Source organism: Mytilus californianus, unplaced genomic scaffold, assembly GCF_021869535.1.
Source record: "Mytilus californianus isolate M0D057914Y unplaced genomic scaffold, xbMytCali1.0.p SCAF_9, whole genome shotgun sequence".
Taxonomy (NCBI): domain Eukaryota; kingdom Metazoa; phylum Mollusca; class Bivalvia; order Mytilida; family Mytilidae; genus Mytilus; species Mytilus californianus.
The window spans coordinates 8,497,505-8,556,776 of NW_026262745.1; the positions used below are offsets into that span (position 1 = coordinate 8,497,505).

The 59,272-nt window shown below is 32.4% G+C and overlaps 4 protein-coding genes across 5 annotated transcripts; 1 reads left to right on the forward strand and 3 right to left on the reverse strand.

The window, feature by feature from the left end:
• Positions 1-322: 322 nt before the first annotated feature.
• Positions 323-2,878, reverse strand: LOC127716614 (uncharacterized). Its single transcript, XM_052222858.1, has one exon. It carries the CDS (start codon positions 2,876-2,878, stop codon positions 893-895), a length of 1,986 nt encoding a protein of 661 aa, XP_052078818.1. The 3' UTR covers positions 323-892.
• Positions 2,879-13,068: 10,190 nt separating this feature from the next.
• Positions 13,069-14,185, reverse strand: LOC127716618 (E3 ubiquitin-protein ligase TRIM33-like). The gene has a single exon (XM_052222866.1). The coding sequence runs from the start codon at positions 14,147-14,149 to the stop codon at positions 13,112-13,114; it is 1,038 nt and encodes a 345-aa protein (XP_052078826.1). The 5' UTR covers positions 14,150-14,185; the 3' UTR covers positions 13,069-13,111.
• Positions 14,186-14,412: 227 nt separating this feature from the next.
• On the forward strand, positions 14,413-20,944 carry LOC127716624 (peroxiredoxin-like 2C). Its single transcript, XM_052222872.1, has 4 exons — positions 14,413-14,614; positions 16,897-17,159; positions 17,944-18,041; positions 20,493-20,944. The coding sequence occupies exons 2-4, from the start codon at positions 16,901-16,903 to the stop codon at positions 20,631-20,633; spliced, it is 498 nt and encodes a 165-aa protein (XP_052078832.1). The 5' UTR covers positions 14,413-14,614; positions 16,897-16,900; the 3' UTR covers positions 20,634-20,944.
• Positions 20,945-25,101: 4,157 nt separating this feature from the next.
• LOC127716604 (ubinuclein-1-like) lies at positions 25,102-58,820 on the reverse strand. 2 transcript variants are annotated; one of them, XM_052222842.1, is made up of 17 exons: positions 58,543-58,820; positions 52,952-53,050; positions 52,294-52,401; positions 51,703-51,846; positions 50,853-50,906; positions 50,379-50,491; positions 49,374-49,707; positions 48,217-48,284; positions 47,278-47,447; positions 44,860-44,917; positions 41,096-41,272; positions 37,205-37,348; positions 36,283-36,330; positions 34,085-35,703; positions 32,119-32,205; positions 30,814-30,873; positions 25,102-25,410 (listed from the first exon to the last, which is right to left on the reverse strand). In XM_052222842.1, exons 1-17 carry the CDS (start codon positions 58,705-58,707, stop codon positions 25,379-25,381), a joined length of 3,480 nt encoding a protein of 1,159 aa, XP_052078802.1. In that variant the 5' UTR covers positions 58,708-58,820; the 3' UTR covers positions 25,102-25,378. The 2 variants fall into 2 exon arrangements, with proteins under 2 accessions (XP_052078802.1, XP_052078803.1); XM_052222843.1 differs by lacking the exon at positions 30,814-30,873.
• Positions 58,821-59,272: the final 452 nt, after the last annotated feature.

Sequence of the window (59,272 nt, forward strand, 5' to 3'; positions counted from 1 at the left end):
GGTGGGATTTTTTTAATTTTCATTTTTTGTCTAAAAGAAATGCTCTACAAAGTAACTGTGTTCTCGGGTCAGCTTCTAAATCGTAATGGATACGTTTTGTCCCTTCTTTGCATATCATGTTCCGTATGTACCTCATTTCTTTAATTCAATAGCAGTTTTGTTGATAGCTGTTTTGTGCATATCTGTTATACGTATGTGTATGTTTATGTTTTGTTTTCTTCTGTAAGTATTTTACACTAGCGACTGATAAGAACGATATGAAATACATGTCGTATTACTTCTATTTGTGAGTTTTATTTCATAAAATAGATTGGTTCTTGGTTACAATGCAATTTACAAAGGTGGTAATATTTTCGGAAATTCCTAAAAGTTTTAATTAGTAAAGGTAATTGGCTTGCTTGTGTATATATAATGTCAATAAATTAACATGAAGTTTTATTGGCTATAAATTATTAATTTTTTATAAATGTTTGAAAAATGTCTTGTATGTTAATCACAACTGAGCACACATATTTGCATTTTACACACTACGTAAAAGGATATGTTCCTGTCTACAAGGAAAGTATCGTCCTATCGTGATATAACTTCAAAACATTTGCGGCCGACTTCAAGAGGTTTTAGTACGGTTTGTGTTGTCACAACGACTCTTTTCGCTTGTTGAACTCATACCCTGGGAATTACTTCCATTTTTTCTGATGTACTGCAGAACTTCGTGCTTCCTTTGGTATGCATCTGACTTAAACCTGAGTGAGAATTATTTATTTTGTCTTTCGGTTTTTACAGGTGGATAGCTACAACTTTCATTTACTTTCCGATAAAATGTGTTTTCCTGTTATCTATAGTCGTAATATTTCTACTATATTGATATAAAATAAGTCCACATAAAACTGCTTTAGTCACATGTTATTCTGTACATCTCTAAATACTCTCCACCAGCTATATAAAATGTTTCGTGATCATCATTGTCTAACCAGATATCCCGTGGATCCGTGATAGTGTCAAATTTGTTAAGAAGTGTTTTGTGTTTATTACCGTCTTCTGAGAGGACATGTAACGATCCTTTCTTATCTCGATCTACAACTAAAATTAGACCTGACGGCAAAGCTATTATACATTCTGGGGTTTTAATCATCTCGTCTTTAAAGCAGTAAACGTCTTCCCCTTGAATTGTTATGCATTTGACTTCTTTGTCTTTTGTTGTAAAAATAATATTCTTTTTAGCTATATTCATGCCATTTATACCACAGTCTGTATTTGTAGAAAACACAGTTGTCATTTCCGTCGAACTATTTGGACTTGCAGTCGAGACGAACTTTTTAATAGCTTCGTCTACAACTATGTAAATGTGTTTACCGTGTTTACATGATGCCCCGACGTAATCTTTATTAAAGGTCAACAAAACGGGATTATTGATAAGGTCTCCAACTATCCCTGCTTTGTATAAAAACTTTTGTTCGAAAGGAGAAATAAAAATTTGATTTTGTTCTTTATCATAACACAAACGACAAGCATCTTGTTCGAACTTTGTAGTGTTAATAACATGCCCAGTTTTTTTGTCAAATACCTGTAATATATTCTTTAATGATCTGTTACCAAGTATAATGTGATCATCTCCTACACATACTCCGCAGGATAAGTCCGATCCTTCGATGTGAAAACTATTAACCAATTCAACTCTGATATCTATAAACTGCGGTAGATATTTTATACCTAAATTTTTACAGCAATTTCGAATATCTTTCATTTGATTTTCCAAATCATGTTCTGTTTTGTTTAATATTCCCATACAATCAGCTGTTTCCAGCTGCTCTAAAATTTCGTTTTTCGCGAACTTGATGTCGAGTGTAGTCTCATGCTTGATAACCTTGTCTATTTCGATAAGGCTGGTCTTTATTTGATTCTTCAGAGTCTCAACATGAATGAAATGCTGTGTTTTGGTTCCAAACTCTTTAACAATTCTGTTAACAGTAATCCAGTGGTCTAAAATATCTACGAATTGTTCAAGTAAACGTATTCGAATATTATAATTTGTATTTTGTTCGTCACGATATACATTTAACTGCTTCTTAAATGCCTCAAATAAAGCGTCTAGCTTACATTTAACTTGTTCAAGAAACCTTCCTGCGTCGTTCCCTGCGTTTTCCAACTTCTCTTTAAGGTCGCGTTTTTCATCTTCTTTTTCGTTTAGAACTTTTAATGTTGCTTGTTTGATACACTCTAGTTTATCCTGAAGTGTGTCGTACACACTATTAGAATTTGTAATTTCTTCAATTGACTTGACGCTTTCACAGTTCCAATGATTTGTAGTTACGCACTGGATACAACATAACTGTTCATGGTTGAAACAAAAAGCTTCAATACTGTTAGATGGGTGTTCATTGCAATTCTCAGACACTGCATGCAAATCAAGTCCAGATACATTTGGTCCTAATTCCTCCAATGCAATTACTGGGTGTGAAGATAGAAGCCATGTGTGCATTGTGTTACATTTTTCACACAAAGTTTTTTCGCATCCCTCGCACCAGAACTTGGCAAGTGATATTTGTTGGTGCTGTTCACACACATTACAATCTTGTTGTTTATCTCCCTTTGTTGTAGAAATCATAATGGCAAGGATAAGATTATCTTGAAGTGCAGAAGACCATTCATCAACCGGTGCTTTCGGATTTCTCGGTTTCACGACTGATCTGCAAACTGGACATGTAAATTGGGTTAATTCACTGTTCTTGTTGCGTCCTATATTTAAAATATATTCGTGTATGCATTGTTTACAAAAGCTATGCATACAAGGTAAGATTTTTGGTTGTTTAATTGCTTCAAAACATATCGGACAATTTAATAAATCTTCTTTATCTGCTTTCGCTTTACTCAACGCCATTTTGTTGCAATCCTTCAAATTTATAAATAGCTTACCTCGTTTTGAATCGGTGTTAAAATATTACTATTTGTAGGTAAACACACGTGGGTAAACAGTCCTGTGAATATATACATTATTAACCTTTTCAATAGTGTTTAAATCATGACTGTAATTATAAATGAATAAGAATAAAACCGTTGAAGAAGAGCTTATACAGATATCTTTATTTTTAAAAGATGGTTCAGAGACACTATCGATGGACATTCTACTGAAAGACTCGATAAATGTTCCTTAATTTGTTGTTTTGAGTAACTTAGCATGAATTACATGGTGGGACTGTTTAATTTTGTTACAAGCTACTTATATAAAAACAAGATGAGATCAACAGAGCTCAACCTACGGGATACGTATTTAAAGGGGCATTAGAAATTAGAAATTTAAAATATGATTTTGTTTTGTTCAATCATTAATGAAAGTGAAATAGTGAAATAATAATTCGCTTTGAGCAGCCAATTTGGTTCAATTTTGCCAAAATAAGCTAAGAAACATCGCTGATGAATTATTCACTTGCAAGTGAATGATTCGACCTCATTGACTCCGTATTTATGTGACCTTCAATTTAACCACTTAGCTAGAAATGGTTTACGCATGAATTAGGCGTGTTCAGTTATTAAAGGAAAATAATGTCAACATTAAAAGTGAAACAAGGGTAAACCATTTGATTTACTGATTCGATCCACAAAAAAACTCATTCTAATACAGGTAAAAACGATGATTAACATATATTTTTTACCCATAATATGAAATCAAACAGACCAGATAAATCCAGTTGCACGAGTTCGCTATCTATAATTTTTCTATATTTATGTTTATATCGGGTTATATGACCGTCGGCAGACTTCGGAGATCACCTCGATGGTTAATTAGATGGCGTCTACACTAAAATACATACGAAATGCTGATACATATTATCTAGCCCATGCATTGTAAATTGTTTATTTTAAACTTTTTATAATTTGGATATACTTTTTAGTATATTATAAATCAAATATGAGAATTTGAGTCAAATCGGTGAACATGAATTGGACGGCTAATGCCCCTTTAATAGACCGTATACGTACAAAAACCATCTGGATGATGCATTGAGACGTTAACAAAATTGCCCAGAAAAAAAATGTATATATAAATATTCATGTATACAATATAGTAGACAACAGACAATGTTGGACGAACACCTTTACAATGAATGTTTTATGACAATATATTTGATTACACAATATAGAAACTCAAACGAACGAACTAGAGCGGGAACTAGCAATAGCATATTATATAAGTGAAAATGATTTAGAATATTAGAATATTCACTAAAAAAATCAAAACACGCAAAAAAAGCTTTAAATTCCCTTGGATAATAAACGTTAAACAAAAGCAAAAACATTTATAACAGAAGTCGACCATCGGCAGCCACTGCATTAATGCTGCTGGCTGGGAACATGCACATAACAAATATGCCGGGATTAAACTTGTTTGGGTGTCGGTCCTCCCAAAGCTAAGACAATAGACTACTTTCGAGTTATGTCTTTCACCGGAAAAGTTCGTCAATTATGCGCGCCTTTATGACGTCATTTACCAGATAGAGGGGATCGCCTGTATCCCTGCACTATCAAAGTTCATCAAGCGTCTTCGTGATCGTCAATATGCAGGATAAACTAGAAATAATGTTTTTCCGTAGGTACTTAATCACAATTCCCTTATTGACAGCAGTGCTGATGATCAATAATAATAGCACCATATTTTATCAAACGCTCGCTCAACATGGAAAGGATTTTAAACATATTTTATTCATTAAGATATGAAAAGGATTGAGCAACAGGCACAGCCTATAAAAGCTCTCTCCCTATTACATGTACAAGGTATAAATCAAATATTAACAACTGTATTTAAAATAATATAATATAGTGGAAAATACATGCTACTTATGAGCACACACAAGAAAATATATATTTAGAGTGTTTAAATTACTAAATGTATAGTATATTTAAGTATGTAGGCAATTAATCATCATTTATTCAAGTACCTTGAGACATGTAAATATCCCTTAGTGGAATAAGAGAAATAATGTTGAAAGGAAAGAAATGAAAACAAAAATAAACACTAAATAAAACAAAAATTAAGAAAATTTCAAACAAAACGGTGAGTGTCACTGATGTATTTCTGAACAGATTTAAAAATAGCAATATTCATATCATAAGAAAATAATCTGTTTCCAAAAAGTAATAAGTCAATATTTATGTCAACATTATCAACAATTGAGTGAATGGAATCAAGTAAGATCTGTCTAACATCATTGCGTGTACTTAGGGTAAATAAAAAAGAAATGCTGGTTATCCTCAATAGGGGGATTACAGTTTGCACAAATAGTGTTCTCTAATAAGAACTGATTAAACAAATGAGATTTTAGGTTGCTAGCATTATTTCTGAGTTGACAATGACTAATATTATGTTTCCTTATCCAATAATTAAAAGGTTTAAATATGTCATCAGTCCTATAAAACTTGTCCAGTCTACCTCTAAATATACACAAACTTAGGAATTTTAGTCTTATAGTGGAAGGAATGAAACTATTAAAGTAAGAGCTAGTTCTAGGAAATGGGGGTAAAAAAGTATAATGTTTATTCCTCAACGTATAAGGAGTTTGTCTGGTAAAATATGGCTGGACTAACTCATATAAGTATGCAGGTGTCATCCCATTTAATATTTTATAAAACAGTATAAGCGTATGTTTATTTCGTCTATTCTCCAGAGTTTCTAATCCTAATTCAATTTAAAGTTTTTGTCTTGAGGAACTACGCCGTAGTCCAGTATTAATTCTAGCAGCTTCTATTTGAATATTTTCAAGAAGCTCGGACTCGTGCAGGGAGCAATTGCCCCAAACAACATCACCATACTCTAATATAGGTCTAATGAAAGCATAATAAATACGTATAAGTGAATTCCTGTCTAATAAAAGTGTCTTTTTGTTGTTTGGATGTACAAGTACCCGGCCACGTCCACTTGTAGTTGTTGTATTTGTATTTTTATCCATCTGATGAGTTAAGCCTTTTTCAAATGATTTTATAGCTCGTTCTTATGTTGTACTGTTACACCACTGGCCCAGGTTAGGGGGAGGGTTGGGATCCCGTTGACATGTTTAACCCCGCCACATTCTGTATGTATGTACCTGTACCAAGTCAGGGGCCTGTAATTCAGTGGTTGTCGTTTGTTTATGTGTTACATATTTGTTTTTCGTTCATTTTTTGTACATAAATTAGGCCGTTAGTTTTCTCGTTTGAATTGTTTTACATTGTCATTTCGGGGCCGTTTATAGGGGTTCGGGGCTGACTGTGCGGTATGGGCTTTGTTCATTGTTGAAGGCCGTACGGTGACCTATAGTTGTTAATTTCTGTGTCATTTGGTCTCTTGTGGAGAGTTGTCTCATTGGCAATCATACCACATCTTCTTTTTTATATTAACTTGTCGAAGCACAGATAAACGAGAGCATGCTTTTTATAAATATTATCAGTATGTGTGTTCCATGAAGCTGATGACTGAAATGTTATCCCTAGATGACAGTGAATATTTATTTTCTCAACTTCTTCACCATTTATCCCAAAAAATACAGGTGGATTCCCTTTCCCTTCTAGTAAACACAATATGTTAAAATTAAATTGAACAGCCCATGATTTTGCCCAGTTTGAGATAACATCTAAGTCATCAGTCAAAGAAGCAGCTGCTACAGCATGATCATTCTCTATTATAACAAATAAAGAAGTGTCATCTGCAAAAACATTAACAATGTCATTTACTATATCATTTATGTAAATGAGAAACAGAAAGGGTCCCAAAACTGATCCCTGAGGGACATCTGCATGTATACTTCTAAGAGTTGATGAAAAGCCTTCTGAAACTACCTTTTGTTGACGAACTGAAAGATATCTTTCTATCTAAGATAAGAGCTGATCATTTAAGCCAGATTGTTGAAGTTTAAATAAAAGTCCTTTATGCCAAAAAACATGGAAAGGATGCCCCTAAACGCACGAACGATGTTCACTAAAACCAAAGTTTTTGGCGGAAATGCAGAGAACTCGAAAGTTGTCTATTGTGTCACAGCACACCAATAAAACTGTAAAATACAAAAGACACAAAGTACCGATCTAAGAGTACTCGCAGTTACAAAAAGCAAGTTCAACTACCGTGATTTTTTTTTTTTATTTTAGTTGATACCAATTTTCGTTGACTGACCACAAACTATATTTTCGTTGATATTTAATAACGTGATTTTGACAACGTCGGCACACAAGAATATAGATAATTTGTACTTCGTTGAACGTTTAAAGTAAGAAAATTTGGTTCGACAATTCTTTTAATCTAGTTAATTCAATATATTATATAATGCTTTATTTCGATTTACTAGTATTAGAAGTACAACTTTGCTCCTCTAATTGGAGATTTGTATGAATTTTCCTTATGCCATAACAGATTTGCTTTGATTACTAAATATATGTCGGACTTAACGTACGGAGTAGAAAACTGACAATATTTGTCTTTTTTGCTACTTTATCTGAAATATCGCTCCTGCCAAGCTTCGGGTTGATAATTTTTCTATAGATCTTATAATCATACTTCTTAAAAACAAGCCACTCTTTATTAGATCAAACAATTTATTGAATCTGATTTTATTTATGAAAATGTTGGATTGTTTTCAAATAGACAACATATTTGATGCGTTTGGAGGACTTTTTTCAATAGACAAATTGCATTCCTAGAGGATCAAAATGTGCGCCTCTGCCTACCAACTTTTTCATTTATTTTTATGAGGCAGACTTTATACAGGACCTTCTTAAGAAAAACGTCTGAAATTATATCCCAACTTTACTTTCAGCTATAGAGATGATGTTCCTTTCCTCAAAACTGCAAGGTCAGGTGATTATGATGACTCTAATCATAAAACAAAAACGTAAAAAATAAATACCACAGATACAGTTAAATGTGCCTCATATCTTGGCTTAAATCTAGAAATTGGTAATGAGTGTCGGTTAAGACTACAATTTACCACGCAAGAGATGATTTCAGTTTTCCCATTTTGAACTATCCATTCCAGTGTAGCAACATTCCAACAGCGCCTGCTTAAGAAGATCATATTTCCCAGCTGATACAGTATTCCAGGACTTGTGTTTTCTTTCAAGCTTACAAAGCAGCTATTCTATCAAAGGTTCCAATTGATAAAGTTTAAGCAATCCCTTTAAAAGTTTTACAGACGCCACCATGATTTGGTTGGCCCTTATGGAAAATCTGTGTTACAGATGACTTATCACTGGATTTATTAAATGCATGCACAAAACGACGAGTGCTAGACGTAAAGTAGAAGCATCTTATCCTTGATGAGCAGCACCTGCATTCACTCCCTGTTTATGGTGGGGTTCGTTTTGCCATTTATAAGTTTTCAGTTAATTGTTTGGTTAATGCTGATTGTCTTTTCGTAGTTTTTATAGTAGAGCTATGGTGTTGTCTGTTTTTATACAACACAAGAACAAACTGTAAAAATTGGTTGGAAATGGATTGGCTAATCAGAAGGTGTTGTTGGTTATGCAGACCAACAATGTATCTTCCAACATTATGAATTTTGATTGCCCCTTGGTATCTTCTCTCATGTTATGATGTTTAACTCGTCTTTGAACACATATGTTAATCTATTGTCAAAGAGGGTGGTAAAGGGGGGGGGGGGGGGTGCTTGCACGGAAAAAACGTGAAATAAGACATAATTTCACGTTGAACGTGAAATAATTTCTGTCATGAACGTTGCCCGAAAAATAAAGACTTTGATGTGAACCTTTTGTGACTGAGTCACTGTCCTCTTGTATATATAAACTCTCTGTTTTACTTAATATTCCGGATTAAGTATACACATTTATGATATAAATGGTTTACGGCTTTTAAAAAAGTATATAACGATCTTCTTAACTTTTAAAATGCAAATAAAGGAACAACATCATAGGCCTTTCTGCTTTATCAAAAAACAAAATTCAATCATTTTTTTTTACTTGACGATCCCTGCCTAGTGTTTGAAATTTATTTGAAAAATACCGAGCACGCAAAATAAGCATTTGAAATTCACGATGCACGTAAAATTAAATAAGCAGAACACGTTGAACTAGGCACCTGTCTTGCACGACTGAACGTCAAATAAAAAAGTTAAAACACGTTGAACGTGAAATAAAAAACGGCGATCACGTTGCACGAAAATAACCCTTTACCACCCTCGTCAAATACCAAAATGTTACAAGATACAAAACTTTTCTGCAATTATTATTTGCTTTAAAAATTAATTGTGTTTTGACACTACAAATTGAACACCTTAAATCTTAAATTAAACACCTAACATCTTACTTAACAAGAAATCCTGGACAAGCATAGGTTAGACGTTCCTTGTTATTTCAACCAAAGATGAAAAATTGAACTCGTCACTCTGCTTTAAACCCAAATTAATAAGTGTACCTCCACACACCCTTATACTGCAATGTCTTTTAGATATTCCATGAATCTTCGTTTAAAAACAAAGACATATGTTTCAGTTTTTGGTGGAATCCGAGCTTCTCATCAGTCTTAGTTTTCTATGCAGTGTTTTTGTTGATTTATTTTTGGTTTCGTCGTCTTTTGTTTGTTTTTGTTTTTGTTTTTGTTTTGCCATGGCGTTGCCAGTCTTCAATGTCCACTTAGTTTCTTTTGCCTTTTTTGTTTGTATTAGCAATTAAACAGTGCGTCAGAGAAGATACTTAAACATTTTAAAGATCTATGATTATATCTAAAAAGAATGAAACATTTCACTCTGAACATTTGTATTCCTTAAACTAAAATAAAAGACATATTGAAACAATATTTTCAAATTTGTTTTTTGATAACAAAAAGACAAAAAATGATAAATCATACTTAAATTCAGACGACAGTCCGGTTGTATCGACAAGGTAAGCATCTCCTGCTTTGCATGCATCACGTGACATGCAAATTCACATGTAAAACCAATCGAAATGAGGCGAACAAGGTTAACATCATGACAAAAAGAAAATAACAAAAGACAACTCAAAGACCACATCAACCCACTGAGAAGACTAGGCGATTGATTATTTTTATTCACAACATATTTGTTACGTTTTTTAAAAGTTCATGTTCCTATACATTCAATTATGCTCCACTTCTCGTCGACCTGTTTCTTTATTCGCACGAGTCGGACTTTACAAAAAAAAAGTGAAGCAACATTATCGTTTAAATTCCATTCAGCAATATAAATAATAATCTCTTACTGCCTAATTCAAAATTTGGGACTATGTGAATTATATCTATCCCATTAAACGTGAGATATGAATATCACAGTCAGATATGCATCATATGTTGACTCACTTAAATATAACACTTGAAAAATTAAATGCATCCGAAACGCTTTTTATTTATCTTCAACAGGAACGGTCAAACCCATTTTTAAGCAAAGAATGTAAACGTTCGTGAATACACAAGAAGCTATATGAGGCTGTTGATAACTGAACTATACGATAAACGGATGGATTAAATTTTCATTGAACGTTCCAGGATTATGTAGCAACCTGTCAGCAACACCTTCATATTGAGTGCATATATCCAAGTTTCATTCAATGACTATTTTCTGGTAACAATTTCCTTGTTAGATGGATCCTGTTGACATACAAGGGTTCTACGTATAGTGTTTTTGTTTTGACTGCCTTTTCGTATCTTATTACTTTTTTTACTCATTAACATGTGTACGGTCGCTTTCACCCTTGTTTTGTTTAAAAGGGTTCGTGATGCTTTGGTTTAGTTGTCAGTGTTGTATTTTGTGCTATTCTATTTTTCTATCTCTACTGGTAAAATTCTCGTTTAGCTTTAGTCCTGGAAATCCTTGTTTTAATTTCTAATTTTTAAAGTCTTTATGTTAGAGAATTTACATGTTCCGATGATTTTTGTATTTGCTAATGTCTTATGTTAGAAAAGAGACATTTATCAATCCGCTATTGTTAAGTACTTAGTCAATGGATATGACTCATAACAGTGGTTTAACTAAAGTAACACAATGGGTACCACTACTGAAGCAGGAACTGTTGACCCTTCAAGAGAACATGAGTTCACCTCTGGATTTTTGGTGTTGGTCAATCATACGTTTTCTGTGTAATGTTTTATTGTTGTTATTTGTCTTTTCTCCATTTTTTTATTATGGTCATGGTGCTTTCTGTTTTTATTGTCCCTTGAAATTTTATCTCTCTTTCTCTGTTACATCGTCTCGAATAAGCAAAAAAAAATATCACTGGACGTTATCCAAGCAATATCATATTTTCATATTTGCGGTTTTCACTACTAGTATATTGCAAAAGTTATCTCGAATAACCTGAAAGAAATTCTGATTCTTTTCTTAAGAAAGTTTCCCAAAAATGGACACAGCTGCCTTAACTAACTTATCAATCGTATTAAGGACATTGTCTGTGCTTTAAAATTCAGACGACATCGTGTAAAATACTAGTCATTTTGTTGGCAGATATCTTCATAATTCACAATTTTTGAACGTGTGCTTAGAACGAATGATTGTTTGTGGAAACTCCTATTGTCGTTTTATAGATTATTATCAATAAGCAAAATGCGTACAAAATGTAGCATTTTTGATTTCATCACTAGCATTGAGTAGACGTTGGAAATAACTAGTGATGGAGGATATGCTTACCCTTCCGGTGGACATGCTACGATCATCCTCAGTTTTTTTTTATGTGGGGTTCGTTTTGCTCAGTTTTTAGTTTTCTATGTAGTGTTTAGTGACCTTCTTTGCCTTTTGTATTCTTTCGCTTTTTGCCACGTCATTTTCGTCAATTTATGAGTTTTGAATGTTCTATTGATATCTCCCACCATCTTTTTGGAGAAAAGAAAAAGAGTTTAGCTTGGAGAAATAATGTCAATTGCGTCTTTTAAAATGAAATATTAGACAACAGAATTTTCGAAAATTATCTTGTTTATCTATTTCAATGTCATAAAATGTTCGCATTTTCCAAAAAAAATTTATAGTGTTGCTTGTTACAATGATACTGTTTTTATTTAAAATGACTGAAAACACATGGTCACTTCTGTTACCTAAAACTAATCGTGTCAATGCTAAAACTTGCTATTTTTAATATATGAAATTGTTGAGAACTACAAGTGTTGTTTATAAGATGAATTAAAGACAATTGATGACAAACGCGAGTTAATTGTTAGTTAGGTGTAATTCTGTACATCTCCATGTACTCTCCACCAACAACAAACAATGTTTCGTAATCGTCATTGTCTAAAAAGATATCGCGAGGTTCTGTAATACTGTCGAACTTGTCAAGAATTCTTCTTTGTCTGGTACCGTCTTCAGAGAGGACATGCAATGACCCTTCGTTAGCTCGATTAACAAATAAAGTTAAACCGGATGGCAACACGATTATACTTTCAATCGGTTTACTTTCTTCGTCATCAAAGCAGTACACTTCATCTCCTTGAAGTGTTATGCATTTGATTTCGTTATCTTTTGTAGTAACAACAATCTTTCTTCGATAAACATTCATACCATTTACACCGCAATCTGTATTTATAGCAACGACGGATGTCATTTCCTCTGAACTGTCGGGGCTTGCTGTCGAGGAAAATTTTTTAATGGCATTATCTACCACTATATAAATGTCTTCACGATATTTGCACAATGCTCCCACATAATCATTATTAAAAATCAGCAACTCCGGCTCTTTAATGGCGTCCCTTGCTATCTCTGCTTTGTACAGTTGACTGGATGCACACGAGATACATATTAGATTTTGGTCTTTGTCGTAACAGAAACGGCGAGGTTCCCCACTGAACTCAGTTGTATTTATAACAGTTCCAGTTTTTTTGTCAACTATCTGAAGTTCCTCCGACTCGGTACCAAGAACAATGTTGTCATTTCCTATACAAACTCCGCAGTATAATTCGGAACCATTGATATGATAAGTCTCAACTAATTCCACTCTGACATTCTCATATTCTGGATAAGGTGCACATCCAATATTTTACAGCACTTGTATATATCATCGGCTTGGCCAGCTAAATCGTTTTCCCCAATTTTATTAAATGTACCAATATTTTCTGCTGTTTCCAAGTGCAATTCATGCCAGATTTCTCAAGTGCTCTAAAATTTCATTCTTTATAAATATGAGGTCAAGTAAATGATCATTCCTTATGGCCTAAATTGTTTATTTGACGTACACTTGCTTTGAGTTGCTTCTTCAATGTGTCAACGTGGATAAAATATTGTGTTCTTGTCGCAAACTCTCTAACAACTCTGTCAACACTCATCCAGTGGTCTAAACTTGCAATTAATTGTTCCAGTAAACGTATTCGAATGTTGAAACTAGTATTTTCATCGTCACGAAATAAATGCAACTGTTTAGTAAATGTTTCAAACAAACAGTCTAGATTGGATTTAATCATAGCAAGAAACTCTTTAGCTTCTTCCTCCGTGTTATCGGTCATAGCTTTAAATTTGCTTTTTTGTTGTTCCTTTTCTTTTAAAAGTTTAATTGTTGCGTATTTAATGCTTTCGAGTTTATCATGAAGAGTGATGCAAACGTCGTCAGAACCGGTTGTTTCTTCAATCGATTTAACGTTTTCACAGCACCGGTGGTTTGAAGAGACGCACTGAATACAGCATAGCTGTTCGTGTTTGAAACAAAAAGCTTCGATATTATTCGTTGGGTGTGTATTGCATTGTTCTGAGATTGCATGTAAATCAATTCCAGATGTATTAGATCCCAGGTCTTCAAGAGCAACAACAAGATGTGTAGAGGAAAGCTTCATCCAGCTGTGCATTGTATTACATTTTTCACAGAAAGTTTCATCACATTCTTTGCACCAGAACTTGGCCACGGACTGTTGTTGGTGTCGTTTACAGGCACCACAGTCTTGTTGTTGGTCTTCCTTGTTTCTTGCAATCATAATTGATAGAATAAGATTATTTTGAAGTGCCGCTGACCATTCATCTGTAGTTGCTTTAACATCTTTAGGTTTCACAACTGACTTGCAAACTGGACATGAAAACTGGGTTAGTTTACTATTCTTGTTCCGCCCCATATTTAAAATGTGTTCGTGGATGCATTGCTTACAAAATAAATGAAGAATAGGTAAAATTTTCGGCTGTTTAACTGTTTCTGAACAGATCGGACAACTAAATAAATGTAACTGAACCTCTTTCGGTTTAGATAACGCCATTTTTCTGTCTTTGTTTCTGTTGATTTACTTCCGCTATACTGCGCTTTATTTATAACAGTAATTTGTAAATGAGGCTACCTTAATTGTTTGTATATGTTGGATAAAATTTTGCCAGGTTTTATAAACTCTAACCTTACTTTTTACTGATTAAAACAAATATGAAATTGTTAAACGATCGTTTAAGTATATCTTAAAATTTAGCGAAGCCAATATCACTAATATTATTTATAATCAAGTGTTTAATTTTCACAGGTAAGCGAGCAAACAATGTGTGTTTACATTTTCCACATTATTGACCACGTGTGAAAACAAAATGGCTAGTGACAAATCTATTGCAGATGAACTTGGAAAGATTACTTTGTTTTCCAAAGAGGGCTCTGAGATACTTGCGAATGTCGTTCTACCTAAGGATATCAAAAAATATTCTTTATTGGTTTTCTTAAGAAATCTGGCATGAATTGCATGGTAAGTGTAATTTCTTCACTTTGACTGCATGATAACTTGTTTAAAATTTACCAGACTGAGACCTAACGTATTGAAAATATTTAAATCGGTTTCCCAACCGTTTTCATTTTTTCATATCTCAAAATGCCTACCCTCAAGTTCTTATTGACACTTTCCGTAATGAATTGTGAAAAAACTACCTGTCTTCCTATAAAACATACTAGGTAAACAAATTCAGCAAATAAAAAGGAATTCATGGCTTCCTATATCTATCATATGGCTGTCAAGAAAGAAACTTTTACTACATAAAACCTCTTTTGTACCACCTTACACAACTTCAGCTGTTGATCCAAAGATGGATTATCGCTAGGTTATACGTACTATATATCAAACAAAATCAATTTTATTAGTTTAAAATCCAAACAATAGGATTCACTGTGTCTAATCTACCCAAGCAAAAAATGTTTGGACTCGATGGTATCTAATATCCGGCACGGTGACGGAAAATCAATAGACAGAGAAAAGGTAGTTTTCTGTTTATTTATTTGTTATTGTTATGATATCGGAGAATATATATACATATATAACTGTTTTATATTGTGAGATGTAATTTTTTCTACAACCGTTCTAGATTAACAGAGAAATAAGAAAAAATGCACGTCAAAATGACGAATTGAGTGAATCTTGCCTCGAATTTGTTTAATTTCTCCTTAAATTGTTCACATAGTACGGAAAGAAAGGTACTGAAAGAAAGATATTGACATGGAGATTGCAAAACTAGTCACTTTGAGCACTTCAATCCTTGTATTTCTGCGTATGGAACCAAAGAAATAGGTCATGTCAAAATGGAAGCACCCGGTTTTTATCAATGTTGTTTACTACACAATGACCCGGTTTTGTCTATGTATAGAACCCGGTTTTGTTCATTTTATGAAAAACAACGTTAACACTGGTACCCTGAAACAAAAAAATAAATTAACAAATGGCTGATCATGTGGGTTTTCAAACCAGATACTTCAATGAAGCTTGTGGCCAAGTTTAATTAAATTGTTAAAGAGGAGAAGATTGTTGTTAGTTAATTGGCAAAAACGCAAAGAAATGGTAAAAATCGTAATTAAAGGTCAATAATTCTTACAAGGATATCGACCAAGTTGACTTATTCGTATATATTGTCTTGCTGATCATTTTTTCTATATAACTTTTATATATTTCAAGATAATAGACAGAAATGGAAAAAAAGGAGAAATTTGTCATTCAAGGACATTGACTTCTATAAGAATTCGTGTGAGAGTTTTGATGTGTATGGACAAAAGGTAGAGCTCAACATTATGAACATATCAGCCCCTGTTAAATTTTCTCTATCTATAGCTGTTTTCAAATAATAGACAAAACTTGCATCCCCCTATGTTCTATTTTAAGCCATGTCGGCCATCTTTGTTGACAAGCGGGGGTCATCAAAAACTTTTTAAACTAGATACATGTACCCCAATGATGATGAAAAACAGTTAAACATAAGTTCGTTAGACCTTTTAAAACCGACATAAGATTGTGGATAAGGTTTGTTAAATGTATTGTAGCCCAGTAATTTCAGAGGAGAAGATTATGTAAAAAATGGACGACACACTAAATTCCAAAACATATAAACGAACCAAAATTAAAAAACATACAAGACTAACAAAGGCGAGAGGCTCCTGACTTGGGACAGGCGCAAAAATGTGGCCGGGTTAAACATGTTTTTTGAGATCTCAACCCTCCCCCTATAACTCTAACCAATGTAAAATAAACAAACACACAGCAATACGCACAGTAAAACTCAGTTAATTAAAAGTCCGAGTTGTGAATATTTGAATATATTTACCTATGTTGAAAGACATGCATAATGTCAAATCATAAAAATACAAATGGTTTAGTCTCTAAGAAACTTGTAAGATTTCTGCTACTATTTTTGCCAAATAAGTGCAATTTTGGTACTCGTCGCAATTTGGGAACTGTGACGTTCAATAACAAAACGATAGACAGAAAACAATACAAACATGTAGCATTGAAAAAAAAAATGTAAATATTTATTACAATACTATTTTTCACAACATGCCTCCTCTATAAAGTTATCATTTCAAATATCTTGATTATTTATATTATAATGTTAGTCACGAATCATACACAGTTCATGCATTGACATTATAGTTGTTTCCCTCATTTTACATTTCACTTATACTGTAACGTGTGAAATTTTGAAATGTCTAGATCCAAGTGGTATCATAGGAAAATGATGTTCTGTTTCAAAATATTTTATGTTTTTGTAGTCAGATGAAGATTCAGGCCTTTCGCCAAATCGAGTCAACACTTACTCAGAATGACATCAGGCTTGTCTTCATCAGCAACTCTACATCAGAGCAGACGACAGAATTCTTGCAGATTACAACAGTGTCCGTATGTGGAGATCTATTCTCGGATCCACAACTTCATCTGTATAAATTGTTCAGTTTAAAGAGGGGTCGGTTCAGATCACTTTTTATGCCTATTGTTTCTGGTTTGCGAAAATATGGAATGAAAGGAGTAACTGAAGGTATGAGCAAAACAGAACTTATTAACTCAAGTTTTTGTGAAAAAATCTGAAGTTCCATAATTAAAGGACACATACGAAAAATTACATTTGATGGCGTATATGGAAAATTGCTATCAAATATTTAACTATGTTTGCCTATATCATGTATATTGTTATACTGGGGTGAATGAGCAAGTTTATTCCGATTGCGTCATTAAGCACAGGCACTTGTCTCAGAATTTTTCCCCTATATACCTTAATATAACGTGTTATATTAAGGTATATAGGAAAAAAAATTCTGAGACAAGTACCTGTGTCATTAAGTCTGAACTTGACTACAATAGTTGCTCGAAGTTAAACTTGCGCTACCATGATTTGTTTTTGTTCTTCTTGTATTAATTGTTAATTCATGTTTTATTGTTTCGTTATTCAATGAAATCTGTAACCATGTATGCAAACACAGTTATAGCCTCTACAAATAATGATTATTAATTTATAAGGCGATTGGAATTACAGTGTATGGATATAAGTTTGGACTTTGGACAATAATTTCTGTGGAAAAATGGTTAAAAGTGGAATTCATAGCAAAAATTTGCAAATAACGAATACTTATCCATGCACGTAAAATTAAACATCTGCTAAAATCAAAAAGAAAATATGCTTATCGAGACAATAAGCGTATCTAAAATAATTCCCGTTTGGTAAAGATAATTTTTTAAGAAGCTATCTTTGTTAACCTTGCATCACTTTGTAACAAGTATTTGTAAGTCGTGAAAATTTATTAATGACTTTAAAATACCTACAGGTATTAAACTTGGTTACGAAACCGGACATCTAGCAGGAGATTCCTGGCAACAAGGTGGAACTGTTATCTTAGACACAGAAGCCAACATTAAATATGTGGTAAGTTGTATTTCAAATGTCAGTTTCCATTCATGACTCAATATATAAATAGCAGAGACGTCTCTGCAAATAGGTACCTATGCCAGGTATTCGGATGAAGTACTCAAATATGAAAAGTAGTGGATTTGAATGAGACTATTATCCTTGTTTGTTTTAGTGATGGGCCTGCAGGACTTAAACTCGCGCCGAACCATACTCTATACAATTATAAGCTGACCTGTGCTTGTAGTACGAATAATTCCCTACATGTCTCTTCCGTATTTCAGAAGTAATTTCAGGGGACATTTTTAAAGTTCGAATGTTCGTTCATTAAATTATTTCAATCAAATGTTGATTTTCTAGGACCTGTAGTACAGTCATTGCAGTTGGTACATTGTTTGTGCAATAATACAGTTCTTTCCTCTAAGCTTATATAATCCACTTTGTGACATTTATTTCTAAAAAAAAAATATTTGTATTCCATTTCTTGCAAATATAACTTTTCTGTCCAGCGTTTAAATGTATTCTGGTACAACTATCTTTCGGGAGTTGATATACCAGATTAAACGTATGTGATATAATTTTCATGTTCTATTCGATACCATTTGATTTCGTTCTAGATACATTCCAAACCTGAGATTAATTACTCTTTGACATGTGAATACTTTGCAATATCGATTTAAGAATGGATATTGTGAGTGATTTGAACACAATGGGTTTTTGTCGAGCCTTCGACTTTTGTCGAAAAAAGCGAGACATAGCGATCCTACATTCCGTCGGCGTCATCGTCGTCGTCGGCGGCGTCCACAAATATTCACTCTGTGGTAAAGTTTTTGAAATTTTAATAACTTTCTTAAACTATCCTGGATTTCTACCAAACTTTGACAGAAGCTTGTTTATGATCATAAGATAATATTCAAAAGTAAATTTTGTTAAAAAAAAATTCTATTTTTTCCGTATTTAACTTATAAATGGACTTAGTTTTTCTGCCAAGAAACATTACATTCACTCTGTGGTTAAAGTTTTTGAAATTTTAATAACTTTCTTAAACTATCCTGGATTTCTACCAAACTTGGAAAGAAGCTTGTTTATGATCATAAGATAGTATCCAGAAGTAAATTTTGTAAAAAAAAAAATCCATTTTTTCCGTATTTTACTTATAAATGGACTTAGTTTTTCTGCCAAGAAACATTACATTCACTCTGTGGTTGAAGTTTTTGAAATTTTAATAACTTTCTTAAACTATCCTGGATTTCTACCAAACATGGAAAGAAGCTTGTTTATGATCATAAGATAGTATCCAGAAGTAAATTTTGTAAAAAAAAAATCCATTTTTTCCGTATTTTACTTATAAATGGACTTAGTTTTTCTGCCAGTTAACATTACATTCACTCAGTGGTTAAAGTTTTTAAAATTTTAACAACTTTCTTAAACTATCCTGGATTTGTACCAAACTTGGACAGAAGCTTGTTTATGATTAAAAGCTAGTATCTAGAAGGAAATTTTGTTAAAATTTTGTTTGATTTTTTCCGTATTTTACTTATAAATGGACTTTGTTTTTCTTCCAGTTAACATTACATACAGTCTGCAGTTTAAGTTTTTAAAACATTTATTAGATTCATAAACTATCCTGGATTTTTACCAAACTTGGACAGAAGCTACTAACAATCAAAAGATAGTATAGAGAGGAATATTTTTATTTATTTTTTTCCTCATTTTTGTTGAGCCTGCGATTAACAGCAAAAGTAGGCGAGACACTGGGTTCCGCGGAACCCTTACAAATTTTTTCTTTAAATATTTTTATTCTGGTATTCTAGCTAAACCTTACTTTATGTATTTTTAAGATATGATCTACCTATGTATCAAGTAGTGATCAGTAGTTATCTACAAATAATCTACATATAATTCGTATACAAGTCAACAAGTCTTTTCTCTCTCTAAGGGGGCGTTTATTAAGGACTCAAGAAGCTTCATTGGTAACTTTATATCCAATTCCAATCCCTGGCCTTCTTTACTCATAATATATGAATATAAAGTAGGCTATAACAGATGTGTGTGTTATTTAACATGAAGCTATAGTTTTCATGTAGACAGAGCTTTGTTACATGTGATTAAAAGAAGAGCAGGGTAAAAACCAGTGAAATAGAAATTTAATTTCTGTATTCTTTGATTTTTCTGCCATATTTCTCTATTCTTTATATTTTTTGTTGATTATTCTTTATTCTTTATATTTAAGCACCCCATTATTCTCTATTCTTTATATTTAAGCACCCCATTATTCTCTATTCTTTATCAACATATCTTTATTTTTTTTGGTACATTTTTCTCTATTGTTTATATTTTTTCCCCATTATTCTCTATTTATTCAGTAAACCCCCATCCAGACCCTCATATTTTGCTGAATGATTTTCCTCTAAGTGTTTTTTTGTAGGTTCATGCTTTGTTGTAACATTGACTTTGTTTTGCTTTCAGCATGTTGAAGAGCACCCAGCTGATTGGCCAGACATGGAAAAGGTTCTCCCCTTGATGGGAATTCAAAATACTTCTATAGATTACAAGATGGCTGTTAATGATTGGCTAAAAGCTAGAGAGGAATCTACAAGCAAATCTTAATAACAATAACATAAGATGGCATCAGTGTAAATGAATGAATGCATGTGTTTATACATTTTTTCAAGTTGCAAAATAGCTTATATTTAATAGCAATTATTTTCATAATTTTACATTTATGTCAAATATTTATTAAATTTTGAATTAGTCGATGATTATCTATAGAAAAGATGATAGAATGATGGTTGATCTATAAAGACATGGTCACTAATCAGCCTGATGGTAAATCATCAATTGATAATCAGATATATTGTTATATACCATTCTTTTGTATTAATTTTGTAATATGTAATAAAGATTTTTAAAAATTCCTATTTCCTCATGTCACTATGTATACAAATATTCTATAACAAAACGTTTCATTGTTGACATCAGTTTTGCCCCAGTGGATTTTTTGAAAAAATTATTCATCTACATCACATATTTTCTCTCATGATGACACAGAAAGTTAAAGAAACCTGTTTTTTTCTTGTATGGCAAAAAAATATGTATACATCATTTTGTGATCTCACCTATTACAAAAAATGTTGACTCTATTTTTTTTCTGTTCAATCATTGAGGTTGTCATTATTGGCTTCCTGGGGTTTCTATGGTCAAATAATGATTTTAACAGGATTTCAGGTATCAATATTCTAAAAAAAAAAAAATGGGGAATGTGTCCATGGGACACAGATGATGCCCCCTTTGCATATAATGTTATAAAGGGACAGAACTCAAGAACGGTAAAATTTGTACTTGATCTGAGTTTTGTGGTAATAAGCATTGTGTATAAGTTTCATAACATTTGGTTGAGGCAAACTTTAGTTAGAGAACGGAAACAAAAAATTCAGCAATTTTTCCATTTGTAAAGGGGCATAACTCTAGAACAGCAAACGTGACGTCACCAAAATTCAAACTCAATCTGTGTTTTATGGTAATAAGCATTGTGCATAAGTATCGTTAAATTTGGTTGAGGCAAACTAAAGTTAGAGAACGGAAACAAAAAATTCAGCAATTTTTCCATTTGTAAAGGGTATTACTCTAGAACAGTAAAAGTGACGCCACCCAAATTCAAACTCGATTTGTGTTTAGTGGTAATCAGCATTGCGTTTAAGTTTCATAGTATTTGGTTGAGACAAACTAAAGTTAAAGAACAGAAACCAATTTTGGTACGTAGGGACGTACAGACGGACAAGGGTAAAACCTAATGCTCCCTCCGCTACATCGGGGGCATAAAAAAAATGACTACTTGAAATTCATACAATATGTCATAATATCCTTCAATTTTAGGGCTACAGGATTGGTATACCTGCCTCTGGGTGCAGGATTTTTTACTGCATTGTAGCCAATTGGTGGCCTTGGGCTGTTTTTAGCTCTTTGGTTGGGTTGTTGACTCATTCCCCGTTTCCATTCTCTATTCTATTTCTAATTCAACAAGCATTCTGAGAGTATTGCATGGCAATACATAGTCCCCTACCGTTTAAAAATTAATTGTACTGGAACAATATGCTAACTTGATCTATGACTTGTCATGATGTAAACTATATAACAATCTTCAAGCATGATGACAGAGTGTGGAAAACTGATTATTTAAGAATGTATTCATCTGATGTTTCAGTCACGTTGAAATCTCGTTCTGGAATTGTTTCCAAAACATGAGATACAAGTGGAAAATTACAAAGAATTTTTAAAATATTATAATCAAACATAACTCTGTGAAAAAATTGTGTATTTACAATATGTAGTTTTTGAGTAATAAAATTTTCAAATTTTATTACCAATCAAGTCAGTCTCATTAGCCAAAATGTTGAGAAAATGGGTGAGGGGTACAAGAAATGAATTGACCAGAAACATGTACATCCGATATAATTTTTTTTCTTTTCAAATTTCTTAGATATGTATTTTTTCAATCATTTATAACAAAGAAATTGAAATAATATACTTTATGGAATCTACTGACAGAAGATTTACCAGGCATTGGTTCACTTGTGTTTAATTTTTTTAATTAATTCTTTTAATATGCTTTTTATTTAAAAAAAAAAGAGAAAAATCCCACATTTACAAAATTGACAGCATGGTAAATTTGACACTAAAAAGCAACAAAATTTTACAAAACTTTCTTATATTAACACCTACCTATAGTTTTTTTTTAAGTTAAATCTATTCAGATTGGTCCACTTCATCTTAATTGAAAGTATGAAAAAAAGTTTAATTGTGAAACTGTGATTTTTTTCATGATTGTAGCCCAAAAATGGGTAAAAATTGATGAAAAATGGGAAAATCATCAGAATTCGGAACTTTCAAATGGCCGTAGCAAAAAAAGAAGTGCATATGATTTTTTCTTCGCCAATTATCTTTTTAAAGTCATATAAACCCAAAAATCAAGTAAAGAAAAAAAGTTTAATTCTAGAAATTTTTGGCTCCTCAGAGGTGTACATCCTTCAGTGAATTTTCTAAGTCCAAGGACCATAACTCTGCAAAAAATCATCAGACCAGAACAAAATAAGAACTTGGTCTGTAACTTGTCATGATAAAACTATATACCAATTATCAAATATATATCTTCAAGCATGATGAAAAAAAGTGTGGAAAACGGATTATTTGAGTGAATTTTTTAAGTCCAAGGACCATAACTCTGCACACAATCATCAGACCCAAACAATATTCAAACTTGATCTGTAACTTGTCATGACAAAACAATGTACAAATTATTAAATGAATATCTTCAAGCATGACGAAAAAAAAATGTGTAAACTGAATATTTGAGTGAATTTTATAAGTCCAAGGACCATAACTCTGCACAAAATTATCAGACCAGAACAAAATTCGAACTTGATCTGTAACTTGTCATGATAAAACAATATACCAAATATCAAATCAATATCTTCAAGCACGAAGAAAAAAAGTGTGGAAAACTGATTTGCCGGACTGACAGATGGACAAACAGACAGACAGACAAACAGACGGAGTGCAAATCTAAAGTCCCCTTCGACTTTGTCGGTAGGGGACTAATTACAAAGGTTCTTTCTTCTGATGATCTGAAGGAAAGGTGTTTGAGTAAAACTGGTTTAACCCAACCACATTTTGTGCCTGTACTAGGTCCAGCTATATATCTTGACTGTGTGTTGTTCCTTGTCGTTTGTGTGTCAGTAATTTTTTTCAGAGGTGTCCAGTGTTGGTCTGGTCTGTGTTCCATTCATATTTTTGGCGATTCTTGTTAATGTATTAGATCACTTGATGTTGTGTGCTAAGGTACACTAGAAATTTTTACATGGTACTGGACTTGCATTCAAAAGACAAGTAAGTTATTAAACCAAAGTTTTTTAATGGTAAAGTTGAAGTTATTTCATGGAATGTTTTACCAATTCCAATGATCTGGTTGACCCCTATGAAATATCTGTGTCGCAGATGATGGTGGATATGTTCCATATGATGTAGCCGCAATCTTGAGCTCCTTTTGTCGTTTAGGACTATCACTAATTACATTTAACAAATTTCCTACATAACTGGTTGATTTCCTATACATTAAAGTGCAACCTTTTCCTTTGCTGTAGAGTAATTTCTTAAATCATTGATATTATTTTTGGAGAAATATGAACGAGATCATCTTTGCTAGCCAAGGGTTACGATCCACTTCCCTCCTCTCCACCCTTGGCAGATTAAGCCAACATTTGTGATAACAGTGTTGTGCCATCTATCGGTAGATTAAAGTCACGCCCATTCCGAATACATTATTCTTGGCCAATGGTAGCACTTGAACTCTTCAATTTGGAGGTAAAAACACGGTAGCGTCTAGATTCTACACACTTGGTAAAGCAGGAAACGAAAATATACGTTGACTTTCATACATTTGTGCAAGAAACATACACAGGAACTTCTATTAAATGATTATAAACATTCAAATTGTCACTAAATATAGTCGTGTGTTTAGGGATGTAAAGACTTGTTGCACAATAAGCACGTGCCAATTGTTTACATACACTTTCTACATTTACACGATCATGTTATAGACGCTTTTTGATTGGATGCAGCGAGTTTCAACTGCAACCAATGAAAATCACTACCTTGTGTCTCCGAAATTCTATCTCAATCCGCCAAGGGAGGAGAGGAAGGAAGTGGATCGTAACCCTTGGCTAGCGAAGATGGAACGAAATGGGATGAGGGGTTAACATTTTTGAGAATGCAACTTTCCCAAAAAGATCAGTTTTTCAAACATTTAAAACCTATTTTTTTATGAGTGACTGAAAGGTTGTTATATACACTAGTAAAGTTTATTACGAGGTTTAACATCTATCAATTCAAAAGGAAGTTGTGATACGTCCAGATTTTACTTGCCATCTTTCTTCCCTTTCAGGTTTTCCTCCTAGTCATGATAAATATGTGTAGGTTTAATGTGATGTAATATATCAATTGGGAGCTATTCTATGTCAGACAAAGAGCCACTGGAAAGGGTTTTAAAAACTTCTAGTTATATTTTTGACATAACAAAAACTTTCAATTTATATATTTTATTAACAATAATTTATAATTGTAATTTTATAACAGTGACTGTGTCAAAAATTTAGATTAATAATTTCATTTCCTAATTACAAATTCCAGATGATATTCAAGATAAATGAAATTATTTAAATTAAGTAAAAAAAAACTTTATAATTACAAAAATTAATGTCTGCCCTAATTTAATGTCTGTGTCGCTATAGCTACAAACACAATAAAAAAACTGGCATGTGTATTCTGTCTTCTGTTGGATTTAGTAAACAAATCTTCTTTCAGTAACCATGTGATGAATTTGACGATTTACCTGCAAAATAAAACAACAAATTTACTTAGATTAATTAATTAATTAGAATACTCCAGGATCTTTTTTATGATTTGATAACTCTACTGTCCCTAATCAGCATCATGTAAAATTGTCAGTGATGGAAAAATGAGTTAAGTATACAGAAAATGAATCAGAAATGTGTTATAAAGTGGAATAATGCACTGTTTATCCCTGATATGCTACACTCACAGAACTAATTTTTCTCATAATTAAAGAACCTTATTGAGCGTGCTCACATACCCCATTTCCCCACATTGTCATTGGAGAAATAAAATAAGTGTAAGAAAAAAAAATTGAATCATAATTTCCTGTCAATATGCACATCTACATAGTATGTCCTTATTATCTACACAGTTTCATGAAATTCTGTTGTGTGGTTTGAGAGGAGTTGTGATGACAAAAGGTTGCAGCAGTATATTGGGCAAATAAGTACAAAGGGGCGTAACTCCTAGAAAAAAAATTGAATCGTAATTTCCTGTCGATATGCACATCTACGTAGTATGTCCTTATTATCCGAAAAGGTTTCATGAAATTCTGTTGTGTGGTTTGAGAGGAGTTGCGATGACAAAAGGTTGCAGTAGTATATTGGGCAAATAAGTACAAAGGGGCGTTACTCCTGGAAAAAAAATTGAAACGTAATTTCCTGTTGATATGCACAACTACATAGTATGTCCTTATTATCTAAAAAGGTTTCGTGAAATTTCTGTTGTGTGGTTTGAGAGGAGTTGCGATGACAAGAAACAGGACTGACGGACTGACGGACGGACAGACAGATGGACGGGTCAAAAACATTATACCCTCCGCAACTTGTTGCGTGGGGTATAATAAATAAAAGCAGAAATAACTATTCCAGAGCCAATCAATGAACAAATCAAAATAAACAAATCCAGACAGCCAATAGTGGAAATCTACTTTCAGTGGAATAGATTAGTCTGATATTTTAGAACCAAGTCTTTACTAGCCAATGGTAACATATTTATTTATACGCATTCTACCCATCTTCATGATCTTATTGTGTATCAACTTTCAAATATTTCTATTTGCTTTTTATACACAAGAATTACAAACACATATAGTTTCTACAACTGCATGGCCATCAAGTGTGATACAATATTTCTCCAAAAGAGACAGAAATTTTTCAAATTTAATCACAAGACTTGTTGGGTTCTGTAAATGTTTAGTTTTTTTTTTTTTACATTTTCGAGAGAGGAATAATATCGTATTGCACAAGATTCTTTTATTGGAATCTCTTTATCATTTATAGACAATATGAAGACAAACTTTTATCTTTCTTTTTCAATGATCTGCAAAAATATGCTTTCTTTCTATGTGATGTCATCAGGCATGGTTCCCATTTGTTCCCGATGTCATAATAGCAAATTCAGAGGAAAGCAAGAAAATTTGACATTACCATTACATTTGACCAGTGAACAGATGAGATCAAATGTACCACAAACTGATACTCAATCAGTTGTTGAAAGAATTAACGGCTAAGAATTAGAGAAAAATAAATTTACTGACACACTTCAATCAAGAGTTAATCAATAAATACTGTGACATTTAATAAAGAAAATTAAAGAGGTTGTGACAAATAGACAAAAGAAGAAAAGGTGATCATAAATCCAAAGAAAAGTCAATTCAGAAGTCATAAACTGGATATATATATATATATATTTATATACATAGTAGTAAATACAAGTACATTGTATGTGTAATACAATCGATGGCAATCATGCTGTATCAGCCATCGGTGATGATATCGATATCAGTCACGGTTGCAAAGGCTTTATCAAACCCCTAATCTGTATGATGTCACGAAATCGATATCAGTCACCGTTACAAGGGCTTTATCAAACCCCTTATATATGTTTTACGTCATGTCACGTGAAAAAACATCTAAATTAGTTGTATTTGAGGTACATGTATATAATAAAGTGTATATGATATGGCTATTTCAATATCACACTCTGTATCAACCCTCAACCAACATAATCCTTCCAGCAGAGCTCTTGGGATTATATTGGTGTCTCGGGTTGATACAGGTGTGATATTGAAAAAGCCATATGATATTTTCTCTCTCTCTCTATATATATATATATACCATGTACCATATATACACAACAAGAGTGCACACACTGTATTTGGTATATTTAGATTTCTAATTTCAGAACCATAATATAATGCCTCATACAAATACTAATCATGATCAATATCATTTTCTGAAAGTTCTTTAATGATACATGAAATATATTTATAAAAGGCCTTCGGAACTTTGTATAATGTGTATCTGAATGAAGGTTATCCTAAAAAGCATAAGTTGGTTCATCAAATATATTACAAACCACTATCTAACACGAACAATTTAGTTTCTTCTCACCTACTTTACTGACCATGACGATAAAGGTTTTACTACAAATATAACATAAACATAACATTATCAATGATCCTTGACTATGAGGTCAAGGTCAGATAAACCCTACCTGACAGACATATACACCTTACAATCATTTCATACTTCATATATAGTTTACCTATTGCTTATAGTATCTAAGAAGACCAAACTACTGACACTTGACATTGACCAATAAACCAGGAAAATCAGGTTAAGACAGATGATACCTGCCAGACAGACATGTAAAACTTACAACCAATGAATCCATATACCAAACATAGTTGACCTATTGCTTATAATATTTGAAAAACAGACCAAAACACACACAAAAATCAAAGCAAGGACAATGGACATATGAATAATATTTTTTTCTTACATTTCTATCTTAAACTGAATGCTCTGTAATCTATATAGATACTGCATGATTTAGCTAAACCAACTATAATTATTACAAATCAAAAATAGGCAATATTTTTCAATACTCATACAATTGTTCCCTTAGTGCAGGTCAATGTCCATGCTAGCAATACAATTAAATACCATACAATCTAGTCATGCTAGTAGTATAAAACAGTGTGGTATGATTGCCAATGAGACAACTTATAAGTGTGTGCAATAGTTTCTTCTCACTTTTAACACATAATACCTGATTTTCATAAGTAGTCATTGATTTGCATTTTTCTATCAAACATAACTAAAACATTAAAACAACTATGACTTGGAAGATTCAAGTATTAATAATGTATTGATACGTGTGATTCAACAAGAATAAGGAGAAACAGGCTCCTTCTAATCAAATGTATTTTAGAGTATATCAAATGGAGATAAGTATTTTTTATATAAAATGAAACAAATCCAAATGTTCTAGAAGTTTCTTTCTGAGATAAATTTTTTTACACACTGGTCAACCTAGGTTATTAATGGATGCTTTACACATATATAATATATATTATAAAATTGAGAATGGAAATGGGGAATGTGTCAAAGAGACAACAACCCGACCATAGAACAGACAACAGCAGAAGGTCACCAACAGGTCTTCAATGCAGCGAGAAATTCCCGCACCCGGAGGTGTCCTTCAGCTGGCCCCTAATATATATATATATTTAAGAGTTTTTATTGTTTAAGTACTCGAGAGGCTACAATAGACAGGTTATCCTGTTTTATATATGTATGGCTTTCACATATATGTATAAGGTTCAAGCATTCACCAAATATGTTATTTCTACATAACTTTGAATCACCATGGAAAACATATTTAAATTTTTAAAACAAAAACAAAACACACAGAGGCACATGGAGCTGTCTTATAAATTATGGTAGTTCCAAATGGAATTTCCCACAAAATCTTGTGTGTAGAAATTAGCAATTAATGATTGTGTTAGAATTCCAATACAAAACATGGCTACTAAAATACAGTATCTTAGCATCATTGGTGATACTTTTACAATCTGACAACAATTGAGTGAACCGTACACTAAGACAAAGCAAATTCTTACATTTCTTGAAATATACATTAATAGTGTATCAATAAAATCAGGCCCTTTTACCAAAATAATTATCTATGCAAGAATAGAAACTTAAAAGAGAAACATCCAGATAAGAATGTTTAACTAGCATAATTTTGACACTTAGCCCAAAGAGCATAGAAACTTCTAATAGCCCATGCAAAAGATATGATGTTCGAAATAAAAATTATGAAATAATTCATGGGGGCTTGAAATTATATTGATTTTACCACGGGTGGCCCTTTATGCTAAATATTTTACCTCGAGTCATAGCGAGGGGTAAAATATGGGCAAAAAAGGGCGAGCCCATGGTGAAATCAATATAAATTCAAGCCCCCATGGATTATTTTTATTCTAATAGGACAATGATGGCAATTCTATTTGATCCAAGTGATCTAGGTAATGGAAAATATTTGCTGTTCCTATATTAAACACACTATTATCATTGATGTAAAAGACGAAGAAAACTGAATTAGTGATATGCTTAAAAGATTGACAATAACTTACTAAGACAGGTTTGGATGAAGTTGAATGATTATCTTACTTTTATTTAAGAAAATGGGTTTTCGACAAATTCTAATCATCATTTATTTATGTTTTCAGGTTTTGACTACTTTCAGTTTTTCGTAGAATGCTTATAGGTTCTTGTCATCGTTCAATGACGACATTTACAACATCTGACCTCGGGTAACTCATTCATTAAAAGCATACGACATGGGAGTAAGATTTAATCAGCCCAAACAAATTATGATATTGCTGAATTTATTCGTATTTTACCACAGGTGTGTACTCAACGGGTTTGAAGAACGTCATATTAGAATAATCATTAGACTATAAAAATAAAATGATAGACATGCAATCTTACCAAAATATGGACTACATGCAACTCTACATTATAAAGAGATTGGAATACAAATTTAGGACGTAAACACACAAATATATGTATCAAACAAAATGTGATTCATCTCAAGATTATTCTCACAACCTAAGATTGCTTCATTAAAACATAAAATACTCAAGGAAGACTCTAAACTCTTCTGATGAATGAAACTGCAGAGAAATGAAGGTTTCTGACAATTTTCAGTCTTCCCATGGTAGTATGTATGTCTGAATGAAACATCTCTATAAATCATGATTATTTGTGATGATATAAAAGTTTGAAAATCAATTGTTACTAATAGAGTCCTAAATTGGGTTCCTAACAGAGTAACTGTTTATGAATCAAGCATATCCATTTTGTAAACAGGTTTCACATCATTTAACATAAATCTCTTATACCATAATGGCCTAAGGTGGAAATTATATATCAATTTCTGTTATGGTTAGTTCATTACTAGGATATACTTTCTTATAAATCATTTACACAAGATGAATACTGAAGTAAATAATTGAAATATGACCTTGACCATGAACAGTTACTCTAAAAAGACTATAGAGTTTACATACAATGCTTATTACACAACACCACACAGGGACTTTTACCTGTATAGTAAGTTCCATAGGGATAAGTTGATTGTTGTGTGGTAAAGGGTGGGAAAAATCCTGTAATATCACCATATATACATAAGATAAACACATCTTTAATTTCAGTTTAAAAAACATTTAATAAAATATTTTCTACGGTCATGTACCATTTGGTTTCCATAAAGCAAAAGGCTTAATACTATGCAAAGATAATGTACCAGTTGTAGTAGAGATGTCAATAACCTTGCATCAGTATGTTTGATCATAAACATCATCTAGATTGTTTAATATATGAATGTTATGTCTTGTTTTTCCAGGTATCAATGGCTTTAAAAAGAGAACTGTTAGGAAATTTAACTTGCAGGGATGGTTAGACCCACATAAGTGTAATTTTATTGTTATTTCGAACAATCCATTCATGTTAGGGATAAACCCCATCAATCTTCCTAAAATGTATGTTAATTCAAACTAAGATTTCTTAATTCAAGAAACAATAAATATATCTGCAAATTTGTACAAAAATTCCTTAAAATTGCCTTGTAAATAGCACAATCAGGATATACAACTCTGGTTGTTCCAGAAAAAAAATCAAGTCTTTCATGGCTTTTAAAATTCTGTAGGAGGTAGAGCAATAAAGTGAATTTCTTATGAAATAAGCTGTAAAATTCTGTATGTACAAATGTATCTTTTGTAGGAGTCCTAAGAAAGTACCTTCGATGACTCACATTGTTTTTCTAAACATCTCTCATTTTATGAAATATTATTTACAACATGTATTATTCTTAATAAAATTCACAAATTGTAGGTAAAAGCTCTTAATGACTTTGTGCTTTGCAACACCTTCATATTAAAACTATGAATTAACTAGTAATTCTATTGCTTGATTTATGTACTAGTTCTAAAAATTCATATACCGTAGATTCATTCATTTTCATGAGTACCAGTTTTAGTGGAATGAGAAAAATTGCATTTTTGTGGATACTTGATTTTGTGGTTTAGCCAATTTATGCATATAAGCCTATAGAAAGATTGTTTTAATTTACCTATTCCAACTGAAACTCACGGAAACTTTTGAAATCCCATGAATTTTATAAAGCGTCCAAAGTAAAAATACTATTGGATGACTGCACTTATAAAAAATACTACCTAGAACCTACTGTATACTTTACATACATATATTAATGATGGATATCTGATTTCTATAATTACCTGCTGGACTTTGTTGTGTTTCAGTTGTTATAAATGGTATGTTTTGACTGACATAAATGTGCTATATGAAATGTAACTATATTTATATATTTATATATTGTTTTCTATAATTACCTGCTTGACTCTGTAAATTAGCGTTTGGTTGTCCTTGTAATAAAGGACTTGTTGGAACATAATTATTACCTGGATGGTTACCAAGGCCTAAAATAAGAAACATTTCATGTCTTAAAAATCCAAATTTTTTAAATTTTTTTAAGAGTTTTTTTTATTTCTAATAATACTAAACATATGGCACCAATAAAAAAAAATACAAAATCAAATCATAGAATGGCTTAGAAACTGGTAGAATACGAGGCTTTGCAGAGAATAACTTATTTTTCAAGCTAAGTACAAATAAAATGTATGTTTGGAGACAATATATTGTTCTTATCTTTATACTGCAACACTTAAAACCTTTTATTTTACAAATGAAATATTTTGGGTAAAAATCAACAATTAGGAGTTTGAAATGGACGACACAAAATTTCCCCAACCTACAGAAACACATTATCATTGTCACAAACAAGTCAGTGACTTAATATCACAAATGAATATTCAATATAATTTGATTGGCAAATAACACAGTTGCAGTATAAATCTTCATATTTTCATATGAGATAACCATAAACATTTTTTTTTTTTCAAGTTTTATATCCTTTTTTACATGTAATAATGGTATTAAAGCCATTTTAATTGGGTTTTGTATTAACAAGTTTTATAAAGGTTTTATTTTCATGTCTTGTCTCTCCGTTTTTTTTATATTACTGATGGTACCTTCAGAATGTTCTAATGAGTTTTTCTTGGTGTGGGTGTAGAAAACTGAAATGCCCTACTCAGTAAAATCATGGTGAATTATTATATTAAATCGCAAATATATAGCAAAATTCCTAACTGGTTATTTTCTTTGCCCAACAAGACTGTTCATTTTATATTATGCCAATGAAATACACAGACTTATCAGACAAAAAAAATTACAAAAATTGATATATTGTGATAATATGCTACCATCATTTCTGTTGCTTACCAGTTCTATGAAACAAACTTACCCTGAGGTATGCTGTTGTGTAGCAGTGATTTTACTGTAGACTTACCCTGAGGTATGCTGTTGTGTAGCAGTGATTTTACTGTAGACTTACCCTGAGGTATGCTGTTGTGTAGCAATGATTTTACTGTAGACTTACCCTGAGGAATACTGTTGTGTAGCAGTGATTTTACTGTAGACTTACCCTGAGGTATGTTGTTGTGTAGCAGTGATTTTACTGTAGACTTACCCTGAGGTATGTTGTTGTGTAGCAGTGATTTTACTATACTTACCCTGAGGTATGCTGTTGTGTAGCAGTGATCTTACTCGTGTTACTGTAGACTTACCCTGAGGTATGTTGTTGTGTAACTGATTTTACTGTAGACTTACCCTGAGGTATGCTATTGTGTAGCAGTGATTTTACTGTAGACTTACCCTGAGGTATGCTGTTGTGTAGCAGTGATTTTACTGTAGACTTACCCTGAGGTATGTTGTTGTGTAGCAGTGATTTTACTGTAGACTTACCCTGAGGTATGCTGTTGAGTAGCAGTGATTTTAATGTAGACTTACCCTGAGGTATGCTATTGTGTAGCAGTGATTTTACTGTAGACTTACCCTGAGGTATGCTGTTGTGTAGCAGTGATTTTATTGTAGACCTACCCTGAGGTATGTTGTTGTGCAGCAGTGATTTTACTGTAGACTTACCCTGAGGTATGCTGTTGTGTAGCAGTGATTTTATTGTAGACTTACCCTGAGGTATGTTGTTGTGTAGCAATGATTTTATTGTAGACTTACCCTGAGGTATGTTGTTGTGTAGCAATGATTTTACTGTAGACTTACCCTGAGGTATGTTGTTGTGCAGCAGTGATTTTACTGTAGACTTACCCTGAGGTATGTTATTGTGTAGCAATGATTTTACTGTAGACTTACCCTGAGGTATGTTGTTGTGCAGCAGTGATTTTACTGTAGACTTACATTGAGGTATGTTGTTGTGCAGCAGTGATTTTACTGTAGACTTACCCTGAGGTATGTTGTTGTGTAGCAGTGATTTCATGGTAGGAGAATGTGGTGGTGGTTGTATTCCTCCTGTTTCTTTATTGAAAGATGATAGTTTTATACTCTGGTACCCTGGAACTGGTTTAGGCATTCCTGGTAGAGCATATGATGAAGGAGATGTGTTTGAAGGTTTTGTTTGCACTATTGAAGTCATACTCCATATAGGAGAAGCACTAGTTTTACCTTGTGGTGGTGTGGAACGGTTAACAACACCAGAAGGTGACGGGGATTTCTGTTGTACATGGGCCTGGTCAATTTGACCAAACAGACTTTGTAATAAATTAGTTGCAGTTGCCTCCCCTTTTGAAGGACTTGTCAAACTAGCAACTGAATGTGGACTATGATAGCTGCCACTAGATTTAGAGGGTGACTGTCTTTGTCCTCCCCCTGGGGATGCCAAGGGGGAGACATGATGAGCTGATATGTGTGCTGACGTTGGTGATATTCTTAGTCCCTGAATTTGGTTTCCTGTTTGCATGGACACTGAACCCTGAGATATTGAACGCACCAGAGTTGGTTTTTTAGCACTATCTAAACTATTATTTCCTATGTTTGGTGGAGAATATTTTGTGACTGCAGGTCTTCCATGAAGAGAAGTCCCAGAATGCACTACAATAGTTTTTGGTTTATTAACTCGCTGAGTAGTAACAGTTTTTGGTTTTCCATCTCCGTGATGACTTTGGGAAAGTTGTTTCTCTCGACTTTCAAGAAATTGTTTATATGCATCTTGATTTATCAATGATGTAATGTTCCCTGATGCAGCCTTCTGAGTCAGATACGAAGCTAACTGGGCATTAGTAACTTGCTTTTGATGTGCTTGAGTCGGTGATTGTTTTTGATGTGCTTGAGTCGGTGATTGCTTTTGATGTGCTTGAGTGGGTGTTTGCTTTGGTGCCTGTGCTGCTTTCAACTTTTGAACCATTTGATGAGCATCCTGTGGTTTTATCTGTAGTGATGACTGTACAGCATGTTGCTGGTGACCTTTTGTTGGTGAAGTTTTGCTTTCTTCCTTCCCAAGCTGATGTTGAAACACAGAAGATGCATAATTCTGAAATTGTGCTAGAAAAGTTGAATCCTTTTTATTTTCAGACTGCTGGGCTACATGGCTAATATTATTAGTAGTATTTTGTCCTGAGGTTGGAGATGTTAGGGATGATCTTAAAATATCAGAAACCACATGATCCCAAGATCTATCACCTATGTATTTTTGAGATGCTGCCGAAGATGCCAGTAGTGAAAGTCCAGGTGATGTAGCACTAACACTACTTCCTGTTTTCTCTTTATTTCCTGTCATCATCTTGTCTGCTGCAGATTTTGCCAATGAAGATGACTGCTCATTCGCATAATCTAATAAGGTGGGAATGATTTTACCAGCATCCCCTGAACCTGGTGGTCTCACTGGAGTGCTTCCTGGAAAAACAGGCTTCTGGGATAGTCCTTGTGCACTAGCTGGGGTAACACCCTGTTTTGTTACCATTAGGGGGGCACTTGATGGGGTTATTCCTTGCTTAGTTGTCATGGTTGGTGTGTTGGCAGCAGAATTTGATGTTTTGGTTATCACTGGCACTTTCTTGATCTTTGGTCTGAAAAAGATGTTAAGCACTTATTTCAAATTTTCAAGACAGTTATTGGAACTATATATTAACTGAAGAAAACAATTGTGGATGTGATAAAAACAGTTACTCACCAATCAATCCCATCAAAATATAAATAAACAAAAACCTTCTACATTGTTCACTAATCTTGTTACCACTATGGCTATTATTTTACATTCGTTTTCATTTAACATCTGAGTAATAAATTCTGTATTAACTAGCTTTGAACAAAAGGGATCAGACTTTTAATCCTTGTTGAAGGACGTACAGTGACCTATAATTACTTACTCTATGTCATTTGGTCTCTGGTGATAGTAGTCTCATTGGTAATCCTACCACATCTTATTATTTTTATATTGTCTCAGAGTATGCCATATCTTCCTTGACATACAATTTTTTATTTTAATGTGAATCTTTTCTTGATTGCTTTGTGCACACTTGGAATAAGCTTTTCCTAAATTAGCTTTTCCTACAGAATATTTAAGTCTTTACTCATTTTCTGATAATCAGTGATTTTTTCTAAAAAGGTTACTATCAATTCCTGCACCTGAGGTGATAAATACTTACGGGTTTGTCCAGGCTACATGTCCTGGTCTACTTTCTTTGAATAGAACACTGAAATGAAACCATTCTTATTATAATAGCATTCAATATGTGTAAATATGTGTTAACAAGACACAAGTTGATAACAATGATTATGTAAATACTAGATGAACCAATCCAATGACTGTATAGTGTTGACTGGCAGCGGCATATACCACTTCTTAGCTATAAATAGATCACATTATAAAATTGTTTTCATATTTCTATTTTTTTAACAAATAACAAATCAACAGCTGAAACAGTATTCAGTACAAGATTATTCGAAGTGAATATGTCTTTTTGAACACAGAAACAATGAACTATATGTGTTTAAAAAAATATTTTAAATCTTTTTACCCCTTGTAATCATTTATCTTTGATGGTATGATGTTACACATCCAGCAAATAACCATAAAACTTTATTGTGTACCAGAGCATGTTAATGTGATATGATTTGTAATACATATACAGAACCATATTTATTACATGCTAGGTCACAAGGTTAAGTCAATCAAATGAATTACAACTACCTGAAAGCATTCAAAATCCAGGCCATTCAATCTTGTCTACCTGAAAGCATTCAAAATCCAGGCCATTCAATCTTGTCTACCTGAAAGCATTCAAAATCCAGGCCATTCAGTCTTGTCTACTTGTTTTAAATACAGCATGCTTAGCAGTGAATCAGCAAGTATCAATTTTAAGGTCTATGGTACTAGTAATGAAACTTGGGATGTAATGCATGACCTTCCACACTCAAGGCCAGCATGCCATTTCCATTGCAATATTTCACTTTGATTGATTGGAGGATTGTTGTTTGTTTTAAGTCCAGTAGCAAATGTTTCATGCATGTTGAGGATGAGAACCATTTAACTATGAAGGTTTATGATTATTTTTTTTTGTATTTTACCTGGTTTGCATCCATCCTTTTGGCCATAGTATTTTAACCTCTCTTTCAATAAATGTCTTCAAGTATTCCTCAGCTGTTTGTGTTCTTGTTTTCATGTAATTATAGATCTTCATCTTAACACGAACAACATCACACAACAATGCCCTAATAAAGAAAATCAATTGTAATATCAACAGCAGCAGGAAAATCAATGTAAATAAAATGCTCCGCAGGGCGCAGCTTGATGAGACCGCAGAGGTCGAACCCTGAACAGTTGGGGCAAGTATGGACACAACATTCAAGCTTGATACAGCTCTGAATTTGGATTGTGATTAAATATTTGACACAGCATAGGTTTCTGACACAGAATGAATGTGGTCTAAGAACTTAAAAAATTTAAATTGGACATTCACCTATTATGAGCCAATATCCAAAATCTAAATACATGGTTAGATTCAGCACATCAAAGAACCCCAAGAATTCAATTTTTGATGAAATCAAACAAAGTTTAATTTTGGACCCTTTTGACCTCAATGTGGACAAAGTTGATAATGGGGCCCAAAAATAAAAAATCTAAGTACATGGTTAGATTCAGCATATCAAAGAACCCCATATATTCAATTTTTGTTGAAATCAAACAAAGTTTAATTTTGGACCCCGATTTGGACCAACTTGAAAACTGGGCCCATAATCAAAAATATAAATACATGTTTAGATTCAGCATATCAAAGAACCCTAAGAATTCAATTTTTGTTAAAATCAAACTAAGTTTAATTTTGGACCCTTTGGACCTTAATGTAGACCAATTTGAAAACGGAACCAAAAATTAAGAATCTAAATACACGGTTAGATTCGGCATATCAAAGAACCCCAATAATTCAATTTTTGATGAAATCAAACAAAGTTTATTTTGGACCCTTTTGACCTCAATGTGGACAAAGTTGATAATGGGGCCCAAAAATAAAAAATCTAAGTACATGGTTAGATTCAGCATATCAAAGAACCCCATATATTCAATTTTTGTTGAAATCAAACAAAGTTTAATTTTGGACCCCGATTTGGACCAACTTGAAAACTGGGCCCATAATCAAAAATATAAATACATGTTTAGATTCAGCATATCAAAGAACCCTAAGAATTCAATTTTTGTTAAAATCAAACTAAGTTTAATTTTGGACCCTTTGGACCTTAATGTAGACCAATTTGAAAACGGAACCAAAAATTAAGAATCTAAATACACGGTTAGATTCGGCATATCAAAGAACCCCAATAATTCAATTTTTGATGAAATCAAACAAAGTTTAATTTTGGACCCTTTGGACCTCAATGTGGACCAATTTAAAAACGGGGCCCAAAATCCAAAAACTTAATATACGGTTAGAATCAGGATATTAAAGAACCCCAAGAATTCAAGAATAAAACCCCATTGAAATTGGTCAAGAAATAAGCAATTTATACGAAGTATCTTCTTTTGCACAATACTGTGCAATTGAATATTTCTTGCTATTGCGCAATACTGTACAATTGACAATTTCTTGCTATTGCGCAATATTGTGCTATTGGATATTTCTTGCTATTGCACAATACTGTGCAATTGAAGATTTCTTGCTATTGCGCAATACTGTGCAATTGAAGATTTCTTGCTATTGTGCAATACTATGCAATTGAAAATTTCTTGCTATTGCACAATACTTATTATATAATAATTTACACATCCTGTTTGGTGTGTATCTTCTTCCATATCATTATTATTTGCTTTTAAATATAAAACAGAAATAACCAACTTAAAATGGAAAATTTTAAAAAAAGAAAAAAAAAGGAAAAAAAAATCCCCCCCCCCAAATTTTTTGAACCCCCTTATGATTCATCACCCCCACGCTCAATCCCAGCCTTCCCTTTGTGGTATGGTACCTTGCAGTACAATTTCAGAGAGATCCATACACTTGAACACAAGTTATTGTCTGGAAACTAGAAAAATGCTTATTTTTGGCCCTTTTTTGGCCCCTTATTCCTAAACATTTTGGGCAATTACCCCCAAACTCAATTCCAGCTTTCCCTTTGTGATATGGAACCTTGTAGTACAATTTCAGAAAGATCCATACACTTACACACAAGTTATTATCATGAAACTAGAAAAATGCTTGTTTTTTGCCCCTTTTTTGGCCCCTAATTCCTAATATTTTGAGGCAATTACCCCCAAAATAAATCCCAGCATTCCCTGTGTGATATGGAACCTTGTGGTACAATTTTAAAGAGATCCATACACTTGAACACAAGTTATTGTCTGGAAACTAGAAAAATGCTTATTTTTGGCCCCTTATTCCTAAACGTTTTGGGCAATTACCCCCAAACTCAATTCCAGCTTTCCTTTTGTGATATGGAACCTTGTAGTACAATTTCAGAAAGATCCATATACTTACACACAAGTTATTGTCATTAAACTAGATAAATGCTTGTTTTTTGCCCCTTTTTTGGCCCCTAATTCCAAATATTTTGAGGCAATTACCTTACCCCCCAAAATCAATCCCAGCATTCCCTGTGTGATATGGAACCTTGTAGTACAATGTCAGAGAGATCCATACACTAACACACAAGTTATGTCTGGAAGTTACAAAAATGCTTATTTTTGGCCCCTTTTTGGCCCCTAATTCCTTAACTGTTGATACCATAACCCCCAAAATCAATCCCAACCTTCCTTTTGTGGTATTAAACCTTATGGTAAAATTTCATAGAGATCCATTCACTTAAACTAAAGTTAGAGTGCGAAAACCAATGTGTCTTCGGACGACGACGACGACGACGCCAATTTTAATTTTTAATTTAAAGAGATAGTGTTTAGAATGTTCAGGACTACTCCTGTTACTGTCATAAATTACCAGAGACAAACTACATTAGTATACTTAAAAGATAAGAATATTGTAAATTTTATAAATGAAAAAAGCATGACAGTATAAGGTTTGCAATAACAAAAACTTGCATTCATATTTTCCGTTGTGATTTTCCTTCACTAAATTTTTTTTTTGCAATCCCATTCATAAAGTCTCACATTTTTACCATTACTCAGTGCATGCAATAATTTTTGAATTTACCGTATTCAAAATTACCATAATATTTTTATCCAAATCCAAGCTCAGATTGTGATACGTCAAAGTAAGAACAGGGATCTAGGGTAATCATATCTAAAATCATTTACAGTTTTTCGAGACTTAATGTTATTTTAGAGCTTGACAAATGGTACAAATACTTGTCTATTATTAAGACAATTGTTGGCTTCACATTTTTTATTATGTTGTTTGTTGATTGGTTGCTACCTTTTAAATTTATGTTTACCTGTCACCTTTGGTTTATACATATTATGAATCATAAACTTTCTTTTAAAAGATGTAAATACAGAATGTAAATTTGAAATAATTTCATTTATTTTCACTACAAATAGCTGTATCTGTCCTCAACATTTCTTATTTCATTCATACGCTTCCATCTGTTTAAAAAATAAAAATAAAATTGCGTTTAAAATTAAAATGCCCCTCAATAGATGGGGTTCTCATAATGTGGTTTATGGTTCAAATAAGGGGAATTATCTGAGGTATGACACATAAAACTTGTCATAAGAGACCTTGTCTAGGGTAAAGTAGTTTCTAACATGTAACTTTTTCAAAAATCAAACTCCTTATCAATAGGAAAGTTCAAATTAAATCATTACCTACTTAATCAAGAGGCGTAATTTTGAAACTTATAAATTAAAATACATTAATGTTAAACTTTGCTTTTGTTTAGAGCCATTTAAAGAGTAGTTTATATTATAGTGTGTAAACATTGTGAAACCACGTTTGGAGATTTGTAGAAAACGACAGAAATGACCCCTTTGAGTCACAATAGCTTCATTGTCTGGTAACACAGTAATATAAATACCTAAGATTTTCATTCCATTCAAATTTTTTCTTTGGTGCTGCCACTTTTTTCTTAGTGGGTTCCTGGTTTGTATTTGTTTTTTCTCCTTCCTCTTCAGAATCCTCAGTATCACCATCTTTACCCTCTGGTTTGTTCTCCTCTGGTTTGTTGGCATCATTTTCTGCCTGCTTCTGTTTCCTGTTAAAAAATGGCAGAAAATTTTAAATGAAAAAAAAAATAAAAATAACAGAACCACATTGTATATCTAGAAAAAATTCATTTTGAACTATGTTTTTTTTACAGAATTATTGGACATACATGTATATGAAGTAATATGGTGACTTTTAGATTTCAAAAGCATGCCTTTGAAATTGAGCCAAGTTTCATTGAAGGTCAAATGAACTTCCTTCAAGGTGTTGGGGGGCCTTTCAGAAATGTTGACCTTGAAGCATTCTGGGTAGTTGAGCAGCATTTTTATGTCACTAGTAGACATTCATTTAAATATTTAAAGTATTTTATTCTATTTGTCTATGAGCACGTTAATCTACTGTTGTTTTGTCTATTGGGTATTGATTTTCGTGGATTTCAATGGTACAAGTGAACCACCAATTTAACTGTTCATCAAACGAAAATATTCTATGGGCTTTTACACAGAATGAAACCATGAAATCATGAATCTACAAAAAATGCAATTATTCCAAGATCCAAGCAAAATTGGTACCAACATAAGTAAATATATTCACAGTATCATGTTTTTATTTATAGCAGGAGTATTTTCTCTCTTATCTTGAAACACAAGTGTCTTTTATCCTGCACTTTTTATATATGTAACACTCAGGAACGTGTCCGATTCCCCCCCAAACGTGTCCATATTACGTCACTGAACTGCAAAACATGTCTAGGTGCTAAAGGGCGCCAAAACGTGTCATTTTTAAGAACGCCCAAACATGTACATTCCCCTAAACGTGTCCATATACAGCCTAAAGGCTTCTTTTTATGAAAGCTCAATTTAATTAAGTTAATTTTTGGCCTTCAAGTAACAATAAAATGTCCACAAATATTAAATATATAATTTTATTATTGTTTTTCTTTTAACATAGACTCCTTTTAATACACGTTCAGTCAGAATGGGGATGTTTAATCTGAAATCTTGTAAAGGAAGAGATAGACCAACCTAATGTATTTATTGTTAATATGTTATAGTCCTGAATATGCATGAAATATTTGCCACTGGATGTTTAGCAACCAAAAATCAATCAATTTATTGTTTTAGATATGCATGAAATAATTGCCACAAGCAACAATCAGTTAATCTTTTACTTTTCCTATTTGATTATTACCTCTTTCACTATTGATTTAACGTAATGTGACAGTTAAAAGGAGGATGCATATTCAAAATTACTTTCGGTTATGAATTATAAGGTTGGTATCAGGGATACTAATGATACATGCACATTTATTCCTCTTGCTTATGTCTCTTTATTGATGCTCGAACCCAAAAACTTAATCCCAGTACATACTTTGAAGAGCTGATAAAAACTAGAGGCTCTAAAGAGCCTGTGTCGCTCACCTTGGTCTATGTGCATATTAAACAAAGGACACAGATGGATTCATGACAAAATTGTGTTTTGGTGATGGTGATGTGTTTGTAGATCTTACTTTACTGAACATTCTTGCTCCTTACTATTATCTCTATCAATAATGAACTTGACCCGGTAGTTACAGTGGAAAATATTTTGTAAAAATTTACAAAAATTTACAAAATTTATGAAAATTGTAAAAAATTGACTATAAAGGGCAATAACTTCTTAAGGGGTCAATTGACAGTTTTGGTCATGTTGACTTATTTGTAGATCTAACTTTGCTGTACATTATTGCTGTTCACAGTTTATCTCTATCTATAATAATATTCAAGATAATAACCAAAAGCTGCAAAATTTTCTTAAAATTACCAATTCAGGGGCAGCAACCCAACAACGTGTTGCCTGATTGATTAGTCTGAAAATTTCAGGGCAGATAGATCTTGACCTCATGAACAATTTTATCCTCATCAGATTTGCTCTAAATGCTTTGGTTTCAGAGATATGAGCCAAAAACTGCATTTTACCCTATGTACTATTTTTTAGCCATGTCAGCCATCTTGGTTCGCGGGCGGGGTCATCGGACACATTTTTTAAACTAGATACCCTAATGATGATTGTGGACAAGTTTGGTTAAATTTGTCTTAGTAGTTTCAGAGGAGAAGATTTTTGTAAAAGATTACAAATATTTACGAAAAATGGTTAAAAATTGACTATAAAGGGCAATAACTCCTTAAGGGGTCAACTGACCATTTTGGTCAAGTTGACTTATTTGTAGATCTTACTTTGCTGAACATTATTGCTGTTTACAGTTTATCTCTATCTATAATAATATTCAAGATAATAACCAAAAACGGCAAAATTTCCTTAAAATTACCAATTCAGGGGCAGCAACCCAACAACGGGTTGTCCGATTCATCTGAAAATTTCAGGGCAGATAGATCTTGACCTGATAAACGATTTAACCCATGTCAGATTTGCTCTAAATGCTTTGGTTTCTGAGATATAAGCCAAAATCGACATTTTACTCCTATGTTCTATTTTTAGCCATGGCGGCCATCTTGGTTGGTTGTCCGGGTCACCGGACACATTTTTTAAACTAGATACCCAATGATGATTGTGGCCAAGTTTGGTCAAATTTGGCCCAGTAGTTTCAGAGGAGAAGATTTTTGTAAAAGTTATGGACGACGACGACGATGGACGACGGACGCCAAGTGATGAGAAAAGCTCACTTGGCCCTTTGGGCCAGGTGAGCTAAAAATCAGTGCAATATTCTCAAACATCATTAATATGCATGTAGTTAGACATCACCGGAGTATATTGGTACAAAAGAATTCACCTAGTAAACAATGAATTTAACTGTACAAAACTAATTAATTGCAATTTGTTTATGTTCGCTCTAAACATGCATGTAATATTTGTCACTGGACATTAAGCAATCAACAGTAAAGAGTTAATTTATATGTTGCAAATCAAACTTGCAATTATGCTAAATATGAACAACCAGCATTGAATAAATAAGTGCTAATAAATTTTGGATGTTCTTCTTTCAACTCTGTTCCTTTTTTAATTGCCAGTAATTGTGCCCAAAAAACTTCAGCATTTATGTCCTTTGAATGCGGCTTTAATCTTTTTTTAGGATTCCAACATCTTCAATCGTAGAATGAATTGCTGTAAACGTTATTGACACCAATGAGGACATAATAGCGCTAAAAGTTTTGAGACGTTCTTGTGTTTTAAAGTGGAAACGTTTTGGCGAAAAACAATTATCGGACACGTTTGGGGGATGTGAAATCAGACACGTTTGGGCGTTTTATGATTTTACGGACACGTTTGGGCGTTTTATGATTTTACGGACACGTTTGGGCGGATGGACACGTTTGGGAGTGTTACATATATAAATATATATCATATATGTATAATAGACAAGAATTTCTAATTAGACAAAACATTCAACTGACATTAATATGTAAAATAATCCTTAAAAGATTCTCAAAGGCATGGTTTGATTTTTTGTTCAGATTCCACTATTCATTTTTCTATGATGTATTATACATAAATACATAACTTGTAAAAGAGACAACTAAGACAAAGATTGCTGAATTGCTGAGTTAGCAACAAGTCATATATATATATAGATTGATGAGAACAAAATGTAATTCATGTGAGATTGAACAAAGAAGGGCAAAATACAAGTATAATTACCAAATCTGAAATTCTGCATCATGTTTCTCTTGTTGTGCTTGCATAACAATTGCAATAGCTGAAAAATCAAGTTTATATTAAAAAAAAAAAATTTTTAAATAGGAAATGGAATGTCTTGATTTATTAAATCATTGGGTAGCATTCTCATTTAAGCAATACATTTATTCATAAATAACATTACTTTGTACAGCTAATTAGTTACCTGACAGAAATTGACCCAAAAGCCAAATCCAACAATGAATATATTCAATATACATTGAAAGTCAATATTTCTAACTCACTCCTATAAAGATATAAACTAAGAAAAAGTTCAGATCATTTTATATTTGAAATGGATATCTTGAAAATTTGGAACTGTTATCTTTTGTATACTGTAAATTCAGAAATTATTGCATGCATTTATTATTGTGAATTTTGAAGAATGGACAAAAATGCGAGTTTAATTATTGTGATTTCTTTGAAATCTGCATACAGTTATATGGATCCGATATCAGAATGCCAGTTTTTATTATTGCGATACTCGTTCAGTCACATTATTCGCATTAAAAAACCTCACAATAATTTTTGAATTTACAGTAACCATCAATAAAGAGCTATAGAATCATATTGTTAACTTCCCAAACAATGATTTAGATAGACAGCATCTTAATATCACACAAGTTGTACCACCTTTATATTTCAGGGGTTCAAATTAACATTTGGTACTGGAAGGTCCAGGACCGTTGACACTCCGAACTGAAAGGTCCACAACCCAAATCCCAGGTAATACTTTTACATGAATTATTTCATAACTCATTAAGATACAAAACGTATGTGCTTCTGGTGTTAGGTTAGATTGTTTCATCATATTTTAACTGCATGTAAAGTTTTTTTTAATGGAGAAGGTCCGATAAGGGCTAATTATGGACTAAAATTTGAAGTACATCTGATGAAATATTTTTGTCATTTTTTATACAATTAAGTGTCTACTTCAGTCGATTCAATTAGTTTATGTTAAAGATTTTAACTGTTTTGGTCATCAAAGAGGCTCAAATTCATGCTTAAATATGAAAAATCTATAATATATGCCATAAAATTTCACTTTTCAGATGGTTTTGTTCTAAAATGGAAGTGGCCGCATTCGTGTTCAGTCTTAACATTTATATATGTTATGTAATATCAATAAATACAACATATATCTAAATATTAAGACTGAACACAGCCACTTCCATTTTAGATAAAAACCGTCTTAAAATTAACACAAATGCTAAAATTGTGAAGATTTCAGTAATTCTGCATGAAATAATGATGCTAGTACCTGATGCATGTCCATTGTACTGTCAAAAACAGCCCATATTTATATAACAAAAGAATTCTTACTTTCAAATAAAAAGCTAAAAGTTTACATTTTCAACAAATTTGTAAAACGCTGTATTTTGGGGCCAAAAAGGGGTCTTACCGGACCTACTTCTTTACAAATATATTGCCAGGCAACCATATAGTACCAAACATATTAAGACTGAACACGGCCACTTCCATTTTAGATGAAAACCGTCATCAAAATCTACCCACGGTCTTTTAATTTTTCAGTGGGGCTTAAATCAAATTTCCGTTCCCGTTCACGATCATTGTGTTGGTCTTTAGTGATGATTTTCATTTAATTTCTTTCATTATGTTGCCAAGGAAGACGTTAAAGACCGTTCATCATCTCGGGCTTTCTCTTGGAAGACGTATCACCAAAGCAAAACAGACTCATTTTGTTTTTCGCAAATGTCTAAATGATTTGTCACGTGATTTCTCGCAACTATTTATAACCTTGTGTTTCCAAGAAATACTAAGTTAAAAATAACTTTTATCACTCGTTGGCAAGGTCAGGGATGAAACATTTTATTATCTCAATTTCAATAATAATATGGCTTTGAAATGACAATACTGATGGTTAAAAAGGTCGGCAAAATTAATTTTTATTTATTTTGAGTTTCAAATCGAACAAATCGAAGGTCCGTCGGGCGTACCTAATAACCAAAACGAAAGTCCGATTGCAACAGTGGAAGGTCACGGACCTTGGACCACCACTAATTTTAACCCCTGATATTTCCACTGCTCAATTGCTATTTTGCAGCACAAATAATTTATTTCATGCAATTTAAGGAAATAGTAAGTTTCCATCAGATTTTTCAGTAAACAAATGTTAATTTTTTTTTTTTCTTTGGTAAAAATTTTTGTGGATACCAGAAAGCCAGATGATTTAGGAAACAAATGTAATTTTTTTGGATTTCACTATTTCATAGATTTAACACATATTAGTTTTAAAGTCTATACACAATTTGTAATTTATTAAATACTAAAATTCTTGTTTCACCTTATCTCACAAATTCCATGAAAAATAGTACTGGAAAATCATAAATCCAGAATAGATAGTCATAATATTATGATTACCATCTTTAAGTTTCTGTAACGGTCCTTTCAGCTGATCCTCTTGTCTATCTAACCTCAGTTTCTTTGCTCTCTTTAGTAATGTATCTTTGGTACAAGGTAGGAACCAGGCTAAATGTCCAAATATAACTGATCTCTGACTGCATGGTAACTGTCTTGTTGTCAGTTCAATTCTGTAAAAGATTTGTAAAAGCTGATAAATATTTGAATTTTTTTCTATTTTAGCGACGGTGAGTAATGGACCAAAATACAATATAAGTTATTATGACTTCAGGTAATACTCCATACAAAAAATACTATCAAAATCAGAAATGCAAGATTTTATTTTTGCAAAACAATCCTATTACAATTTTCCCAATAATAAAAACATCCCATAGTTTTCAGGCTGTTTTGTCATTGAATTTTAATCAAAATCAACTTTCATCTATCAATCTATCAACATTTAGCACTTGTTTTCCTTAAAAAAATTATTCCTGTATTTTTCCCCCCTTTGAAACTTATTTCCAAGTTAGAAACAGATAGTACTCAAAGATTAACATTTTGAAGGTTTTATTTCGGTCTTTTATGCTGCCACCCTTTCCTAAGTTGGTTCCTGGGTTTGTCTTTCATCTCTTTCTATTAAAGATAGATTTTTTTAACCCAGTTGAAACAGTTTTTTTCATTTCATTTAACTTAACCTCCAAGGGATGTCTTGCTTTGTGTGTTATGTGATCAGTGTTTGTACATTGGTATTTAAAAGACTGCTGAGGGTTTCAACTCCAAAAATGAATAACTGTTTTATTTACTTTCATTGATTGAAGAAAAAATTTATTTTTCATGGATAATTGATTCTTTGGTTTTGCATACAAGTCTATCGAAAATTTGAACTTCATTGAACATTTAAATTTCTGATTAACCTACACAGTATCCTATATTTTTAACCATCTTTCATAGAATACTTACTCTAACAACATTTCACTGACTTCTCCATTGAAAAACTTTCCTTTGCTAACATTAGAACACTTTGCAGTCTGGAAAATTATACAATTAATTCAGTTCATTTTTAGTTTATTACTTACAAACAAAATTTTATAAGACAGTTATGTATTATTGATGCTTGCATCATCATTTTTTGTTTAACCTAACTATTTTCCGACTCTCCATACATCTTTTTCTATTCAGCTCTATAAAATGGCAATCACTATTAATATGCATTAAAGTAAAACATAATAAATGGGGAATGTGTCCATTGGACACAGATGATGCCCCCGCTTGCATATCATAATAAAGTTATAAAGGACATAACTGAAGAACGGTAAAAGTGAAACTACACAAATTTGTACTTGATCTGAGTTTTGTGGTAATAAGTATTATGTATAAGTTTCATAACATTTGGTTGGGGCAAACTTAAGTTAGAGAACGGAAACGAAAAATTCAGCTTTTTTCCATTTGTAAATGGGCATAACTCTAGAACAGTAAAAGTAACACCACCAAAATTCAAATTTGATCTGTATTTTGTGGTAATAAGCATTGTGAATAAGTTTCACTACGTTTGGTTGATGCTAACTAAAGTTAGAGAACAGAAACGAAAAAATTCAGCAATTTTTCAATTTGTAAACAGGCATAACTCTAGCACGGTTTTAGTGACACCACCCAAATTCATACTTGATCTGTATTTTGTGGTTATAAGCATTGTGTAAAAGTTTCATAACATTTGGTTGAGGCAAAATAAAGTTCGAGAATGGAAACGACATTTGTAAAGGGGCATAACTCTAGAACAGTTGAAGTGACGCCCCCAAAATTCAAACTTGATCTGTGTTTTGTGGTAATAAGCATTGTGTATAAGTTTCGTAACGTTTGGTTGAGGCAAACTAAAATTAGAGAAAGCAAACTAACTTTGGGACGTACAGACGGACGGACAAGGGTAAAACTTAATGCCCCCTCCACTACGGCGGGGGCATAACAAACCTTTTTAATTAAAATAATAGCATGCATCATTCATATAGTTTGCTACAACCAAAATTTTTTAGTAAGAATACATTGCTTTAATTCAAACACTTATTTTTGAATGATTCATGAATAGAATAAACTAAATAATATTTCGTTTTGCATATATGTACCTCTTTCAGTTTATCAATAATTTTGAGAAAATCTGGTTTGAGTCCGTCCGGTAACTTAGGTGCAGATTCTGGTTTTTTCTCTTCATTACCATCTTTACTGTTTGAGTCTGTCATACCAATCACTGAATCAAACACGGCATCAAGCTTGTCACCTTTACTCATGGCTATTACAGAATCAATCACAGAGTCTATACCTTCGTCTTGTGACGATCCCTCCTGTGATGACTGACTGTTAACATTGGGTGTTATTCTCCCGTTCATATTTGATTCTGGACCAGCAGTAGATTCTGTTTGTTGTTTTAGTAACTCGGCCACAGTTGGTGACATTTTCTTTCTGTCAAAACAAGGCATAATTTATAATACAATCATTTATATCATGTATAAGTAGACTTAGTATAACCTTTCTGTTTCCTAGAAACCTCAAAGACTATTTTATTATAATCTAGTACTACCTTAGTCAGTTCATTAAATTGAGTCATTATATCAAACATGACCATACCAGAAGTTTGCTTGAGATCTATAAGATATGGTATTCAGGATCTTCACAGGAGATATGGGATCATACTCCATATCAAAATAAGAATTAATTCATGTAAGACATAGATTTGTTGGAAATTTTCACTTGGTCTTGGTCGCTATATTCAAATTTTATCCCGAGCAATTCCTCACACATAAATGTACATGTATCGTAACCTAAATGCAAACAATATGTCAATTTTTATCCCTAGCAGTAGCGAATAAATGAATATAGCAGTCCAGGCCATGTGAAAATGGTAGTTATATTACAATGTTAATACATCCTGAGCCTTCTGTTGTACTGTTTATTTTATTTAATATTAACATGTTATTAAATAACCTTTTCACCTGAAGTCATTTCAATTTTTCTGATAACCTCTTCAATGCGAAAATGAATGATACAATATACAATAAATATAAACATTCTATTAAACATATGTCCTAATGAAACCTATTACAGATGACTTTTGTGATATATTTGTAACTTACTTGGATTTTTCAGGATTTGGCTTCTTTGGTTTTTTAAATTCTTTTCCTTCACCATTTAATAATTTCTTCTTTTTCTTTCCTCCTCCCTCAATATTATCTTTTATTTTTCTTTTCTAAAAACAATTGAAATCTTATTTAACTAGACAAGAAGAGGAATCCTTGGTCTACCAGTTCAAAATATTGGGAGACAAGTCAAATGTTTGATAGGAATACAATTGCTGTAGTGAAAATCATCAAAAATATTTAGATAACTAAGCTGTCAACAGACAGAAGCTCATCATTAGCATAACCAACATTATCAAAATCAATTCATCTGAATCACCAAGGTTACATCCAAAATTTGACCTACACACTTTTGAAAATCTCCATTGAGGTGTACTGCCTGGCATTCTTTTGTAAGTCATAAACTGGTTTTATAACATTTTCCATGACGAGCAATCTAACTTTAAACTATGATTATGAATGAATACATACTTTTATATTGGTTTCTTTCTTTTCCCCATCAGATTCAGAGTCAGACTCTATTTTCTGCAATATTAAAGGATACTCAATAAATACACAATAAAGGATAGAATTTTGATTATTCCAAAAAGTACTTTTTCATCTAAGAAATTATTCTTTCATGCCATGCTCTAGGCTCACATTAATTAGGATAGGCATTATATTTGTCAATATCTTTATACCAAGTGTCGACCTATGTTAAAATGAACATAGAACATGCCATGATAGAACTATTACGATTCTAATAGGAAAATACACAACATTTGTATTTCTAAGCAGACCTATTAGACACACTCAAAGGGCAGCCATTTTGATTTGATGGAGAAAAGCGTTCTAGCAAACAACCATTTCACCACTATTGCTTGAATAGATACATGTATACTTACCTTTAGAATTATTTTATTTAATTTTCGAAGAGAGTAAAGACAACAAAAATGTCTGTTTTGATCTCCTGTGTGTTAAAAATACAACTAACTTTGCAGTTTTAATTGTGACGTCACACACCTGCATCCCATGTTCTAATGGAATTACAACATTGCTTTGTTTATAATGAGCGTCATATTAGAAATCAGAATTCACTTGCTTGAATTTCCCCTACAAATTGTGAGGCAAAACAAAACTTTTCAAAAAGATAAATTTTTATGAGATACACTAATAAATTTTGTTAGCTTATATTCTGAAATTTATTAAATTTTTTTAGTTTATATTCTGAAATTTATTAAATTTTGTTAGCTTATATTCTGAAATTTAATAAACTATGATCACATACATTATTTTAAACATATTTTTAAAATAATCCAATATAGACATTTTGACTACTAACCCTTTTCTTCTTTTTCTTTTTCAGAGTTCCTAGTTTAAAGTCATCATCTGAGTCATCTGATAATTCTTTGAAATCTAATTTCCCACAGTTTATATAAAATCCTCCAAGTTTTGTTGTTAAGCAGGCTGGTACGACTTCATCATACTAGACAAAATAGAAATGTGTTTAATGTCTCACTTGCCTTTCACTAAAATCAAATTACAAATTTGTAATAGCAATTTGATGGAATGCTATATAACTGCATGTAATGATATCACTTCATAATTTTTGAGATCCTCATCAGATCAGAAACATATTTCAATTGAGAATGATTTGAACCTCAAAATGTTTTTGAAAATGTGATATATAGATAATTATGCATTAGGATTGGAAATATCATCATTTATAAGTTATTCCTCCTACTCTATTCAAATCCTAAACATTTGAAGAGCATAATAAAAATTACAGAAGAACAATCGGTGCATAAGTTAAATTGCAATTTGGAGTCCAGTGCCATTAATGGGATGGTTTATTTCCCCTTCTTTAACTACTTACACATTTCCAAAGCATTTATTTTACCATTTTGTAAAGCTGCACATTTCTTAAACTTACAGCCTCAGAATTATCAATAAACTCATCATTTTCGTCATAACCATCACCAAGGTCAACATAATCTTGTATCCGTCCATGTTTCTTTTTCCATTTTGTGTTCTTTGGATTCTGAAAAATAAAAAATAAATTTATTTGTTACATGATTTTTAACTTGGTATACCATTATTGCTTAAAATGTACTTCTTTTTTGTAGTGATGATGTCTTATGCCACTGCTATATTTTACTTCTATCTATGCCTCTAAAGAATACTGCCATTTCAAATAAATTTTATGTTATCCCTTCATAACACCTTTAAGGAGTGTTGTATACGTTTTATTATTTTATTTATTTTATTTTTTTTTTTGGGGGGGGGGCTTATCTAGCTTCATGTAGCATGTGTAGTAGCTGGTTTTAGCTAGACAGGCAAATGGGTCATGTGTGCACATACAACTGGTTTAACAACCACTACAATGTGTGCCTGCTCCAAGTCAGACTACATGGAACATGTCTTAATTGTAGTTTTTCTCTTTTTTCAGCCTTTCATCATCACTTGCTAATTAATAGTGTACAGTAAAATGTTGGAAAGAATATACAAAATGGTGATGTCAATGAGTTAAAATAAATGAAATGATCTTAAAATAAAGTTAAGTTTATCATGATGGGAGAATAACCATTTACATATTTTTCTTCAAACTTTTTTGCAATGGCAGCCATAGCTTCAACGTCTTCATCTTCACCAAAAGGATCATCTCCATTTTCTGCTGGCTTCTTTTCACCCTGAAATACAATTTCAATGTAAAACAAGTGAAACTGCAACTACTGCTAACTGATGATACCCCCGCCCAAATATGGATAATTTTAATAGTGTAAAAATATGTAAGTGTTCCTCAGGAAGTTGTTGAGTGATGAATCTGAAAATGCATCACACGGTATAGCTCACTCATATAAACCTTGAAACCAAATTTCAGAAATCCTTGTAATGTAGTACCTGAGAAAAAATGCAACGAAAAATATTCAAGGGACGGATGGACAGATGGACGGACAGACCGAGGTAAAACAGTAAACCCCCCCTTTTTTTAAAGCGGAGGTATAATAAAGAATCATGATCTTTTCAAATTTGAGGGTTGCTTGGTCGTACTTTAAAATACACAATTTTTCAGCTGCATTATCAATATTCCAAGGTATCCTTGTTTGTCATTAACACATTAACCATTTATATTTGAATGTTTGTGTATGTGTGTATTTTTGTAAAATTCACTTCCTGTTGCACACCAGTTTAACATGAAGCAGTGCTACCAAGGAAGAATTTTGATCACTTCTTTTTTGAACATGTTCAAAACAAAACATCCTCTTTTCCAATGACTTTTTTTTTTACATGTTCTGCAGCCTGCACAGGAAATATGGCTTTTGGCCTCAGCACATTTGAATTTTGCCAAACAGAAAAGACAGTCTTGATAAAGCTCATGATTTTTGGAAAAATTTGTGTACTATCAACTCAAATCATATCTTTATTTAACCTTAACATCCAGAATATGCCAGAAAGAAACATTTTTCCAAGTCAAAAAGAAAACAATTATTCTGAGATAACAACAAACAAGGCATTAATTTTATGTGGTCTTATTTGTCAAATATTCAAATTTAGTTATGGTGACTAAGCCATGATTGTATATCAAAGATTAGGGTCATCAACATAATTCTTCAGTAAGTTCATGAATGTATCCTTTTTTCAAATACTGGAAAAATCTGCAAGCACCATGGGTACATTAGATGAGTTGTGATCTTTATAGATTTGTAGTAAAAGAAATGCATTTTTAGGTTCATGTATACTAATTATTTTGGTGGGGGGTTCAGAGATCAAGACTCAGGACATTATAAACTTGTTTAATCAATGTCTCTGTTAGGACGGGAAAAAATCATCAAAACTAGGACACAAAACTGTTTTTTTTTAATTCCACTAACATTCCACACTTGGTGAATTATCTTCTTTAACCTTATTATCTCATTATTAGAATTTTGTGGGGAAACCTTTGACATGTGTTGAGACAGACCTAAATATTGATTCTATGATCCCAGGTAGCATGCACTGTGACAGATATTTTTGTAACAAATTCTAAATGATAATGTGTCAGTCACGACATCTAGACCAAAATCAATAATAAATATTTTACAGATGTGACCCTTGACAAGAATTTCTTCCAAATTTTTGCAAGTAAATAAAATATTTTTGGATGATATGATGAGACAGCAACCCAGCATAACAAAATTTGATTGATATCAAGAGGTCAACATATGGTCTTACATTTGTAAGTGACAATATGTCAAGCTTTAAAATGTGCTGAGTATAGAAAAATTGTGAATAAATTAACACTATGAAAGATAACTGCTAATTCCAACCTATTCAAGGACCTGCTTATACTGTTAAATGCCAAGGAAATTTACAAGTTTTCTGGTTTATACTGTTAAATGCCAAGGAAATTTACAAGTTTTCTGTTTTATACTGTTAAATGTCAAGGAAATTTACAAGTTTTCTGTTTTATACTGTTAAATGCCAAGGAAATTTCCAAGTTTTCTGGTTTATACTGTTAAATGCCAAGGAAATTTACAAGTTTTCTGGTTTATACTGTTAAATGCCAAGGGAATTTACAAGTTTTCTGTTTTATACTGTTAAATGCCAAGGGAATTTACAAGTTTTCTGGTTTATACTGTTAAATGCCAAGGAAATTTACAAGTTTTCTGGTTTATACTGTTAAATGCCAAGGAAATTTACAAGTTTTCTGTTTTATACTGTTAAATGCCAAGGGAATTTACAAGTTTTCTGTTTTATACTGTTAAATGCCAAGGGAATTTACAAGTTTTCTGGTTTATACTGTTAAATGCCAAGGAAATTTACAAGTTTTCTGGTTTATACTGTTAAATGCCAAGGAAATTTACAAGTTTTCTGTTTTATACTGTTAAATGCCAAGGGAAAGTTATGATGCTGGGACTAGATGTGATCGTTTTTATACCATTTCTTTTTTTTTTTTTTAGAAACATTTGTAAACCTATTTTTCTAAACAATGAAAAAAGGTGCAACAATTTCTATTTTTCATGCTTCTCTACAGTACAGTACATATTATTGATATCAAGAGATGGAAGATCTTCCAAATTACAGACAGAATGACATTGTGTTTGATTTATCTAAAATTCACATCTTGACACATATTTACAAATCAGAAATGTGGCATTCAAGTTTGTATCAACTGAAAATTTCTCTTATATATATATACATGGTATATAAAAGAATTGATTCCTAAATGATGCCCCCGCTTGTAAATATACGGCAATTCATAAATTTTCTATTTATAAAGGGACACAACTTGACAACGGTGAAAGTGACGCCACCCATATTTAAAACTGATCTGTGTTTGTTGAAAATACACATTGTGTATAAGTTTCATAACATTTGGTTGAGGCAATCTAAAGTAAGAGTGCGGAAACGACAAATTTAGCAATTTTTCCATTCATTAAAGGGACATAACTGGAGAATGGTGAGTCAGACACCACCCAAATTCATACTAGATCTGGTGTTTGGTGGTAATACAAATGTAAGCATTGTGTATAAATTTCATAACTAAAGTTAGAAAACAGAACTAATTTTGGGACGTACAAAAATGTATGGTCAGACATGGGTAAAACTGAATGCCCCCTCCACCGCAGCAAGAGCATAAAAAGTTGAAATTTGTTCTGTAAGTCATCATTATACACAATTGTACCAAAAAGCAAATACGATATCTACAGGCATAAGGAAAATAGCCTGGACCAACTTCTTCATTTCAAAAGAACATAAGGACAGACATGGCTAACATAATAAGCCCCAGCCATGTAATGTAAGGGACATTAAAACTCTCAGTTAGATAATGAATGGTGACCCCTTTGTGCAAGATTTTTGATTTTTTAGGTTAAATTTACATCCTCAAATATTTTTTGGACACCTGCAGCTTGCCGACTGTTGTTCAAGACTGTATGTTACCTTTTCAAAGACTTTTAGTTGTTGGTGTTGTTGGGTTGCTGTTTCTTTGACAAATATATACCCAAAGTTCTCCCAATAAATTTTCAAACATCACCATGTTTATAAAACATCTGATTATAAACTTTATACAGCCCTGGGGGGGATATACCCACATCTCTTTTTTATTCATACTGAAAACAAAAGTTTCACGATGAAATTTTCAGTAATGGACAAGCTTACACTTTTTGTGCATAATATATTACAGATTTTAGAACCAGTAAATATCATTTGGCATTTTATTCAATAACGGACATACATACGTATTGCATAAAATATGCATACTGCTGTTATCTTCACAAATTCTTGTTCAATTCAATTAACTTGAATCAAGACAGAGAAATAATGACTTTTCTGTTTTCTAAAGCATCTACATGTTTAAGGCAAATCTAATCTGGCTAAAAAATACTTGTCTTTAAAAGGACTCATAAATTAGGTTTATAAATTTTGAAAATAAAAGTCTGTGCTCCTCTTCAAAACAGTACATGTATTTGTTTTCAAATGACAGTTATATAAGTCTTGATAAGTTCAGATTCATAGAAGGATGAAGGGCTCCTATATCTATATTTATGGGCATTAAGTACAATAGAATACATTGTCAATCTAATTAAAATTAGATCTTCCATCTCATTCACTTGTAACTTGTTTATCATGTTTTTTTTGTGTGTCATAGGATACCTCATATCCTTTGTTTATCCATTATATCACACAGAAATGCTTTTTGTTGCTACAATGATATATCTGCCTTTTTATAGCCTTCATATTTTCCAACTGAGATTCTGTTTAAACATGTTAATCAACAATTTTATTTTAAATTCTCAAATTCTGACGCCAACTAGAACATGACCAATATATTTTACATAATTCATTGGTAATTACTTTTCATTTTCCTCGATTGCAATAACATCAAGACCTTTTTTAATTTTACTTTTAGAAATTTTCTAAAACATTTGCAGGAAAGCAATTGCCTTCTATAGAAAATAGTTCATTTATCAATTAAATGATGTCCATCTCTATTAAATTTATATCTTACAAAATCCTATTAAATATTAAAACTTAGGAAAACATTTTCAGTTCAACAGTAAATACATTTGAAGTTAATCTCCAGACTTAACTAATTCTGTACACGAAATTTCTATGTATACTACATTCATTAATTTAACCAACTCGATTTTTCCTATTTCTATTCTTTAACCACTCCGCTAGAGCCTCGCAGATCGATAACCAATCACACGCGCGCCTAATTACCTTTAATCAGATGATTAAAAACAATAACTGTCCACTTCGTACCTGTCTTTTTATCGTATGTGCATGTTATCGATTTAATTCTATAAATAGATACTGCTTAGCACTGCAATTTACCTACAACTTCATTCAACCATAACATCACTTTGGTTCCTACACTTTGACCTTTGTCATTAACATATTCACCACACACCAATATTTGCAAAATATTTCTAAAACAGTTTTTTTTGCCCTCAGGATTATTATAGTGCAAGCGATAAGTAACCCTCATTGTCCAGACCCAATCAATCATCTTATCTATGTCACACTTCACAAAGAGCCAATAACTTTTACACCAAACAAATTGCATAAACTCTGGAAATACATTTCAAACTTCTGTTTTATTCGTCTATCGAAATATTTTATTTGCTCTAAACGATTTTTGCTTCTTGCACACATACAATGTTAAATCAAGTCCACGTCCAAGGAAATGTGTCATGCGTTCCAAATATGGTAGTTAGACGATAAAAACACACAGATAATAGATCGTAATTAATCCCCGTTTATTTCATTATTTTCTTACAATCATTTTTCACATTACAAAAAAATAATATTTCTTTCGAAAAACTTTCTTTTCAAAGGTTCTCTCTCCTATCATTTGAATGGCAGTAGAGAACAGGCATGTCCAATTTTTGACCAGAAATTGAAAATAATGTAGTAAATAACTGCAAATATTACAAGATGGCGTACATTTGGGTCTGGCTATTTTGTTAAGCTGTATAGAATGTTATGTACAACGAACATCGACATGAAGGCAGTTTTTACACGTAGAAAATGTTCAGGGCTCATACAAAACTGAAGATATGCACAAACTGGGAAGAGGATTCCCCACTCCAAAAAGAGTGAAATAGACTCAAGAATGAATTAACTTTTGTTTGATTTTGAAAGAAAAAGATATTTTTATGAAATTAACACAGTATTTTAATTTTTGTCAACTCACCAGTGACTTTTTCAGTAAATCTGCATAGGAAAACTCTGAGCACTGTTGTTCGTTCGGAGTGTTGAGGGACAAACTGAAACGGACAGTTGGAGGGTCCTTTTTCGACTTTTTATCCTTCTCTGAATTAGTAACAGTGGTAAATGGAAGTCTCTTGGGTTCCGTCATGTTGTCCACTCAAAAGATCCTTTGTCGCAAACACTTTCTTCGTACAAAACTCTGCATTACTGTCACGAATCTAGCAAATCTACCGCCATTTTGTTATATTTGACGTCATTCGACTTTTGACCCCCTGTCATTGGAAGAGTCCAATATTGTATAGTGTATTCAGTAAGTATTTTCCCGTTTTGAATAAGAAAAAAAATGCTGCATTTGAAAAAAATAAGTTCAGAAGTATATTTTCTTCATTATTTTAGGTAATTATCACCATTATTTTAATACTATCATAACAAAAATAATTTAAACTATATAATTTACTTTACCCGCACACCTGTAGGTGGTATTGTCCAAAACTTTTCAGGAAACCCCGATCTAAAAATATGTAAAACGGTCTTTTCCCGTTTTCATATACAACAAGTTTTAGGAAATCTTGTTTTTCCACTGGTTCCGAGGAAATTTTAAAGTTAATTTAAACATATGGCAGTAAAACAAGTATATAAATTGATCAAATTTTGATGTAATGTATTTTTACAACTGAAAACAATTCAAATCCACAAAAAACAGTACCAACATT

Bases quoted from the DNA above. Each gene is read 5' to 3' on its own strand.
- LOC127716624 (XM_052222872.1), top strand. From the start codon at position 16,901: ATGAAGATTCAGGCCTTTCGCCAAATCGAGTCAACACTTACTCAGAAT. The intron at 17,160-17,943 runs GTATGAGCAAAA...AAATACCTACAG, and splicing joins AATGAAAGGAGTAACTGAAG to GTATTAAACTTGGTTACGAA. The intron at 18,042-20,492 runs GTAAGTTGTATT...TTTTGCTTTCAG, and splicing joins AAGCCAACATTAAATATGTG to CATGTTGAAGAGCACCCAGC.
- LOC127716618 (XM_052222866.1), bottom strand. From the start codon at position 14,149: ATGGCGTTATCTAAACCGAAAGAGGTTCAGTTACATTTATTTAGTTGT.
- LOC127716604 (XM_052222842.1), bottom strand. From the start codon at position 58,707: ATGACGGAACCCAAGAGACTTCCATTTACCACTGTTACTAATTCAGAG. The intron at 48,285-49,373 runs GTACATATATGC...ATAATTTTCCAG, and splicing joins TTATTGATAAACTGAAAGAG to ACTGCAAAGTGTTCTAATGT. The intron at 44,918-47,277 runs GTAATCATAATA...TTGATTTTTCAG, and splicing joins GTTACAGAAACTTAAAGATG to CTATTGCAATTGTTATGCAA.
- LOC127716614 (XM_052222858.1), bottom strand. From the start codon at position 2,878: ATGGCGTTGAGTAAAGCGAAAGCAGATAAAGAAGATTTATTAAATTGT.